The sequence below is a fragment of the Hemicordylus capensis genome, chromosome 1, assembly GCF_027244095.1.
Source record: "Hemicordylus capensis ecotype Gifberg chromosome 1, rHemCap1.1.pri, whole genome shotgun sequence".
Classification (NCBI taxonomy): domain Eukaryota; kingdom Metazoa; phylum Chordata; class Lepidosauria; order Squamata; family Cordylidae; genus Hemicordylus; species Hemicordylus capensis.
In genome coordinates, this window is record NC_069657.1 from 21,962,565 (window position 1) to 22,034,653 (window position 72,089).

General features: G+C 47.2%; 1 protein-coding gene across 4 annotated transcripts; it reads right to left on the reverse strand.

Moving 5' to 3' along the window:
• Positions 1–2,782: 2,782 nt before the first annotated feature.
• On the reverse strand, positions 2,783–38,495 carry AMN (amnion associated transmembrane protein). 4 transcript variants are annotated; one of them, XM_053283610.1, is made up of 11 exons: positions 38,093–38,495; positions 36,085–36,172; positions 30,582–30,817; positions 26,829–26,966; positions 22,973–23,081; positions 21,744–21,803; positions 18,253–18,335; positions 15,500–15,689; positions 14,433–14,607; positions 6,867–6,984; positions 2,783–3,227 (listed from the first exon to the last, which is right to left on the reverse strand). In XM_053283610.1, exons 1-11 carry the CDS (start codon positions 38,156–38,158, stop codon positions 3,120–3,122), a joined length of 1,371 nt encoding a protein of 456 aa, XP_053139585.1. In that variant the 5' UTR covers positions 38,159–38,495; the 3' UTR covers positions 2,783–3,119. The 4 variants fall into 4 exon arrangements, with proteins under 4 accessions (XP_053139585.1, XP_053139587.1, XP_053139588.1 ...); XM_053283612.1 differs by having other exon boundaries at positions 37,930–38,495; XM_053283613.1 differs by lacking the exon at positions 38,093–38,495 and adding an exon at positions 37,761–37,875.
• Positions 38,496–72,089: the final 33,594 nt, after the last annotated feature.

Consider the following 72,089-nt stretch of genomic DNA (forward strand, 5'->3'; position numbering starts at 1 on the left):
TCTTACCCTTGGCACACATCAAAGGGAGGACAAACGTGGAAAGGATGCGTCATCCAAAGGAAGTCACATACGCATGTTCAAGCTGCAGAGTTGAATTTAGAGCTGGCCTATCCACTAGGTAGGCCTAGGCAGTCGCCTAGGGCAGCAATTCTTGGGGGGCACTGGATTGATACCCCAAATGGCTGGTCAGTGGAATGGGTCGGCGGCAGCAGTCTTACAGATTTAAAAAGGTATAGGGCTCCTTCCTCACCACTCACCCCGCCTCAGTCAGTGCCAGCTGCCAAGTCTGACTTTGCCTCCCTCCAATATTCGATACTGACTTGATGTCACTCACTCACTCAATCAATCAATATTCAGTAAAAATTATATTCTGTGTGCTACAGAATATTTTAAGTTAATGTATGTGTGGAGGGATGCCAAAGTCATTCTTTGCCTAGGGCATCAAAAGTCCCTAGGGCTGGCCCTGGTGGAATTCCCCTAAGCACAAATGGCTTCAGCCTTGCCCTCAGTGACTTCCTCCACCCGTATCTCCTCGTGTGATTGCCATGTATGCATCACTGCATGACAAGAGGGCAAGTTAGTTCTTCTCACCTTCCCTCTCCCACCTATTGCTATTGCACCATCTTCTCCAAGCAACCTATCTACTGCAGCTCACCACATGCCTCCCATAAAGCAAGTCTAGGTCTCCACAATCCACCATGTGATTGGTTCTTATCATCCACACGAATGGTTTTGTTTCAGTTTAACATCCACAAGGGCTCAAAGGCTCAAAGTATTCATGAATTTGGTGTGTCATATTCCAAGGGGGAGGAGGTGTGTTCCTGGCCCCTTTGACTCCAGAATCCAAGGGTGAGAACAGCCAAGGTCAGCATCCGAGTAAGCTGGGGAGGAGGTTACTTCATTTACCTTAGTCGTCATCCTCTGAGCTCGCTACATCCAGCCAGTTCTCTCTCCAGTGGAACTCTGGCTCCCACGCTCAAGAGCAGCCCTCATCATCAGCTGCCTTGGCTTTGAATGCCCCAGTAGAGAGCTGACAGGGCTTAAAGCCTACTCCAAGCCCTGCCTCTCCCTGGTCGCACTTCCTGCTTCCTGTCACTCCCAACTTGGTGGCCCCACTAGAGCTGTTCCATGCAGCCAGAGGTGTACCTAGGCAATTTTGGAGCCTGGACCTAAAGGCCTTTGGAGGCCCCCCCACTGAAAGTTAAGCACCACTTTTTATCATGTAGGTTCTTGAGTGCACAAACCACACCACCCAGGACAGACTAAAGAGGATTTCGGGGGGCCCAAGGGGTGTGGAGGCCCTGGACCTTGGCCCCGAAGTCCAGGGGTAAGAGCACCTCTGCCTGCAGCTCTCCTAGCCTTGCCTGCTCAACCCCACTGGGACCTGACCGGTCTGGAACCATCTTAAAGACAGAAGCCCCAAAGGAAAGATGCTGAACTCCCCACTGGACTCTACAGGGCCATGCAGACAACCAGGTAATGCGGCATCCCAAAATGGTGTATAGCCCATTGGTGAAATTGCCATGGAATCCCTGTTGAAATGTCACCATTTTGATGCAGGATAACATGAACATGAGAAAATAAGGGACTGCTTTCCACTGAGGCTGACCATTGGTCCATCAGCCCAGTACTATCTACTTTGATTGGCAGGAGTGCTCAGAGATCTCAGCATGTGTACTATCATTGAGCTCCGGCCGCTCCATGGGACAATGTGATATTGTGGTGTAATCACATCACCTCAGCCATTGTGTGGATGGGTACTGATCATTCCTACAGCACCTGCATCCTGCACTGGTGATGAATTCACACCATTGCTTTGCCTTGGGCTAATGCAGCTAAGAGTTAAGACAGACAAGCCTTCCAAGACAGCAGCTGTGTTAGTCTGTGCCAGCAAACTTGACAGAGCGGATATGCTGCACAACATGCCATCTGCCTTGTAACGGAGTGGTAGGCAGTTGTGTAAGAGCACTTCTGCACAAATGCAGAATAGTGTGCAAACAGTTGCGTGGTTGAACCACCATTGTTTCCAAAGGCTGTCAAATTTACAATTGCATCTGCACAATTTCCTGCATTGCACAAAACTGCCCTTGCACAACTGCACACACATTGTTATTGGGCAATGTTCTGCCTACTTGTACGTCAGCTAAAGAGTCCTATTTAAAGTTTAACAAATGCCATAATTAACCAAATACTAAAACTGGCAAGGATTTTTTTTCCTGCACAGAAATTGCCACCACTCTACACATAAATTGTTGTGGGAATAGCCTTAAACAACCTTAAACTGGTGACTGGTAGATTTGTAAGAAAAGAGAGCAAGAGATAAGGGAAGAGCAGTTGGCAACAGTGGTATTTACATTTCAGAAAGGTCAGGCATTTGGTCCTTCCAAGAGGAATTATTTTCTTCTTTTCTCTACATTTCAAGCTGAAACTGGAAAACAACATATTTTCTGAACAGGCTTAGTCCATTGCTTTCTGAATTGCTCTCAACACTTAGAAACCCTGAACACGACCCAGGTAAAGTTGTACACTTTTAAGCCCTATTTGTTTCAGTGGGAGAGATTTAAGCATGCTAACCCTCTCATTTAAATTTTACTTATTTATTTATAATTACGTTTCTAAACTGCCCTTCATCCTGGGATCCTAGGGCAGTGTACAGAAGTCTAAAAGCATCAACATTTGTCTTTAATAAAACATATAGGAATAGAAGTTCTTATCTTTGACTGGATCGTGTCCATTGTTATAAGCTGAGGGCAGAGATGAATTGAGACATAACAAATGATAGAAGTGTGTACACCTATTTTATTGCAACAAGAATTCCTACTGGAAATTGTATTCCATATGTACTTCAGAAATGATGCCAAATGGAACTGCAAACTCTATCATTCCTGGACCACCATTCAAAAGCGGATTATATTCTCTCATGATTAAATCAGTCAGAAGTTTAAGAGAGGAAATGAGACAGTGACATTGGACACAATGAAGCAGAAAGTGAACGGGGTCCATGCCTACGCAAGGTAAGTTATTTTGGACTGAACCTATGGAGATGAAACTGTAAGCAAAGAAAGGTTGAGGGGATGTTCGCAAGAGAGCAGAACTGTCTCTGTGTGATGGCTTTGCTTTTAAGCACTCACTTCTGTTTCATCATATAAAGGATTAATGTAATAAAGCCCACTAATTTTGCTTGCCCTGTCCTTCACTCGCTCCTCCACACTTACGCCAGCGAAAGCCTAGAAGAGAGAAAGAGACCAAAGTTTTTAATATGGGTGGAGAAAACGTTAACTTGAGAGCATAAATGCTTTGAAGATAAAGTAAATCTTATGGGCTGAGATGAATCCATACTGTCGATGCAGCACTTATGCAGTATTTTACAAAGCTCTGCTCAAGGCTATGCATATTTGGTGCACATGATAACCCACTTCTGCTTCAAGAAAAGCTTAATCTTATACTCACAATACATTTTCGCAAATCCATAGTAAGGATGCAAAGTTGCTTATGGTGCACAAACCTTCTCTCTGCTTTATTCAAAACCTTATATGTGCATTTTGGTGGAGCTTAGGATTTTCCAGCAAGGGCCAATGCAACAAAAGAAAGGGAAATATGGATGCATGATTACATACCTAGAAGCCATGAGGGAGGGACAGGGGGCCCATGGAGGGTGCAGAAGCCCCATTGTCGGAACCTTAGAGCCTTTTCCCCAGGGTGGCTCATCCAAGAGGTGAGGTGAGGGGATGGCCTCAGGTGGCACGGACATCCTGGGATAGCAAGTGTAGGCATCTCGCCCCACCCACCAGCACCCACATGCATTGCTTCACTTCCCTGTGGCTGCGGCTTCCCCAAGCCTTACTTCCCCCACATAATCTGCCAGCTTGAAGGTGCTTTCTAGCTGTCTGGCAGGCTTCCTTTCTCATGCTCTTCCCCCGTTGGGGCTGCAAGGAAGCGGCAAGATAAGCCCCGATGCTTTTAAAACTCAGAGGCTGTGAAAGCAGGCGTGGTGTAGTGGTTAGAGTGCTGGACTAGAACCGGGGAGACCCAAGTTCCAATCCCCATTCAGCCATGAGACTTGCTGGGTGACTCTGGGCCAGTCACTTCTCTCTCAGCCTAGCCTGCTTCACAGGGTTGTTGTGAGGAGAAACTTAAGTATGTAGTACACTGTTCTGGGCTCCTTGGAGGAAGAGCGGGATATATGTAAAAAATATTTAAAAAGTAAAAAAAAAGTAAGTCACGAATAGGGATAAATGTTGTGATGCTACTTCCACAGCTGCTGGGTTTTAAAAGGGGCTCCTCTTGCAGCTTCCCTGCAGCTTCACACGAAGCCTTGAGGCTCTGTTAGACTACACATCAAAGCAGCCGGCTGCCCTAAGCATGGCATGACAGGCATCAAGGAGAGGAAAAAAGAACCTCTCTAGCAGTGGGCCACCATTTAAAGCCCCATAGGCTACCACGCGACAACTGTAGCCAGCCAGCAAGTGATGACAACCAAAAGCAAAGTTGAGCAGTATTGCCTCAAAGAACCTCAAAGATATGGCAATGGTCCCCACTCTCTTCTCCTTCACACTGCCACAATTGAAAACCCCATCGTACCTTTTAAACGGTGGCCTGCCTGAAAAACATGCTTACATTTGTTCTCATAAATACGAAGTTGGAGTTACCTGGAATTCAGCAGGGGAAGTCGAGCATCTGCTTTGCACTCAGAAGGTCTCAGGTGCAATCCCTGGCATTTCCAGGTAGAGCTGGGAGAGACTCCTGCCTGAAACCTTAGAGAGCCACTGCCAGTCTGTGCAGACAACACTGAGCTAGATGGACCCATGGTCTGGTTGGTATAAGGACCAGAACACCTTCTTATGTTCCTTATGGAAACTGTGATGGCTCCCCTGCTTAAAATGGTCTTTCAAGCAAGCAAATATCTCTGCATCTCCACAGTAAACCACCTGCAGAGTCCCAGCAACAGAGGGAAGCTCAGTGGTGGAGCATCTGCTTTGCTAACTGGGCAAAGAGGCACCTTTTACCGTGGTGATTCTCTTTATTTAGCAGGGGGAGAGTAACTGGCCCTATCCACCCCCAGCACAGTACTTACAGTGACTGTTGCTGGTGTGTGTCTTATGTTTCTTTTTAGATTGTGAGCCCTTTGGAGACAGGGTTCCATCTTATTTATTTATTATTTCTCTATGTAAGCCGCTCTGAGCCATTTTTGGAAGGGCGGTATAGAAATCGAATTATTTTTATTTTACACAGTCAGACAGATGTTATTGACTGGTTTGTTTTATCCAGACATCGAGCCCTTCCCAAGGACCTGGGATGCCAGAATTTTATTGTCAGTTGTTATAGATATCATCGCAGAATATAGGCTGTTCCCAGTAAAGCTGCTTTTTGTAATTGGCTGATAGTGATTTCTGTGGCCCCTATGGTGTTGAGGTGCTCTTCAAGGTCTTTTGGAACTGCACCCAGGTCGCCAATGACCACTGGGATTATTTTGGTCTTTTTCTGCCACAGCCTTTCAATTTCAATTTGTAGATCTTTGTATTTGGTGATTTTTTCTATTTCTTTTTCTTCTATTCTGCTATCCCCTGGTATTGCTATGTCGATTATTTTAACTTGTTTTTCTTTCTTCTCGACTGTAGTTATATCTGGTGTATTGTGTGGCAGATGTTTGTCTGTTTGTAGCCGGAAGACCTATAATATTATTACATCTTCATTTTCTTCAACTTTTTCAATTTTATGGTCCCACCAATGTTTGGCTACAGGTAGCTTGTATTTTTTGCAGATGTTCCAGTGTATCATCCCTGCTACTTTGTCATGCCTTTGCTTGTAGTCAGTCTGTGCAATCTTTTTACAACAGCTGATTAGGTGGTCAATGGTTTCATCTGCTTCTTTACAAAGGCAGCACTTGCTGTTTGTGGTTGATTTTTTGACTTTTGCTCTTATTGCATTTGTTCTTAGTGCCTGTTCTTGTGCAGCCAGTGTTAAACCCTCTGTTTCTTTCTTCAAGTTGCCATTCTTAAGCCATTGCCAGGTCTTGGTGATGTCTGATTTTCCACTCATATTGTGCAAATATTGACCATGCAGGGGCTTATTTTTCCATTTTTCTTCTCGGTTCTTGACTTGTTCTTTCTTGTAGGCCTGCTTTGTTTCATTGGTGTTGAATAGTTTCGCATTATTGACCATTTGAAGTGCATCTTCTTCACTGTCCTTGATATATTCTTCAAGGCCTCTTTTCTCCTCTGCTGTTTAATGGACTTGCAGCATTCCTCTTCCACCTGAGCTGCGAGGGAGGTATAGCCTATCGACATCACTGCGGGGGTGCAGAGCATGATTGATGGTCATTATTTTCCTAGTCTTATGATCCAGCGTCTCTAGCTCTGCCTGGGTCCAGTCTATTATTCCTGCAGTGTATCTGATAACAGGTATAACCCAGGTGTTTATGGCTTGTATGGTGTTCCCGCCATTGAGTTTGGACTTGAGGATTTATCATTATTATTAATATTTGCATGCAGAAGGTCCCAGGTTCAATCCCAGGCATCTCCAGGTAGGGCTGGAACCCTGGGGAGCCATTACCAGTCAGTGTAGACCAGGGATTCTCAACATTGGGTCCCCAGGTCTTGTTGGACTTCAACTCCCATAATCCCCCAACCAAAGGCCATTGGGGCTGGGGATTATGGGAGCTGAAGTCCAATAGCATCTGGCAACCCAACATTGAGAATCCCTGGTATAGACAATACGGAGCTAAGTGGACCAATGGTTTCACTTAGTACTGAATAATCCAGTCCAATAGGCTCACAGATTTATATGGAAGCTCTCTCTTCCAGGACCATGTGGAAGCAACTGCTGAGTCATGATTTTAAAAAGGAAACAGAAGATACGGCTCTTACCATTGGGTTGGATGGTGTGTCAAACATGGGATTATCAAAGCCTTCGTCATTTGTTTCTCCCATAGAATGAAGGTTCTTATGGCTCCAAAGGATGGAAAAACTCACAGAGGAGAGAGATCTATGAAGAGAGAAATGCTTTACAGTCTTCACTAATGATGGGAAATTGAGAAGCATGAATACTAGGGATGTGAACGAACCTGTTCGGGAGCCCTTTTATGGGCCTTCGAACAGGTTCAAACTCGGGCTGGTTCAACGTTTGATGCGGGGGGGGGTCAGCTTTAAGGGCAGGGGAGGGTGCACTTACCCCTCCTGCCTCTTTTCCCCGGCTGGCACTTGTTGCTGTTAAAAGCCTTCGGGGCAGCAGCATACCTCCCTGCCGCCCCATTGCCCTCCTCGGCCGGAAGTACCGGGCGCTTGTGCGCCCATCGCCTGTGCGCACCCGTCTGCCATGTACGAGCACGTACGTGACGGGCGTACGCATGCCTGGTACTTCCAGCCAAGGTGGGCAACGGGGTGGCAGGGAGATATACTGCCGCCCTGAAGGCTTTTAACAGCAACAAGCGCTGGCGGGGGGGGAAGCGGCGGGAGGGGTAAGTGCACCCTCCCCCACCCTTAAAGCGGCACCCCCGCCACCTTTGAACTGCCCAGCCGCGGTTCCATGCACTTCCCTAATCAACACAATACAGTTCCCACAAGAAGATTCACTTAAGCCTGCAATGGGTCATGAACCCAGAGGGCTGTCAAACAATGATTTAGTCTCTGCATCATCACCTAACACTGTACTAAGGCAGGTGACCACCCAGAGCTACAAGGAGCCTCTTGAATGCCAATAGGCCAAAGAAGATCACATGACAAGGCTAGGCCTCCGTAAACACTTCCAGGTCAAGCTTGCCCTATCTCACCTTTACTTCACCTGATTATGCTTAGCCTTACCTCCATTTGTTTTTTGGATGTTGGTCCTACAGGCTTGGTAGAACTTCCTGTAAGACTGATACACTGTGTATCAGACTGGCAGGACAAAAGGAATGCCACCCAAGAGAGACCTGCCCTGCCCCTGTCTCAGAGTGGTGCACTGACATTTGCAAAGTGCAGTTGTGCTTCAAAACAACTGTTGTGGCTTTGGTTTGGCCTAAGGGCCTCTTCACACATAGCGTTTTTAGATGGGTTAGGGTTAGGGCCACCTAATGGCACAGCAGGGAAATGACTTGACTAGGAAGCCAGAGATTGCCAGTTTGAATCCCCGCTGCTGTGTTTCCCAAACTTTGGGAAACAACCATATCGGGCAGCAGTAAGGGTGATATAGGAAGGTGCTGAAAGGCATCATCTCATACTGCACGGGAGACAGCAATGGTAAACCCCTCCTGTATTCTACCAAAGAAAACCACAGGGCTCTGTGGTCGCCAGGAGTTGACACCGACTCAACGGCACACCTTTACCTTTAAGGAACAATAGAAATCCTTTCTAAGCAATAAGAGAGGGTCACCACGGTTTCTTACCATCTCCATTTCCCAGTGCAAATGACAGAAGACCTGCTTCTCTCCTGAGACCACAATTAATGACTGGCTAGTGAGCTGGATCCCTGCAGCATATTGTCTGAGTTTGTGGATCCCTGCAGCATAGATTTGCATACACACTGAGCCTTTCTCACAATCACGGAGAAAGGGCTCCGATCTGCAGGGGAGGGAGCCTTGAAATGCTTCTCTCCCTGGCAGACAATCAAGGGCCCCTTTGTGGTGGATTGCCAGCTACTGCTGGTAGCGTGGAGGTCTGGGGGCTGGGATGCATTTCCCCAGCCCCTGGAACTCCTCAAATGCACTACGCAAGAGCACGGTGCATTATAGGGATTCTCCCGGCACTGGCTGGGAGGCTACGCACATGTCGGTGCCTCGTGGAGCCATGCGGCACAGACACACAATCAGTTAGCCTGGTTTCTGGGTGCCCTCGTGCCCCAAACCTGGGCTAAGTGTCGGGCTCCCTAAGGGGGTTTGCTGCCGGGCCACCGCCGGGAGGGCTGTGTGGCTCCCAGCAGTTCACACATGCCAGCAAAACCAGGCTGAGCTTCCTTAAGACGGTTTTGCCTGCACGTGTGAATAGCCCCATAGATCAGCAATGGATTTCCTAAGCTTCTTGATACCACATCATGTTAGAGATCTTTGCATCTGCCAGCTTGACCAGGGTGTGTACGTTTACATAATAGGAAAGAGTACAAAGTGGTCCTTGATGGAATCGCGAGGTGAGAGCTCATTCCTCCGAGCTTCCGTTTCCTTATGCTTCTTGTTGCACAGCGAAGGTGGATTATAACAGTCTAGATTTCCCTTTTTGATGCAGACAGGAAATGTCACGTCAGGTAGGCGGCACACTTGACCTTGTATTTAAAAACTGTTACCAAGGGACAGCATACACAATCTTCGCCACATGAAACGGATGTGATAAAAAGCATCTAAAGGTGATGTTACTATCTCTCAGATAGGAATCTGCAATTCTGTCTCCAGCTGGTTACCCTAAGTTTGTCAGCCTGAAATAACAATGGCCTATACAACATGGATTGCCCAGGAGTTATAAAGCTATTTTTAATGATACAGATGGGAAAGATCAGGCCACTGCCTGTGAGTATTTTGATGGGGAAAGCCACTTCTGATACCCATGAGTACCCTTTTCCCCCTCAGATGGCAACACATCACCTTGCTGACTATCGTGGGTGACTTTATTTAGGGCATATCTGGATGTGAAATTGCATTTTACAGTGGGCATATCCACATGGGCTTATGGATATACTACCTGAGCAAAAAGGCACCTTTTAACTGTGGTGACTCTCTTTATTTAGCAGGGGGAGAGCAACTGGCCCTATCCATCCCCAGCACAGCATCCCTCCAGTGGTGGTCGTTGGTATCTATCTTATGTTTCTTTTTTTTAGATGGTGAGCCTGTTGGGGACAGGAAGCCTGCTTGCTTGCTTGCTTGCTTGCTTGCTTGCTTGCTTGCTTGCTTCCTTTCTCTCTCTCTCTCTCCTGTGGAAACTGCTTTAGGAACTTTTGTTTATATATATATATATATATATATATATATATATATATATATATATATAGTATAAATATATTTGTCTTCATCATTGTATATCTACGTGATGTGATACAGCATTTTATAAGCAGTATATAAACAAACATAACCACATTAATTCATTATATAATTCTGCACCAAACTTTTGTAACCTTTAAATCTCACTGTAAAAAATGCCATGGGGGCCCCCCCACAAATGTCCATTAATAATCCCTAAAGTAACCAGTGCTTGAATTATGGGGGGGGGGGCAGGAATGGGACAGAGGGGTGCTTAAATAAATCCAAAAGTCCCCCCCGCACCCCAGCTTAAGACAAATCATGCTCCTCATAGCCTTCTAAAAACAGTAGCTAATGAAACTATTAAAGAACAAAGGAGGTTTGGCTGCTCCTGTAAACCCAAGTACTGCTGCTGCTTACATTTTCACGCATTATTAAAAATCTGTTCACTGCCATTAGCTCAATACCATGCAGAGTAATGTTGCGACACCACCCAATTGCGACACCACCCACACTCCTGCATCTGTGCAAACGCCACCAATGGTATTACAGAATAGGGCAGTTCTGTACCAGTGTAAAGTTGGCCTTGTGGTAGCAAGCATGAATTATCCCCGTTGCTAAGCAGGGTCCACCTTGGTTTGCATTTCAATGGGAGACTACCTGTGAGCACTGTAAGATATTCCCTTTAGGGGATGGGACCAAAGCTCAGTGGAAGTGTATCTGGTTGCATGCAGAAGGTCCAGGTTCAACCCCTGGCATCTCCAGGTAAGGCTGGGAAAGACTCCTGCCTGCAGCCTTGGAGAGCTGCTGCCAGTCAGTGTAGACAATACTGAGCTGGATGGACCACTGGTCTGATTCAGTATAAAGCAGCTTTCTGTGTTTGTATGCTCCTAAATGTAGTTGTGCGACGCGATGCCCATAGGAAATCAGAGGTGTTACATCACACAACTGGGTTTGCACAACTTTAAGACATTGCAGAACTGTCCTGTTCTGCAACAGCATTAGCTCTGCTCACACACACACACACACACACACACAGAGCTGCAATCAATAGTTTGTGTTTCCTGTGCAGTTATGTCTGCTATCATTTTTTTTTCTGATCTGCTAGTTCTTTGGGAGAGGAGGAGAACTGGGACAATGTTCTCTGGTGTTTGGATGCGCATTTATTTGAGTGTGCATCTCAGGGAAAGTCATGCAGTGCTGAGGAAAGGCATCTGCATTCAGATGGACATTCAAATGCAGACCTTGTTCCTCTCCACTGCACTATCTCAGTGGGATGTGGTTTTGGATACATACCCCGATGTGAAGGTGCATTAGCCAAGACGCCAGCTGGGACTGGCTCCCGCTTTCACCCCAACACTTGCCTTCCCATGAACAAGCTTTCGCAAAAGACCTTTAAACTGCCAAAAAGCTGAACTAGCACTGCAGGGGTCAAAATGTCTGCAAAACTAAATGTTTATGCTTTTCTGACTGGCACGGATTCTCCAAAAGAATCCTGGGAATTGGAATGTGGTGTGAGGTCACTGAACACTCCTTTCACACAACTGCAGTTCCCAAGGTAGCCAAACTACTTTAAGGATCTTCTCAGAGCACTGAAAAAAGAGTTCTCGGAATGACAGTTCCCAAAGTTGTTTACATTTGGGTATCAATTGACCCTGTTTTTGGCAAAGGAACTCTGATTACAACTCTGTTGATTATTCTGGGATGAAAGCTGAGAGACCCTTGCTTTTCCTGGGGCAGCTGATTTCCACTCACTTCACTCTCTGACTCATCACCTGGATGGTGTAAACAAATCAAAAGGTTGAAATGCGAAGTCACTGTTTTCCTAGGATAAGTGATCATGTAAATAGGCTAGGGGTAAAAAGTTTGTTTTTTGGTTTCTGTGATCCTTTGTAGAAAGATGATGTTCTCCAAAGTGTGGGGGGGAGGGGGTGGGGAGAGGAGAGAGAGAGAGGAAGAAGGGGAAAGGAAGAGGGAGGGGGAGGGAGAGGAAGAAGGGGAAGGAGAGAGGGAGGGGGAGGGGAGGGAGGGGAGAGAGGGAGAAGGGGAAAGGAAGAGGGAGGGGGAGGGAGGGAAGAGAGAGAGGGGAAAGGGGAAAGGAAGAGGGAGGGGGGAGAGAGGAAGAAGGGGAAGGAGAGAGGGAGGGGGAGGGGGAGGGGAGGGGAGGGAGGGGAGAGAGGGAGAAGGGGAAAGGAAGAGGGAGGGGGAGGGAGGGAAGAGAGAGGGGGGAAGGGGAAAGGAAGAGGGGGGGGAGAGGAAGAAGGGGAAGGAGAGAGGAAGGGGGAGGGGGAGGGGAGGGGGAGGGGAGGGAGGGGAGGGGAGGGAGGGAGGGAGGGGGAGAGAGAGGGAGAAGGGGAAGGGAAGAGAGAGAGGGAAGGGGAAGGGGGGGGAGAAAGAGGTTTATTCAAAGATATGCCCAGTTTTCACATTCACACCATTGGAAAACACACACTGAGGCTGTTCTCATGCACAGCCTAACCCAGGCTAGGCTGGGTTAGGCTGCGCATGAGAACACCAGGACTGGATCCAATCCCGGTGGGGCAGCACCACCTAGCCCCCTCCCTTTTTTTTTACCCTGGCTTTTAGTCTGGGTTAACAACGCCAGTGCTTCGTCAACCCAGGCTCCGGGATCGTGCATCTCCTTGGGCTACGTTCCTCCCGAGGAGACACAGAGACAAGTGCCTAGAGTGCCCGTCTCATGTGGGAATCCCCCAATGCACCGTGCTTGGTGTGTGGTACATTGTGGGATGTACGTGTCGTCCTGGCCTCCAGAGCTCCGTGCTGCTGCAAAGCACGGCACGCCGAAGCCTCCCCAGAAATGATCATCCATAGGGATGGTAAGTGGAGCGCAGCCGCCCGCCCGCCCAGGAGCCCACCCAGCCGTGTGAATGGGCTCACGACAATACCAGAGAGAGCGGATTCGAGCTTTTCTTAGAAATCCCACTAAGCTACTGTTGTACTGCTAGGAAACCCTAATTATCCGGACTCTGGCAAGGAAAACAAGCAGAGCCCAGGAGCTTTGCTGCCTGGTGGAAAAAAGACGAGCGCTAATGAACAGGAACACCCTCAGTGCACAGAGCACAGCGCATTGGCTTGCCAGCTGGTGGAACACACTGAGAACTGAGATTACCCTGGAGAGTGCACAGCAGCAGCCTTTGGGACTGGGGCTGGAGGCTGGCCAGGGGCATGCATCCACCATGACCAGCTGCTACGCCTACTAGATACCTGCAGCATGTGTCTAGGTGGCTGGCTGAGACTGCACAGCAGCAAGCAGCAGCTGGCCAGTCTAGGGCTGAGCACAGGGCGGTCCGGCATGCTCCCTCACTCCATCCCTCCCTGCTCTCATGCTGCCCGGTGCCAAAAAGCTCAAGGTCAGCAGAGCCTTTGTCCCAGGGCATTCTGGGCCGACTCCAGCAGCTCCCCAGGAAATCTTGGACTGGTGTCTCCTCTCCAAGAAAAACAAAAGCCACAGAGCCTTGAAGGGCGAGGCCTCCGAGGACAACTGAGGTAGCCAGGAAGGAAGGGAGGAAAAAGAAGAAGAGAACGTGAGATTTATTTATTTATTTATTCGATTTCTATACCGCCCTCCCAAAAATGGCTCAGGGCGGTTTTCACAGGGAAATAACAAAAAAATTAGATGGCTCCCTGTCCCCAAAGGGCTCATAATCTAAAAAGAAACATCAGATAGACACCAGCAACAGTCACTGGAGGGATTCCATGCTGGGAGTGAATAGGGCCAGTTACTCTCCTCCTGCTCAACAAAGAGAATCACCACATTAAAAGGTGCCTCTTTGCCAGGTTAGCAGGGGTGTTCCTTGGCGGAGTTCCAGTTTCCTCCCCCCTCCCCCCCGCCCGCCCCTGGTGGTATTCAGCAAGGAATCCCTTGCAATGCATTCTCTTCGGTCCCAAAAGAAGGCAAGAACTCACCATCACTACCAGTTCATACGCAGGGCCGTTTCGCCCTAATGTGGCACGTTAAATTGCCACAAGCTGCCACAGCCCCGGAGAACCAAGGGGAAGCCCTGCTTGCGGTCACGGTTCTGGTATGCCGAGATTTGGAGTGTTGTATGAACCCACCAGTCTTGGTATATCTGTCCCTATTTGCAGCACAGAACCAGACATCTACAACTTAGATTTGAAGAGTGCTACCGATTTCCAGTTCCATGCATGGTTCTGGTATGCCGAGATTTGTTGTGTCACAACAACCCTCTGGAGTACATGGGCTAGGCTAAGAGGTCGTATGACTGGCCAAAGGTCAGCCTGGTCTGCTTCATAACTGAGTGGAGATTTGAACTTGGGTCTCCCCTGCAGTACTGACACTCTAGCCACGACACCCCGGCTATTGGGAGGGCCCCCTGGACCTTGGAGGACCAGACTGGGTCTCCAAGGTCCAGGGGTTAGTGCACCTCTGCAAAGGGGGCAATTCCTACTCACTACCACAAGACCAGCTCTCCTCCCCATTCCTGAGAGCCCTTGCACTACGCCACACGGGCTCTCGGGTCAGCTCTCTTACCTTAATGCCCCTTTCCTGTAGAGAAGCAGGACAACTCCCGACAGCAGCAGGACAAGGAGAAGCCCAACGACTGCCCCAGCAGTCGTAGCAGCAACATGGCCCCCTGCACCCTGGGCCTCCCAGTTCGTGCCAGTGGCTGCCTGGAAGTGGCCCAGCACAACACCAAAGGATTCTCCTGCCAAGAAACAGAAACATTACAGATCAGGATCCCCCCCGCCACCGCACCGCCACCACCAATGCGTTTGCTAGGAGTTTCTCCGAGGAATTTCTTCACAGACTGCACATGGCCCACCCCTCCATCACTCCTCTCCTTCTGATTTGTTTACCCTGGAAGTAATTGCTGCTGCTAGTGAATATCAGTTCTCCTGGGGGTGAGCAAATGAAGGGCAGCACCTGACTCTCTTCTTCCACCATCCCCTTCCAGTGCTGAAATGCTCCTTTCCATAATCAGGAAGCACACGGTGTGGCAATCCATCCATCCATCCAATTTATATCCTGCCACATACTTTAAAAACCCTTAGGATACACAGCAACAATTAAAAAGTGCAGAGTCTAATCAATACACGACACTAAAATCACTTCTAAAAATACAGCATAAATGATTACAAATCCATAATAGCAGCAAGTTTCCATGCAACATTTGAAGTCAGGAATAAAAACTATTGTTCCCCATACATTAGCCAGAACAATACTGTCTCAGCTAAATCCCTATAATCCCAAACTAAGATCCTCGTCTGGGCAAACTGCAATGAAGGTGCCACCACTAAGAAGGCCTCGCCACTTGTGCCAGCCAACCTGCTCCCAGATAACTGCACCAGAGCCCTGCCTAAGCACATGCTGAGGTTAATGTCCTGCTTTCTCCTACCACGCCAAACTCAGAGTCTGGAAATGCTCTATGCACACATGGCCATGATGCCTGTATCTCACTGGCTGCCCACGAATAGGCCATGTGTGCCAGGTACACAGAGCTGTACGAGGCAAGATGCATTGCTACAGCTCCGAAGGCTGTATACACAAGGCCATTGCATGTGCTGCAGCTGCAGCAGGGGAGGAGAAAAAACCATTACCATTCTCTGCTATATCACCCATGATGTCCTTGGCCAGCTGCTCAGCATGAGTCCCAGTCTGTGCCCCAGTCCTGTTGTCAATTAGCACGATCTGGATGAGAGACAAAGGGCTGCGCGGTACGATTCCCAGGAAGGTCCGAGGAGGGGCCTGCACCTTTGATAGAGCCATCTGCACGCCTGCATTCTTTGGCTTTGGAAAACACAACATAACTTGTGAGACACACTTGCTGGGCCCAGCAGAGATCTCAGGCTGTATATGCAGAATGTTAAGGAGCTGATTCGATAAAGCCACGTAGTAGCACAACCTTGTGTTGGAAGTGAAGGACTCTGCGCTGTCTCATGTCTCAGTGACAGAGGGGGACAGGCTAGTGAGTCAGAGGACTAGAGGGGTCAAGACATTGGTCATTCCTCCTCTCTACTGCTCTGACACTATCCCTTTGGTATGTAGATTGCGACTCTGAGGGCCTTCCTTCCTTCCTTCCTCTCTTCTCCCTCACACACATGCTTGCCTCTCTCTGCAGCATGTATGCACAGAGATGTAGACAGCATCTGTCTGCATCCCACTAGCTAGCTAGATTAGAGATTCTATCTCTCTATTTTCCTATCTAGAATGGAGTTCTCCAATAAAGACCCCTCATATTGATTTTAAATTATGAACTGGCTCCAAGTTTCTTTTGGCTCTTAGCAGACACGCATGCCTGGGCGGACTATGCTGTGTTTTGCCTCTGTGCACTCTGCTGTAATAGAAGGGTATCTCTTACCAGAGAGAATTCCCAACACCTTGGAGGTGCTGTTGATCATCCGTTGACTGCAGATGTTGTAGCAGCACCATGAGGGGACTACAATGGCTTCCTAGCCCCTTTCAGTATCTTTGGGAAAAGATAAGTGTGACATTTGTAGAGCAGTGGGGGCCGTGTGACTCCCAGGGACATAATTTTGAGCACTTCCAGGGAATGGGATCCAACCTCTGCTAATTGAGTGAAGAGGCATCTTTTAAAGTGGTGACTCTTTAATTTAGTGTGGGAGAGCATCTGTCTCTATCCAGCTCCAGCACAGCATCCCATAGGAACATAGGAAGCTGCCTTACTGAGTCAGACCATTGGTCCATTTAGCTCAGTATGGTGAACGCTGACTGGCAGCAGCTCTCCAAGGTTTCAGGCAGGAGTCTCTCCCAGCCATGCCTGGAGATGCCGCAGAGTGAACCTGGATGTTCTTCCACTGAGTTATGGTCCCATCCCCTAAGGGGAATATCTTATAGCGCTCACATGTAGTCTCCCATCCAAATGCAAACCAAGGCAGGCCCTGCTTAGCAAAGGGGACGATTCATGCTTGCTACTAGGGATGTGCACGAACTGAGGTTCCTGCACTGCTTCGGCACCAAACCAGTTCAGACGAGGTCTGAAACAGTTCGGCATCGTGGGGAGGAGAACGTTGTGTGGGATCTCTAAAAAAGAGGAGAGCAAGTCCTTAGCTGCTCTCCGCCACCCCTTCTAGCTTCCTGCTTTGGCAGCGCTTGTCCCAAGAACCCACGTGTGGCACCAGCATGCACATGGCACCTTGCATGGGCGGATGCCATTTCCATGGTCAGTGTGGTGTTGCTGACCATGCAAATTGTGCACATGCATGCGTGGATGCCATGTACATGCTGGTGCCGCACACAGGTTCTTGGGATAAGTACCGCCACAGCAAGAAGCTGGTAGTTAAGAGAGCAAGTAAGCTCGCGCTCCCCTCTCCATGGTGCCGAACCAGTGTACAAACCTCGGTTCGTACACAGCCCTGCTCGCTAAGATCAGTTCTCTTCATCCTTCCAGTGGTTGTTGCCCATCTTGTGTTTCTTTTTAGACTAAGGGCCCTTTGGGGACAGGGAACTATCTGTTAGAGGTTGTTGATTTTTACCCACAAGAGGTAAAACAGCAGAGCACTAAGGAATGAGCACACACTCCAGTTACAGAGTAGGTAGCAGAGGATGGTTCGGATATTGCAGCTTGTATGACTAAACACTAAATATTTATTGGTTAAATACACTTCAATAGGAAAGACCTGTCTCTAATATAAAGGACTACATTGTGGATAGGTAAGGAGAGAGAGAGATGTTTCCATCTGCTCTCTAGGAGGAAAGGAAGGATTGTGACTCAGCACAGGAAGTGCTGCAGAGTCAGTTCAGGGGTCATAGAGTAGGGACAGATAGGGAGACCCCGACTCACTGTCTCTACTCCCAATGCCCCTAGTGGTCATTAGGACAGTTGGTGCAAAAGGTTGATGCACTGGAACTTCATCTCCAACACTATCATCTTCATATTCTTTTTCTATGTAAAATGCTTTGAGAACTGCTTTTTGTTGAAAAGTGGTATGCAAATAATCACTTATTATGCCATATCATTATATGGCATAATAAGGGAAATTACTCAAAGTAGTCCCTTTGAAATTAAAACCGCAGTAGGCAGTGCCCAACTTGTCCTTTTAATTTCAGGGGGACTACTCTTAATAATTTTCTTCTTCATGTCAGCCATTAATTTCATTGGCTAGCTTGGGTTTTCAGTTGCTTAATAAGGAAGATATCCCCCCACACACACACACACACGCAGCTGCACTGCTGAAGCGTGACCGCAGCCTCTGCACATGTATCTTGTTTGTGCACTCACAGCATTAATCAGGATGTCAGTGTCCTAGACTAGTATATGGCATTTTGCTTTAAAATCTGAAAGTAATGTGTGTACATTTTGAACTCTGCCTAAGGTGCAAGACCACCATACCATATTGAGGAAAGTGTGGAGTATTCTGTTCCGATACATCTCAATGTCAAAACCAGCAGAATATTCCAAGGAAATAGTGGCTCCTACAGTTGAAACCGAACACAAAAAGAAATAAACAGAGTAATTAGTTTTGCTGTTGCAAGGAAGTCTGTGCCCTCTCCCCATCAAAGGGCTGCTATAACATTAACAGCTTGGTGGTGTTTGGTGGGAGGGGGGGAGGAAGGGTGACCCTGATGCATCCCAGAGCAAGAATCAAAATCATTCTCTAATAATATACCCACAGAATCTTATAAACTCACTCCACCATACATAGGTCATCTAGAGTTCCTGTGGATGGGTGCAGAAGAGCCCAGGTTCAATTCCAGGGGTTCAAATCATTCTCTAATAACCCCTGCTAACTTGGCAAAGAGGCAGCTTTTAACGTGGTGATTCTCTTTATTTAGCAGGGGGAGAGTAACTGGCCCTATCCACCCCCAGCACAGCAGTGGGACAGTAACTGGCCCTATCCACCCCCCCAGCACCTTTTAACATGGTGATTCTCTTTATTGAGCAGGGGGAGAGTAACTGGCCCTATCCACCCCCAGCACAGAACTTCCAGTGACTGTTGCTGGTGTCTATCTTGTGTTTCTCTTTAGATTGTGAGCCCTTTGGGGACAGGGAGCCATCTTATTTATTTATTATTTCGCTGTGTAAACCACCCTGGGCCATTTTTGGAAGGGCAGTATAGAAATCGAATAAATAATTATAATAAAATAAGGAGTCTCTTCAACCATGAAGCTCAGTGCATAGTTTGGGGCAATTCATCATCTCTCAGAGCCTCACCCATCTCAGTCTCACAGTGATATTATTTAGATAAATTTGGACAACTCCATGCACACTGTCCTGAGCTCTTTATAAGAAGTGAGCCATACAAATGTGATAAATCCATCCTGGTCCTCCTCCTTCCAGCCACTTCTGCCAGGCCATCCAAACACTTCTATTGTCTGAAGGCCTATAGAAACGACAGAGTTGAGAGAAGGGAGGATGATAGCTCAGTGGTAGAGAACAGGCCTGGACCGTACAAGGTCCAACATCTCTAGTTACATCCCCTGCTAACTGAGCAAAGAGGCACATTTTTAAATTCTCTTTATTGAGCAAGAGGAGAGCAACTGGCCCTATCCAGCCCCAACACAGCATCCCTCCAGTGGCTGTTGCTGGTGTCTATCATGTTTATTTTTTAGATTGTGAGCCATTTGGGGACAGGGAGAACTTTTATTTATGTATTTATATCTATGTAAACCACTTTGAGAACTTTTGTTGAAAGCGGTATATGAATATTTGTCATATTCGTAGTTAAAAGATCTTAGGTAGCAGGTGCTGGGAAAGATCCCCATTTGTGAACCTGCAGAGTCAACGTCAGCCAGAAGCGAGAACACCTGGGCTAGATCAATGGTGTGACCCAGTTCAAGGTCGTTTCGTGAGACATCCTCATGGACACGCACTTCGTTGTTAATGGGATTTGTAGAAGACCTGTAGTTCAATGTAAGACTCCATTTTGCATGCAGAAATAGGGTTACCATATTTTCAACTTGAAAAATGAGAACACCCTTCCCACTAGCTTAAAAAAATAAATTGACTTTTATTAGAGAATGTTTAACGTATGGTTTAAAAAACAACAGTGAACAGAATTTCCCGATAAAACACGGCCACGTACTAATAAATGTGTGGTTGCAATGGTAGAGAGAATATTAATTAAAAAGTACAAAGGCCAAGTCTACCAACTGACTTGAATGGGGCAGCTGTAGTGGTGGTGGCGGCAGCAGCAGCAGACCTGGCTACTGGTGCAACGGGGCCAGGCACATCAACTGACTTGAGGGGGCCGGCTGAAACAGTAGACCTCACTCTGCAGTTAGGGGCACCCAGGCTGACCCATTACTTTGGGTGGATCTAATCAGTGAACCTGGCCACTAGAGCCATAGAGGCCAGGTCTACCCAGAGTCTCTCATATGTAGTGGTGGATAGACCTGGCATCCCATGCCAGGATAGCCCTGGCCACTGGTACAGAGGCTGCCAGGTCCACCTGCTGTGCTACCTGTTTTCTTCCTTGGACTGAGAGCCTTGGCCTCTGGGAACTGGTAGACCTGGGCGCTTTCCAGATTAGTTCCTGCAACGGGGTCACGTCGTATCTCGGAAGTGTGCTTCCGCACTTCCTGTGTTGTGACACCGCAGTCCCTACGCAGACAGCAGGGTGCCGTTTACATTTCCAATGCCTTATTTTGAATTTAATTGTTGTGATATAGAGCTAGGACGTCGTATATCCAGCGTAAGAAAGTTGCTGGGGTTTTTTCGGGTTGTTAGTTTCTACGAGACTGCTCCCCCTGCTGTTTATGTTTTGAATGCGACCTGCCTGAAGGGAGGCATTTTGCTGCTGTTGAGCAGCTAGTCTGGAAAGTGCCCTGGCTGGGACAGCAGAGGTGCAGCTAGGAGAGAGGGGGGCCATGTTCGACCCTCTCCCCAGTGGCCCCTTGGAGTGAGGAAGATAATGAATAAAATAGGGAGGGGTTGGGCTGGGGGCCCCTCAGGAGCTGGGGGCCCGGGTTCTTTGAACCCATCCACTCAATTATAGCTACACCCCTGTGGGACAGGCCTCCAAGGTGGCTCTACACAGGGAAAGGTAAACACCAGACAGACTGCATTTCCTGAAGGACATTCCTCTTTTTCATGGAAATGAGGACATATGGTAAAGTCAGAGGTTCAATCCCTGACATTGCCACACATGGATATGAAACAACCCTCCGAAACCTTGAAGAGCGGCTGTCAGGCAGCATAGATACTGACAGCAGTGGCTGATGTACTGCACGGTGTTCCACACGCATCACAACAGAAGGTACGTGCCGTTGCTCAAGAGCGCTCTTGCACAAGCACAAAACCTGCACAAACGCAGTTGTGTGGCTGTAGGGCCATTAGAAATAATGGCCGTACTGTCAAACATCTCCATTTGCACAATTTCCATGCTTGCGCAAGAGCATTCTTGTATAACTGTGCATCTGTTCCGTTAAAAAAAACACGTGAGCAGAACACTGTAGTATCTTGCACTAAGCTAGATAAAGCATTGGTCTGACTCAATATAAGGCGGTCTCCTAGAATTTAGACCCATTTAACATCCTCTGTGCCACTTTACAGGTAGCTGGAACACCTGTCCCTTGCTTGCATAGCTTCTTCTCCCCCCTCCCCCAATCCTCTAGTCCTGTTCACGTCCTCTCACTGGAATGTCTATATTCCCACCATCTCTCACCACTCCTCCCTCCAAATTCTAACTTCTACAAAAGCTGAAACTTTGGCTTTAGAATCTTACAATCAAGGACGTGCACACTAAGCATTTTTGCCAGCCACGAATAGATTTGCTTAAGCCAGAGTTTTCTTGGAGGAGAACAGGTGGGTGTGAGGTCGTATGCAATATGACCAGACGTGACTTTACCCATGAGCACTAAAATGGAGGATTTCTTACTTACTTAAGCTCTTTATTAGTTGATTCGTTTTTCCCTGGGAATAAAGAATACAACACAGGGATTCTGGAAATGTAATGTTAATTGCTTTAAAAGACTCACCTAAGTAACTTACACTGCTACCCTAAAGCATTTGGTTTTCATATGGTAATTAAGAACACTGTACAGAAAGCCTCATGTTTGCCTCCCAGGTAAACTAACAGACAAGCAACCAAATGGAGGAGAAAGAAAAGCCACTAACCTGTTGGACATATTTTCAATTACATTTAAATTTAGGTTTTGCACATAACTGTTAGAATTGCCTTTGGTTAGCTTCATTCCCAACTGTGGATTCGAATGAGTCCCTCACAGCTGTACTCTGGAAACACATGAGCTGAACTAATTTAGTAATGGATGATCTTCCACTTTTGTCCACCTGCTGTCAGAGTGGAGTTTTGCTGCCCTTTCCTCTGGTTCTGTGGCACCAGCGTTACATCTGGACGCTGGCAATGCAGTTTCAGCTTTACAGAACAGGAACTGAGGGAGGACGTTCCTCCATCACTCTGGCCCGATTGGCTATGTGGGCTGTCCTTCTGTCAAACCGCCCAGGGACGTAGGTTTTGGGCGGTATAAAAATGTTTTAATAAATAAATAAAGAAGCCTGCACAGCCAGCTCCCCCACCTCTCTGTAGTCTTGCTGACTGCAGAAGGCAGCTCTCCTGCACGTCTGAAAGCAGATGGGAGAGTGGGAAGAGAGGGGGCGCGGAACCTCGGGTCCATTGGACCCGCAGCTCCACGTTACGTCTGAAGCCGGCCATATAATATATTATTGGTCAGAGCTCAGGTCTGGTAAGGGAACCAGGAAAGATGTTGAGGACAGGAGAGGAGGGCTCCATCAGGTCCCATAGCAATCCTCCACTCCTGCTTCTGCACAACCAGGAAGGATCATGCCCTGGGGTTTTTTAAAGTCTCCCTCAAGGTCACATTTCAAAAGCAAAAATGGATATTGTTCAAAATCCAAAAGACTGAAAACAATGGATTTCAAATTCAAGAAAAACGTTGCTCTTACTCTACTTTGGACGCAGTGCAGACTCCAACCCTGTGATTGTATTTGTGTTTGCACCTGCTGGCGAAGCAGATTGCAGGGGGAGTGGCTGCACATCAGCATACGTCCCACCCATGCACAAGGGACCTGTGAAATTTACTTCCCTGTGAAGTGACCCATACAAGGCTAATACTAGACAACCTTCACTCACCACATATTCCACAACAATGACCAACAGGCATCAATGGGTCCTTGCACAGAGGCACTGGACATCGGTTCCCAGAGTTCTGGAGCAAGGCAGCACAGATCCTGTGATGGTTCTTTAAAAAAGGACAGTTAGATTGAAGAAGACAAAAAGCTTTAGCCTTGCAGATGGGGCCTCACTTTCTGAGTTAGGAACATAGGAACAGAGGAAGTTGCCATATACTGAGTCAGATCATTGGTCTATATCTAGCTCAGTATTGTCTACACAGACTGGCAGTGGCTTCTCCAAGGTTGCAGGCAAGAATCTCTCTCAGCCCTATCTTGGAGATGCCAGGGAGGAAACTTGGAACCTTCTGCTCTTACCAGAGCAGCTCCATGCCCTGAGGGGAAGATCTTCTTACAGTGCTCACATGTGGTCTCGCATGCAAATGCAACCAGGGTGGACCCTGCTTAGCTAGGGGGACAAGTCATGCTTGCTACCACAAGACCGGCTCTCCTCTCCTACCCCAGAGACACTGTAAGTAAGGAACTCTTACTGCACTGTCAGTCTCACTGTACTAATGGGGACCAAGGCAATCCTGTTATGGTGCACAGGAGCCATCTTATGAAACGGGACCATACAACACCGATTTTAAAAGAACTGCACTGGCTGCCAATATGTTTCCAAGCAAAATACAGTGCTAGTGGTTATTACCTATATAGTCCTTAACAGCTTGAGTCCAGGGTATTTGAGAGAATGCCTCAGTCACCTTAAGTGGCACAACGGGGAAATGCTTGACTAGCAAGCAGAAGGTTGCCGGTTCGAATCCCTGCTGGTACTATATTGGGCAGCAGTGATATAGGAAGATGCTGAAAGGCATCATCTCATACTGCACGGGAGGAGGCAATGGTAAACCCCTCCTGTATTCTACCAAAGAAAACCACAGGGCTTTGTGGGCGCCAGGAGTCGGAATCAACTTGATGGAACACTTTACCTTTTACCTTTACCTTCTTCATTATGAACCCCGCCACTTACTAAGATCACATGGGGAGGATTTGGTTATGGCTGCCACCAACTCATATGGTGGTGACGTGTGATCAGGACTACTCTGTGGCTACCCCAGGACTTTGGAATGTGCTCCCTGTCAATATAAGAGCTTCTCTATCTCTGGCTGCCTTTTAAAAAGTCAAGACACACCTGGTTTCTCAGGCCTTTTGCTAAAACTATTTTAAACTGTGCTTTGTTTAAAATGTTATGATTTTTAAAAGAAATTATTTGAGTTTTATTTATTGTTTTAAGTTGCAATACTTCTCTCCAGACCTTTTTTTAATTGTGTAAATTAAAAAACAAAAAGAGGGAATTACAACAAAGAACAGATGTTTTGACATCTCTACATCAGCTTCAGTGTTCTAAGTTGTGTATTAATTAAGTGTTCTAAGTTGTGCATTAATATTAGGTTTCCATTGTTCTGTGAACATTGCTTCCTTGATCTTATGTCTTATTGAATTCCCTTCAACAGCCAATATTGATACTTTTGTTTTGCTCACTTTTCCACTGTGTTCTTCTTTCACATAAAAAAAGATATAAAGAATATCTGGCTGATATGCCGCATAATAAAAGTCAGACAAAGCTGTGGGAGATACATATGAAAGAAGGTCCTCCGGGCCCATTCACTGGATCAGCGAGTAAAGACCCCTGGAAGAAGGAGAGCTAGTCTTGTAGTAGCAAGCATGAATTGTTCCTCTAGGAACATAGGAAGTTGCCATATACTGAAGCTATTCTGACGATCACTGGAAACTGGGCTAGGGGAGCCCAGCCCAGTTTTCAGTGATCGTCGGATCCACCGGATTAGCAGGCGAAATCAGTGGTTCCACAGTGGCTAGCCCACCCAGACAATCCCTCATCTTAAATTAGGTTAATGGAGTGAGCACCGTTAACCTCGTTTTTCTACTCGTGTGTCAGCTGCAGCTGCTCATTTTTCTACCTGTGCAGTGCCTTCCTGGGGTTTGCGGGACTGGGACGCTGCGTGGTGGTGCTCCCCTTCCCCTGATCCCTGGAGCTCCCGACAGAACCGCAGCCGGGCGCAGAGCAGCTGCTCATCTGGGCAGCTAAGCCCGCTCTCCCTGCACGAACCCTCCTGGCACTTCACACTAATGGTGTGAAGCGCCTCACTGAGTCAGACCATGGGTCCATCTAGCTCAGTGTTGTCTACACAGCGGCTGGCAGCGGCTTCTCCAAGGTTGCAGGCAGGAGTCTCTCTCAGCCCTATTTTGGAGAAGCCAGGGAGGGAACTTGGAACATGTGAACACTGTAAGATATTCCCCTTATGGGGTGGAGCACTCTGGGAAGAGCATTTGCATGCTTGCATGCAGAAGATCCCAAGTTGTCTCTCTGGCCACTCCAGATCGGGCTGAGAGAGACTCCTGCCTGCAACCTTGGAGAAGCCGCTGCCAATCTGGGTAGACACTACTGAGCTAGATGGCCCAGTGGTCTGACTCTGTAGAAGGCAGCTTCTATATATTACTAGTCACACCATTATTACTATCTATCTATCTATCTATCTATCTATCTATCTATCTATCTATCCATCCAGCCACACCATTTTGGGGGTACAGTGTATTTCTCAAACTTAGCCACTTAGCCATTTCCTTTCCTTAGCCTGCTTGAAAGAGAAATGCTGGTCATTCTGGCAAGGCATTTCCCTGCAGTGCCTGCCAGGTCAATTTGCAAAGGACTGCAATGGGCTGAAGGAAATGTCCCTCTCCGATTGCATCTGAGAATAGGCAGAAAGATGCAGGGCAGACTCAAATTAGAGCTGAAAAGAGACATTAGGGAAAGGAATTCAAGCTATCTTCCTCCCGTGTGATCGTAAGTTTCAAGGCTAAATAAAACTTCTCACCTCGTTTCCTCCCAGCCCTTCTCAAAAGAGTAAAGTCATGCCAGGCAGAGGGATGTGCCTCCCTCCTTCTCTGTTCAGGTGATTGCCCAAGGAGATTTCTTTTGTGAATCTTTCTTTGTCTGTGGGAGCACACAGGGGAGCCACCCTGACATAACCTAATCAATAACCAATGTTCATGCCTTATTTGGAGCGAGTCTCCTAACATCAGGGATCCTTCAAGGAGGGCCTGCAACTCTTTAGTCATGCCTCAGGGTATGTTTTTGCCTATGAACTCCTCATCCCAACATGGCATCATGCTTCACGTCACCATCCCCATACTTGCCACACTTGCTGCCCATGCCCTTGCATGCATCCTACCACCGGGCTCAGCACCCCATGCTGCCTGGGCACACCTCATTTGCTCGCCTCATGCTTGAGCCACCAGAGAGACTCGATTCCCCTAGCCTAGCTAGACATAGGTAGCTATGACAAACACCTGTTTCTCTTTCCTTCACCCCCCCAGCCTCTTCCCTTTCCCAGTACTGCAGCCTGTTAACATGCCTCAAGAATAGCCCACTTCTTTTCACTTTCTGTACCCCATTATCCCTCAATAAATAACTTGTTTTCAAGATCAAGTGTCTGTCCTCCTCCATTCTTTCCAGTGCATCCCCCACGCCATGGTCACAGTCCCTCCCTAAGGACTTGAAGTATTGTATTGCTGTTGGTTGGTCTGTACCCATTTGATGCCAATTTCCCCAACCTGAGCAAAGCATAGCCACAGACTGTGACAGCTGACACGTATCCACACACAGACCTCTTAACATCTATGTTCCTAAAACCCCACCAGCTGTTTTGATGCTGATAGCTTTGTGAACTATTTTCAATCAATTTGCTTTCTTGCAGTATGTAATATGGTAGTGTGCATTTTTATAAGTCACTTTCCTGGATCCACTTATCGATAACAGTTTCCTAGTAACAAAACCAGGGGAGAGGGTGAGAACTTACTGCAGCATTTGCACATTCACAGCCAGATTTGTCTGGACACCTGGTGTGTGACAACTGGAATGCTCCTTCCCCATGGAATTGCAGCTTTGCAGAGGGGCTCTGCATATATTCGGCGAGGGCATCATTGCTGGTGAACTTCTAATTTCCAGTTATGGTGGGGTGGGGGTGGGGGAAGAAAAAAACACACAGTGGTTGACATTTGTAGCAGGTCAGTTCTGTCAGTGTGAAATCATAATCAACATGGGTTTGTTTAAAATCTGTGCTGCTCCCTAGTAGGGATGTGGACAGAACGGCGGGCAGGGCCCAGTTCAAAATTGAGGGAGGGGTAACTTTTAGGGTGGTGGAGGGCACATTGCCCCCCCCCGCCAGTCACGTTTCCCCCACCGGCGCTTGCTTAAAAACCGGTCTGGCGGGGCAGCAGCATAACTCCCTGCCACCCCGTCCTCTCCTTGGACCAGAAGTAAGTGGAAGTAGTCCCTGCATGAACTTCTGCCTGGGTGGTGTAAACCAGGGATTCTCAATGTTGGGTCCCCAGCTGTTACTGGACTTCAACTCCCATAACCCCCTGCCCCAGTGGCCTTTGGTTGGGGATTATGGGAGCTGAAGTCCAATAACATCTGGGGACCCAACACTGAGAATCCCTGGTGTAAACACCTGCCATTGTGGAATATAAACTACCAGTTTAGGAAACAAGAAATCACAAGTTTCGCAGCAAGAAAGGATGACGAAGGCACACTAGGGAAGGAATGAGAGAAAACTGAAAGGGAGGAGGCTCAGAAGGGAGGAGCCAGGGTGAACAGTTCGATGGAAGTGCCTGAGTGGGGAAAGAGGAAGTGAACCAGAGGTCGCACGGATGGGAACTCCAATGTTGGGGCGTAGCTGCACAGGAAAAGGATCAGGCAGGGGACACAGAGGGTCCCAATCTTAGGCTTAACTAGAGGACTGGTGCCTACCTTAGAACAGGCCTGCACAACATAAAGCCCAGAGGCTGGATCTGACCCACAGGGCCTCTTTTTGCTGGCCCCCAGGTAGGAATATCCTGCAGCAACAGCAGAAGCCATGAAAAGCTCTTGGCTTCTCCTGCTGACCAGCAGCGGCTCAATGCATTGAGCGGCTTGAGACCTGATGTGATGCATGTGGCAGCGATGGACTGGCAAGCAAGTGAGGCAGTTGTTGCTGTGTGAGCAGCAGCAGCAGCAGCGACGGGTTTTCATTTATTTCTTTACTTATTTATTTTTCCAATTTGTAAAAGAAAAGTGTGCTGTCGAGTCGGTGTCAACTCCTGGTGACCAGAGAGCCCTGTGGTTTTTCTTTGGTAGAATACAGGAGCGGTTTACCATTGCCTCCTCCTGCGCAGTATATGATGATGCCTTTCAGCATCTTCTTATATCGCTGCTGCCCGATATAGGTGTTTCCCATAGTCTAGGAAACAGTCCGGCGGGGATTCAAATTTGTACTACAGTACAAATACTAATACTACTACAATACTACTACTACCATCCCAAACTTCCATCTCTGGAATGGGTTGGAACTGCAGTGGCAGCATCAGCATGGGGACATAGGAACATAGGAAGCTGCCATATACTGAGTCAGACCATTAGTCTATCTAGTTCAGTATTGTCTTCACAGACTGGCAGCGGCTTCTCCAAGGTTGCAGGCAGGAATCTCTCTCAGCCTTATCTTGGAGATGCCAGGGAGGGAACTTGGAACCTAGATGCTCTTCCCAGAGCGGCTCCATCCCCTGAGGGGAATATCTTACAGTGCTCACATGTGGTCTCCTATTCAAATGCAACCAGGGTTGACCTTGCTTAGCTAGGGGGGCAAGTCATGCTTGCTACCACAGGTGGGCACAGGCAGGGTGCACCCCAGCAAGGTAGAGGGTTACTTTAAAACAGGGTGACACCTGGAGGGTTGCTCTAAGTCAGTTCCTTCTTTTCTGAGGGAGGCCATCCTCTGTCCTCTCTGGAAACTGCCTGACAACACCATCCTATGCATGTTTACTTGGAAATAAACGTGGTGTACCCAGTAAAGCAAGCCACCTACTGGTGCAGCGGGGAAATGACTTGACTAGCAAGCCAGAGGTTGCCAATTCAAATCCCCGCTGGTATGTTCCCCAGAATTTGGGAAACACCTATACTGGGCAGCAGCGATATAGGAAGATGCTGAAAGGCACCATCTCATACTGCACGGGAGGAGGCAATGGTAAACCCCTCCTGTATTCTACCTAAAAACCCACATGGCTCTGTGGTTGCCAGGAGTCGACACTGACTCAATGGCACACTTTGCCTTTACCCAGTAAAGCGTACTCTTAAGTAAGCATGCCTAAGATTGCCGCCTGAAAGCAATGGTGATTTAGGGAGAGGGAGAGGACTTGGCATTTGTTTGGGGTTGTCACTCCAGGTGCCCCACTGACTGAGTAGGGACAAGGCCTATTTTTATTCATTCATTCATTCGATTTCTATACCACCCTTCCAAAAAGGGCTCAGGGTGGTTTACACAGAGAAATAACAAACAAATAAGATGGAACCCTGTCCCCAAAGGGCTTACAATCTAAAAAACCCCATAAGATAGACACCAGCAACAGTCACTGGAAGTCCTGTGCTGGGGGTGGATAGGGCCAGTTACTCTCCCCCTGCTAAATAAATAGAACCACCACATTAAAAGGTGCCTCTTTGCCAAGTTAGCAGGGGCTATTTTCTGGCTACTACCCTTGGTTAAAATGGTGGGTCCCTTGATGGGAGGAAAAGACCCATAAGTAGCTAATAATTGCTTGCATTGATTTTGTTCATTAATTTTAATATAATAATTAATGCACTGACAATTAACCTTGCCCCCCCCCCACACACACACACCAAGTCATGGTTGGTTCCGGCCCACGGGGGCTTTTGAGTCGTGGACCCCTGATGAAGAACAAGGGTCTGAGGAGGAGCGTCTAGGGAATGAAGAGAGATAGAGGAGCAAGATGATGGACTAAGAAGCCTAAAACGAAGAGTAGAAAGGAGAGAAAGTCAGTGAGGAGAACAAGACACAGAGGTTGTTGCACTTCCACTAACCATGGAGGCAGAACAACATGGGAGTTGGCTTCCTTTGGCTAAGAGATCACTGGTGGAAGTAGCTGGCATTTTATTTGGTTTATTTGTACATATGTAATAGAGCAGGGCTGCACAACTTTAGCCCTCCTGCAGATATTGGACTACAACTCCCATCATTCCTATTGGCCAGTGTGGCTGTGGATGATGGGAGTTGTAGTCCCAAAATAGCTGGAGGACTGAAGTTAGGCAGCTTGTAACAGAGTATGATGGAGGGAAGTAGCATGTGAACTCTTACGAAGCACTAGATTCATCATTATCTCACATCAGATCCTCAGAAAGAGGCTCTGTTCCCCAAGGTGTGTTCTACTCCCATCTCTTTCTCTCTCTTTCCTTTTGTCCCCGAAATTGCACACTAGTTTTCTCCTCTCTCACGCACACCTTACACCCTCTCCTCCCCTTAGTCTGGGTCACCTCCAAATTCTGAAGGCTTTCTACATTCCAGAGAGATCTCTGTCCCCAGTCTCCATCTCCTAACAATTAATACCCATCAAGAAATGTCTTCTAACAATTGGGAACTGCAACATTCTTCTGTCAAATCTCAGACGCTGATCAGGCACAGCTTTAAGACGCATCGCTGTAACACTGTGATTGAAGTGACGTGTGGAAAATATCAAACCAGCAGCAGCAGTCTCTGTTTCAGTCCACCAATGCCCCGCTTTACCTGACCCATTAATGAAATGCTTCTGAGTCGTATCATCTGCTCGGATGATTCGATGTTGATGCGGAAGGACGTTTCAGGCCGAAAGAGAACATCGTCGTGCTGGCAGGGGACACATTCCTCATCCACAGAGAAGATGTACTTGCCCCGCTCTAGGTCATCCAAGGAGGTTGCTGCATGCCACAGTGTGGGGTCGTACCAGTGGTAATTCTCTGCACTACTAAATGTGACTTCTGAACCTAACACAAGAAAGACAGCAAAGACAGAGTCAGAGCAGAATGTGAAGTCTGCCTTGTGCCACGGATTTTTTCTTTCTTTTCTTTTTACTTGTCCATCATTCTGGGCAGAATGAATGTTGAGACAATTTTACTTTTCGGCCTGGAGTGGCAAGGGGGAAATCACACAATCCATGGAGAAAGCCAGTGCACATGCATGGCTCCTCACCACAGAAAGAAATTACTCTCCTCTTCCTCCTCCTCCTCCTCCTCCTCCTCCTCCTAAGGAAGGACAACTGAGAGCAGACAGTCTAGGAAACTTCCTGGCCAGATCCACATTGCTAATCACAGAATACGGCATATAACGCCAAAGCGTATAGCTCCCCTGAAATCCAAACTATCTATATAGCAAGTTTCTAGTTTATGGTTTTCCAAAATTCTCACATACTGCACAAGGCAACGCGGGCGGTGGGAGCACTGCTCTTGCTGCTGTGTCCATACAACCACCACCAATGATATTGGACACAGTAGTGTGGTTCTACTCCAGCGTAAAGTTGTACAAACGAAGTTGTTCAATGCAATGCCCATTGGAAATAATGTGCAACTGTGCACTGTGCAACTGCGGTTGTGCAACTTTATGCCAGTTGCCGGACCCTGTTGCGCAACACTGTCAGCAGCAGCAACTGCCCACATGGCCTTGCGCAGTATGTGAATCAGTGGCGAACATGCTGTGGAGCATCCCACCGGTGTTGTGAGTGCCACAGGAACTGCTGTGTGCTCAAAAAAACCCTGCATTGAAGCCGTTGCACAAGAATACGCTTATGCAAACGCACAGAATTATGCAAATGCAGTTGCATGATGGACATTCATTGGCTGTCCACTGCACAACTGCATTTGTGCAATCTTGTGTGATTGTGCACAAGAGCACTCTTGCGCAGCTGCATCAGTGCAGTTTTATAAGCATCCAGCAGTTCCTGTAGTAGTCACAATGCCCACTGGATGCTGCTTAGTGTGTGAGCCGGTATCCACCCACCCCCACCTACCCCAGAAGGCAGTGTCAACTTATATTAGGAACATAGGAAGCTGCCATATACTGAGTCAGAACATTGGTCTATCTAGTTCAGCATTGTCTTCACAGACTGGCAGCGGCTTCTCCAAGGTTGCAGGCAGGAATCTCTCTCAGCCCTATCTTGGAGATGCCAGGGAAGGAACTTAGAGCCTAGATGCTCTTCCCAGAGCGGCTCCATCCCCTGAGGGGAATATCTTACAGTGCTCACACTTCTAGTCTCCCATTCATATGCAACCAGGGTGGACCCTGCTTAGCTAAGGGGACAAGGCATGCTTGCTACCACAAGACCAGTCTTACAAAATATGAAGGAAAAATATTGGAATTTAAAGTGTCTGCCTGGATTTATAGGCAGTAGATGGCATGCGGACTAACTTAGCACTGGTACTCTAATGCTGTGCTGATGCTACAGGAGAGGTCAGGAACCTTCCTTTCCTTCTGAAGCCGATTGTGCCTCCCAAAAATATGTCCCTGAGGGTCGCACAGCCCTCATGTGACTGAGCTTTCAAAAACTGCATTCACCAGCTGCAGTTTGAATTGCTACAAACCACCACACTGCCTGAGGACCCCACCAGCTTATTCTGCTGCATGGGTAGGCCAGGCTATAGATCCAGATCCAGCTGGCATTGACCTTTTGCACTGATGACCCTAATGACCGCTAGGGGCATTGGGAGTAGAGATAGTCAGTTAGGGTCTCCGTCTCATTCCTGTTTATCTCTGCCTCTATGATACCCACCCCCCACTTCCTAATGAATAGAATATACTCAGGAACTTCCTTGGAGTGACCACCTCCTCCTCCTCCTCCTCCCCAGAATATTTCTATAGATCTCTCTCTCTGACCACCATGTAGCTAGCAACTAGGGTATAGGTCTTTCCTATCATCATGTACTTCTAAATAAAGTAGATTAGTTTAATCTTACACGATTCTCCATGTTTATCATTTATAAGCTGATGCCCCTGAGACCCTGTTAGCTTCTGCTGTAACGGGAGTCAGTTAGCTCCTGAAATACTCTGCAGTATATATTGAAATAAAATAAAGTTGTGTGTAAAGTTGTGCTGTCGAGTCAGTGTCAACTCCTGGCGATCACAGAGCCCTATGGTTTTCTTTGGTAGAATACAGGAAGGGTTTACCATTGCCATCTCCCGCGCAGTGTGAGATGATGCCTTTCAGCATCTTCCTGTATCGCTGCTGCCCGAGATAGGTGTTTCCCATAGACTGGGAATCATACCAGCGGGGATTCGAACCAGCAACTTCATTGCTCCCTAGGCAGGTTACATCCCCGCTGCCTGTCCATAAACCCTTACAGGTTTGGGTGTCTCAGGCTCAAACTTTAAATATTACTTATCTCCAACATATAGTACTTCTGAAAGCAAGCCACGCCTCACAACGATAAGGGATTGCAGCCACAAATATTACAAGAGTATCTGGTCTATTATCCCAGATATTACGGAAATGCTATGTGGAACATAGAGACGTCAATGGAGAGAATCATGGCAAACTCTTCCACAAACAAAACATGTGAATCCGCCTGTGGGAAGCTCTAGATGACAATAAGCACGACAACTTTATTTGCAATGTATTAGCCATGGGGCAGGGGGTAGGGAGTGTTTCAGCCACAGCTCTCTGCAACTGCAACTGTAAACATGCCATCCACGAAGTACCTCCCATTGTTCCTCTGCTGGGGAATTTAATATGAAAATAAACAATACACAGGGGCTCCCGTACACAGTGTATTACTGAAATTCATATTTAATTCATTAACAACCTTCTCTCTGTTTAATATTAACAAAGCCGTCACAGATTTGCATGTAACCCAGAATGCACAGAAGAACCCAGGGCCTTGCTATGGGAGGCAGGGCTACCAGTTTAGAAGGCATGGAGGTTTTCCGCACCACCAAAAACTGTGCTCTACCCAGGTTTGGGAGCTGTGTTCTAATTTTCGGTGGTGTGCAAGCAAAGTCAGAGGAAAACCTGGGTAGAAGTGGTAGAGGCTCTTCCCACGAGCACTGGGAACCAGTTTTCCAGTGCTTGTGGGAACCAGCTCTCCAGTGCTCACGGGTGAGCCTGGTGCTCCCAAGGCGGCTAGCCCGCCTAAACCATCCTCCCCCTCAATGAGGTTAACGGAGTGAGCGCTCCATTAACCCCATTTATTTGCTCATGTTTCGCCATGGTGCATGGTGACCCATGAGTAGACCCCCAGGCTCGAGTGTCTCTCCAGGATGCCCCGCGCACTTGCGCAGGGCATCCTGGGACTTCTGGGGGCAGTGTGGCCCCGATCCCCACAGCCCCCACCGGCTCCGTGAGGGAGCCAGCAGTCATGTGGGTGGCCGATCAGGCCGCCCAGGGCTCCGCCGTTGATCGTCTGTGGGAAGAGTGGTCTAAGCCCACTCTCCCCACAGACCTCATCGCGGCACTTCACAGCAATCTTGTGAAGTGCCTCATAGTGTGGAAGCAAGGTAGGAGGAAAGCCTGGGTAATTGTTCCTCCTACCTTGCATCCACACAATCCCTTCAACTCAGGTTTTCCTCCTACCTTGCTTGCACTTAACCACAAACTGGGAGTGCACACAGATCCCAAACCTTGGTAGAGCACAGTTTTGGATTGTATGAATGACCTCATGGTATTATAGGAATTTTTTCCCACCTACAGATAAAGCAACAACATCTCCTTGATCAAGAGTTCCACATGAACTCCACAGGGAGGTATAGGCTGGGGATGATGGGAGTTGTAGTTCAGCAACATCTGGAGACCCAAGGTTGCCTGCTCCTGGTTGGATCAAATAAAGTATGCCTCTTGCCTCAGAACTATTGCTTTTAACCACATGCAAACTTACTACAACTCCAATCGAATTGATACATCAGTCAGTTAATTGGCTAAAATAATTAATCAACTAGGGCTACAATCCTACATACTTGTACTATGAGTAAGTCCCATTGAATGCATTGGGACTTACTTCTGAGTAAACATGCATGGGATTGTTCTGTAAGATCTGTTTAACTGGGTAGCAACCATAACATTAACATAAAATTTACTACATTAAAATAGCCCTCTCACTTCCTCCCTCAAAACCAAGCCAATGAGAATCTGTGTGGTCCACATTAGTCCTGGGGGCTTCTCAAACCTGGGTCACAAGGTGTTGTTAGACTACAGCTCCCATCATCCCCAGCCATTGTGCCTAGGGATGATGGGAGTTGTAGTCCAACAGCATCTGGAGACCCAAGTTTGAGAACCCTGCACATTGCTTCCAAGCTTCAGTCCCAGATCAAACTGGGTGGTGCTTATCTATCTTCTCCTTTAGTGGCAGGCCCTGGATCTAGAAAGAGTGTTCTTCAGTGGACACTGTAGTGTGTCCCGGCCCTGGGGGTCCTGGAACTTCTGGGGGCCACACGGCCCCCGATCCCCACAGCCCCCTCTGGCTCGGTGGTGGAGCTGGCCGTCGTGTGGGCGGCCAATCCGGCTGCCCAGGGCTGCAATTGTGATCGTCTGCGGGGCTAAGCCCACTCTCCCCACAAACCCTCTTAAGGCAGGTCTCACTGATCATGAGACCCGCCTCTCTGGATGACTCTGACCAGTCAGTTATCTTTCAGCCTAAACCTATATCACAGGATTGTTGTGAAGATAAACATGGACACTGCTCTGGGCTCCTTGGAGGAAGACTACAAGGTGCTATTAGATGACAACTCCCCCATTGGATATAAATGTAGTAAACAAATAAACAAACTTCCAAACTAAGTTAGCCCTGACTAAGTCCAATTGAAATTAATGGGACTTAAATCAGTTGGGACGAACTCGCCTCATTGATTTCAAGGGTGCTCAGTCATAAGTAACTAGTCTGGATGTGGCTCCCTTTTGCTACTAGAAACAATGAAAGTGCCAGCAATGAAGATGATTCCACTGTGATCATTCCCCAGGTATGCTGCATGGATATGAATGAATGTTTGGCAAGAGCAACACTTCTTCATTTCAATAGAGCCTCCACAGAAGATGTTCCTGGTGGGATGCATACAACAACCAGTGTTTATGTGTTTCTCTTTTCCTTCTTCCTCTCTCTCTCTCTCAATCTCGTTTTCAATTTTGAAAGAAAAGCTCCAACTGTAATTTTAAAACTTGGTAGGGCTCTAGGGGACAGTTAATTATGACTAAGAGAATAATTCAAGTGAGCTGAGGCATATTCTCAATGTGCTTAATTTGCATGACTAATTAACGGGAGGCTGAGCACAATACCTGTCTCGCATCCTGGATCGTAAGCGCCGTCAAATGCTGCAAACCCAGCACCAGGGGCCATCATGAATTCTCCATTCAGTGGAAGGTACTAAGCAGGAGAAGAAAACAAACAAATGTTGCAGGCGTCTCTGGGCTGCCATGTTCCCAACCAACCAGGCTCGTAATGGAGTAACAGAAACAACATCCCTACAAGACAACACTTTTTATGCACAATGAGTGCTAGTAGCATTCATTCATCAGTTCACTGATTCATCTAGAATGAAGCACAGAGTAGCTTCACGTTACAGCCAACCAAAAACATTCTGATAACAAGGGTGCAAATTTACCACGCAATGTCAACAGAGGCTGGAGAACATGGAGGACATGGGCACCTGGGATGCAATACGGCTTCTAAGCCGCAGGGGGCCCGTTGCAGTTTTGGTTAGGAGCATGATCCACTCATTCCAGACTCTCACGTCAGTCCTTGATAGCAGCACTTCAAATACCAAGTGCAGGATTGCATGTATGAATGTTCTGTGCATTTAAGAAAGAAAGAAAAATAGGAACATAGGAAGCTGCCATATACTGAGTCAGACCATTGGTCCATCTAGCTCAGAATTGTCTTCACAGACTGGCAGCGGCTTCTCCAAGGTTGCAGACAGGAATATCTCTCAGCCAGAGAGGGAACTTGGAACCTAGATGCTCTTCCCAGAGCGGCTCCATCCATTAAGAGGAATACCTTACAGTGCTCACACATCGTCTCCCATCCAAATGCAACCAGGGTGGACCCTGCTTAGCTAAGGGGACAAGTCATGCTTGCTACCACAAGACCAGCTCTCCTCTGCTCATGGAAAGTTAACTAATCAGGGAGAAGGATTCTGGACAACCTTTTCCCGACCATGCGAATTTTCTACATGCAGAGAGATCACAATTTTTAATGCTCCATTGCCAAGGAAGCTTCTTACATTTAGAAAGCTAACATAGAAAGCTAACATAGTGAGAAGCAGGCTGGGCTAGGAACTTCCTGCGTGATGTGCTAGGGTATTGTTTGTTTGTTTCCTTACTTACAGGGATATTTTTGTTTCTTTTTTAGTAAAGGAGAGCTTTGAAAATGGCACACACACCCACCTGCAGTCTGAAGTGGTATGGTCCATTCTGCCACCTCATTCTGCTGTGCAGAATAGGCCTACGGAGCCCTAGACTACATGATTCTTTTCCCAAACATATAGATCAGCCCTAAGACAGCTCTAAATTGAGGATTTGCCATTCAGGGCCGGGATTTGCTGTTCAGAATGTATGGGGTGACTGTAAGAGTTATAAAAAGCAAAATTCTAAGTTTCCCAGTTTCCCAGTTTCCCAGCCACATTCCAGTCTAGGATCCAGCAGATTAAGAACCGACATGGGTGAATACACCCAAAGGAGGACTTACAGAGTCTTCTGCCTAGCAAAAGCCATCACATCCTTTTCTGGGCTCTTCCAGAGAGCCCACTTTCAAAATTGACCTTTGGAAGTGGGCAGGGGGTGGCGTAGAGAAGAGAAGATTGCTAGCAACCTCCTCTTCTCTCCTTGTGTTTCTTGCAAGGAATGTGAGGAAAGGTTTGCAAGGGTCAGGTCAGTCCCAAAGAGCTACTCTGGCTGCGACATCCTGTCACCCTGCTGGTGCCCCAATAAATCCGCCGCCTGAGGTAATGCCTCACCTTGCCTCATATAAAGACCACCCCTGAGATGGACCCTTGGTCTGATCCAGTAGGAGTCTCCTCCTTAAGAATTCCAGGGCATTTGGGGGAGGGAGTATCCCATTTTGCTTCCCAGCAGCCCTATGAGGCAGGCTGACTTGAGAGAGAGAGAGAGAGAGAGAGAGCGCACCTGAGCCAAGGCAAGGCCACCTGGGGGAGTCAGACCCAGGTCTTTCTATCCACTACACGGCTCAGGAAAGGAGGCCTTCCATTTTCTCACGGCAGCAGTGACTGTCTTAGTAAGCAGACTCCGCTATGCAGTCATTTTAATTTCCTCCCTCCAAGCCAGAGACCTTCTCTGCTGTGTGCTGTGCCTGCAGCGTGCCAGAGCTGTCCTCCTCGCATGTCACGGACTGCATCAGAGCATGCTGTTCTGCAGTGCTGGAAGCACTTGGGAGTGCTGCAAAGAGCTCGTTCACAATCAAGCCTGCGTGACGACACTGATTGGAGATCGCACCGTTCCTTGCGTTCCTTCTCCCGCCATAAAGCAGCACTGAGTGCCTTTTAGCTAGCCTGGCATTGATTGAGGTGCCTCTGAGGGGAACACAGGGCTTTTAATATAGAAGCTTCCTGTAAGGCTCTTTACGCTAAGCCGCATTGGGGATTAAAATTGGAAAGGGGGCGGAGGGGAGGCAGATTCTACCGTTATCCAGTTAATTACTTCCCATCTATTTTGATATGCCCTTCTCCGTATGTGTTTTTGCTAGCTCTCACCTGCAGGTGGCAGCAGTTTCCCAGAGCACATAGCATAAAGAGCAATTTCCTTTTCCAGCTGGGGATGAATGGAGAATAGAAAAGGGGATTTAAGGATAAGAGCTTGCCAGTATCTGCTGGCTACAAAATCAGAAAACCCACATACTTTTTCTTACAGTTGGACTTGATCAAATGACTTTCAGAAGGAAGAAACAGGCACGGGGCCCATGGACCCTTGGGTGACGATGCCTGACATCCAAGGAATTACAATTATCCAAACGTGGATTTACTCTATTTGCAAAATTATTCTGAACACAGTAATTCTGTATGCTCCAGCTACCTCTATGGATCAGGGACAGTCCCTATTTCCCTGTACCTACCGATCCTTAATAAATTCTGTTCCTATTTTTGCCTTTTGTCTTGTTAAAAATATCAGTGTGAATTACTAGACTTGTCATTCTTTATGAGTCAATTTTCTTCCCAAGTTCTCTAGCTCTAAACAACATAAGAAGCTGCCTGCTACTCAGTCTCCCACCCAAGTGCAAACCAAGGCAGACCCTGCTTAGCAAAGGGGACAATTCCTGCTCACTACCACAAGACCAGCTCTCCTCCCCATTTTAGAGAACCCCTGCACTACACCACACTAGATCTCAGCTCAACTCTTCTACTTCAACATCCTTTTCCTGCAGAGAAGCAGGACAATCCCCTAGACAGGCAGGGACACCCTGCATCTGCCAGGAACCTCTGCCAGCCACCTCAGTGTTGGGGTTTTGTGATTATTTAGCAAAGCACCAAGGAAGCGACCACTCCAGTTACAGAGTGCAGAGTTTAGTTGTTGCAGCTTTTTAAGTAACACACATGGAGATCACTGCAGAGTCTAAACTAAATTGGCTTATTGGTGAAGTACATTTGAGATAGGAAAGACCTATCCTATCTCTCAGCTACACAAGAGAGAGAGAGAGAGAGAGAGATATGTTTCCATCTTCTCTCTAGGAGGAAAGGAAGAGGACTGACTCACCACTACAGGAAGTACCTGAGGAGTCAAGGCAGGGTTCATAGAGCACCGGCAAGCAGGGACAGGTAAGGAGGTCCTCACTCACTACCTCTACTCTCAATGCCACTAGTGGCCATTAGGATAGTTGGTGCAAATGGTCGATGCACTGGAACTCCATCTCCAACACACAGTCCACCTCCAGCCAGCCTGTATCCAACGCTCACCCTTTCCCAAGGCACGCTAGCCAACACTTCTTCTATTCCTCCTTCCACTCCCTGGAGGGAAGAAGGGAACAGAGAAGAGGAAGTGTGGAGGAGAGGAGTTGTGGCCTAGAACATCTCCCAGTGCAGTGGTTTGAACAAACTACAGTGCTGACATCACAGTTCAGCAATTTTATTTGTTTGTTTGTTTGTTTGTTTGTTTGTTTAGAAACATTTAATATACCACTCACTCTGAAGACTCTAGGTGGTATACAAAAACATGCAAAGCAAGACAGCATTAAAATTACTTTCTAAATTAAAAACTAAAGTAACTAACCAAAAAAAAATCAGCACAAAAAACCAAACAGGTAAACTACAGGGCAAAAGCCTGGCGAAAAAGAAAAGTCTTCAATAGAGATTTAAAAATCAATAAGGAAGGAGCTAAACTAATCTGAAGGGGAAGGGAGTTCTAGAGAAGTGGGGCAGCAACCGAAAAGGCCCTTTCACAGGTCTTTGCAGCCAAGCAATGCAGCCAAGGAGAAGGGGGGGGGGAGGAAGAGGTAGGAAGCTCGGGCCATGTTCATTACCAAATAAGCCATGGTTCATTTGGTTATCTGAAGTCATCCTACAAGTGAGCTAGGCCACACAGACACACAGGAAGGATAAGTGGCCAACATGATGTAGCAGTACGCTGATATTCTGTGCACTGCATCAGGGCTGCTGCGGACTCCTAAGGCAGCCCCAACGCTGCATAGAATAAGCCGCTGCACAATCAGCATCCCACAGTGACTCCTATTTGTAGTGTGTCTTACTGGACAGAGAAGTTTATGAGGCCTAGAAAAATTTTATTTCGGAAGATGGCAGCAATACAGGGAGAAAGCAAGAAGAATCGTGGTGGCTCCCCCCACTCCCTTCTGCCATACTGACATACTGCACAATTACACACACATCAGAATGTAATGTTTCTGCAGTTGCGCAAGAGTACTTTTGTGCAATCACAAAAATTCCGCAAATGCAGTTGTGCGATAGTCTTGCTAATACAGAGAACGGTGGCACAGCTCTGTACAATTTCGAACTTGTATATTAATACAAAAATTATGTTCCACTATGTGTGTAATGTTGCACCATATTCAGGGGCATAGCTAGGGGAGAGGGGGCCCGTGTTCACCCCTCTCTCCAGCAGCCCCTTGGAATGAGGGAAATAACAAAGAAGATAGGGAGGAGTGGAGCTGGGAGGCCCTCAGGAGCTGGGGGGCCCAGGTTCTTTGAACCCATCCGCTCAATTATAGCTACACCCCATACCATATGTCAGCCACAATAAATAACACTGTGACTTCACTAGGTCCCCCCTTATGACATCACCAAGCCCCAGCTCTTGAATTTCAGGCTAGAAGATTTTTGAGACCAGCCGACCTACACTTCTGGGCCGGCCATGACTCACCAGTCTGGATGCATTGCTCTAGGAGCAATGGGAACCGACCCTTGTCATGCCATGGCCTGATCCCGAGTTCAGCTAGAAAGTTATTAGAAGTGAACCTCCACAGAGATGGCTATCGAGCACCACACTTGGCTCCTGCACGCTGATTCACAATACTGTATCCTATTTATCCCGACCATTTTCACACCGTCTTATCGACTGGCTAGCACGGCCACGGCAATCTGTTTTCCTCCTGAGAGGTCTTACGATACACTGAGCTGTCAGCATCCTTCTGTTTGCTGTCCATAGCTGCTGCCACGGCAGGCCCATAAATCTCTGTGCAGGACACTGTGACACTGACCCAGCAGCATTTCAGGAAGAACCTGCCTCCCCATGATTTATGGCAGCAGCCTAGGGGAGGGCAAACCATCTAAGATTCTCTGTAGCTGGGCCCCCTCTCCTCCATCCCAACAGACAGCAGGAAGCTTACTTTTGCACAGAATAACACTGTTCAGAGAGCAGTAGGCTCCATGGGAGCAGGAATGCCATTTCCCCTGATAACCAGGCAAAGAGGCACCTTTCAAAGTGGTGAATGCCTCATATTTAGTGGGGGGAAGCAATGTCCCTGTCTAACCTCCACAGAGCATCTTTCAGTGACTGTTGCTGGTGTCTTCCTTGTGTTTCTTTTTAGACTGTGAGCCCCAGGGGTGTAGCTATAATTGAGCAGATGGGTTCAAAGGACCCAACCTCCCAGGGCCACCCCTCCCTATTTTCTTCATCATCTCCCTCACTCCAGGGGGCTGCCAGGGAGAGGGGCGAACATGGGTATCCTCTCCGCTAGCTATGCCCCTGGTGAGCCCTTTGGGGACAAGGAACCATCTTCTCCTTATTACTCTTTTCTATGAAAACTGCTTTGAGAACATTCTTGTTGAACAGAGGAATATATTAAATATTCTTAATAACCGTGGCTGACATTTCGTGCAAGGGTAGGTCAGCCCAGTAACATTGTGTGCATGCGACATCACATGAAAGTAAATCCATTGGAAATAATGGGCTTACTCTTGTGTAACATTATGTGCAACTTTATGCACACAGTGTTACTGGGCTGTTGTACTCCTGTGTGATATGTCAGCTACTAAGGTGGAGGTATCCCAAGAAACCTGGAGCCAACCCTACTCCCCATATTGGTAACAACCAAATTAGCAACTACAGATGGACCTCTGTATTTGCGAGGGTTCTGTTCTCCATGATTACCACGGATAGCAAAACGACGAACACAGAGTCATTGACTCTATGGGACCTCCGGGTTAAGTTCCTGGAGGTCCAAAAATTGGTTTTAAATGATGAAAAATGGGCAAAAAAAAGGTGAAATAAAGTGCCCTCCAGCAATCCAACAATGCCCCTCAGATGTTGAAATTCTGCCCCTTTTTTTGGTGGAAAAAAACCACATTTTACAAAACGAAATGAGCTACAAAATGGCTCCGTTTGACAAAATGGCCGGAAATGAGTTCTGAGGTCATTTCCGGCCACGTCTGACTCATGAATCCACAGAATTAACCCCTTTTATGCCATGTTTTTCCATGTATGCCGAGATTGGGAATTACCCGATCGTGGATATGCAAGACCGTGGATACTGGATAGCAAGGTCCACCTGTATTCTAATATACTAGCTGGGCCGGTGCAGAGCATCTGCACGCTGGTTCTCCCTGCCTATAACCCGCACAGGCTGATCTGGCCCCCTGCCCCACCTTCAACCCCCTCCCCACCTGCACCTTAAGCTGCCCCCTGCCATCCAGGATGGTGGCAGAGGAAGCAAAAGCTCCTTCTGTGGGTCCTCCTGCCACACAAATGACAGGTCAGGCCATTTTTGGCCTATTTCAGGGCTCTCTTTGCATGCAGGCAGAGAACCCCCAAATGGGCTGAAAACTGTCTGACCTGTCATATGGGTGGCAGGAGGGTCCAAAGAAGGAGCTTCCGCCGCTTCTGCCACCATGCCCACCTCGGTATCCCCTCTCCGCTTCCGGCAACATGCCCTGCAGGCCGTATCCCTGCCGCCGCCGCCATGCCCTTCTCAGTCTCCTCTCTCCACCACCCACGCCACTGGAATGCCACGCCCTGACAGCCGCGTCCCCGCTTCCACCATCCCGCCCACCAGAGCCTCTTCCTATCTGTGTCTCCTCCTCCTCCTCCTCCTCCAGGCATGGGCCCTCATTTTCATTCGTCGTAGTTGAAGCAGGAGCGGGGCTTGCCACACACCACCTAAGCATTTCATATATCGAGATTCGAGAGTACAAGAGTGGTTCTGAAAGGGCCAGTATTGAACACTTTTAAGCTCCTGGCTAAATTTATTCCATATGTCCTTTGAACCTTGCTGTGAACCATTCCCCTTGCCATCTCTGTCCACAACCATGTGTCCCCTCTTACCTGGGTACTCCCCAAGAGAGTTGCTGCACTACCACCACATTAGGTGAATTTCTAAATTGCAGTAAAACATGCTATAAACAGGTTGCGAATAAATAAAAGCCAAGAGCTTACAGAGAATCCAGAGCCTCCCACAGATTATTTTTGTCTTTTCTTCCAGAATCTGATAGGGAGGTCACAGAAGGTCCCTGGGGCGATTTATGCTGTGCCCCCCTGCTGGTCAGCTCTTGCTTTTCATGATTGACTCAATTCACCAGAAAAGACATTTGAAAACGAGTGGGTTAATCATGACAGCAAAAGCTGGGCAGCAGGGGGCACAGCATAAATCGTGCCAGGCGTGTTCCAGGAAGTTGCTGATGCGCCTGTGTGCACCAGCACGGGCGCATGAACATCATGCAAGCGAGCGTGCCCATGCCGGTTCATGCAGGCGCATCAGCAACTTCCAGTCATATCCGGAAAAGGAGCGCAATGGGCTGCTGGAAAAACCTATGCTGGTGGGGGGAAAGCAGCGGGAGGGGTATATGCACCCTCCCCCTGCTCTTAAAGGGAGACCCCCACCTCCTTCGAACTACCCCACCGCGGTTCTGTGCACATCCCTAACATCAACCCTTGACACCAGCCCTGCTGGAGAAGAAGCTCTTTCCCCCATCTTGATTTAGTAAGAATCCAGTTTTGAAGAGTGGAAGCTGGTAATAAAAGAGAAAAACAACCCCAGCATTGTGCTCCACTGGAAGATTCTGCAGATGCATCTCTATTTTTAATCATGAATTAGTCTTTGAAGCACACTAATCAGTATTATTAATTGGCGTTAATTGCAATTCCATAGATATGAATAGACGTAATTGCTATGCATAAATATTTCATGTATTTGCTTTAAACATATAGATAATTTTATTGTATGCTCTAAATTCTCTAGCAATGGATACATGTCTTATTTATAAAGATGCTCACGTGTTTAAGAACTTCAGAATGTTTTTGTTTCCTTTCCATAGTAAGTGCCTGATTTCTCTACTAAAGGTAAAGTGTGTCATCAAGTCGATTTTGACTCGTGGCGCCCACAGAGCCCTGTGGTTCTCCTTGGTAGAATACATAAGGGGTTTACCATTGCCTCCTCCCGTGCAGTACGAGACGATGCCTTTCAGCATCTTCCTATATCGCTGCTGCCCGATATAGTACCAGCGGGGATTCGAACCGGCAACCTTCTGCTTGTTAGTCAAGCATTTCCCCGCTGCGCCACTCAAGGTGACGATTCCTCTATTAGTGGTTTGTAAAAACCTGGAAGTGGCTTTATAACAAGTTAGATGACTGTCTCACAGACACAGTGATCTACTCTCTGGCTCTAACAGAAGCTCTTCAGGGTCTCAGGCAAGTCTTTCGCACCTCTGGTAATTGAGATTTTACAACTCAGTTGTAAAATCAGGGAGTGGACGGGAGGAGAAGATACAGGAATGTGGATTTTGTCAGCTTGTCTTCCTGGCCTTGGCCTGGAGATATATCACTGCCTCCCCACTCTCTCCCTCTAGCCCAGCTTTGATAGCTAGGAAACCTGCTCTGACTAGCTGTTGGTTTGCTGCTCTGCTTCTTCATTACTTTTCTGAGTGCCTGACAACTCCACCTGTGGGCACTAATTTCACCTGCCCCAGCTTGGAGCCACCTGTGAGAGGGGTGACTCTGAGTTTGGGGTGCTTATAAGGATGGAAGGATCGCTGGCGGTGTGGCTGGCAGTAGGTTGCCAACCTGTAGGTGGCTGCCAAAGCCGGCCGCCAAAGGGGGCCGGACTTTGGTGGCGGGCCTCCGGTGTGGGACTGGGGTCGGGGGGGGGGGAGAGTTATATTAAGGTGGGGTTGGAGGTCTGGATTGAAGCTTCTTAGTCCTCCCTTTATTGGGTTGTGCCAGGCCTTTTGTTGTCATGTGTGTGGGTTCTCTTAGACAGGGTGATGTGGGGGCGGGCGGTTTGTCCAGCAGCTCTGCGGCAGCGATTACTGTTATGGTGGGGAATAGAAGAATTGGCGTTGGCAGAGCAGCAAGGAAAGGAAACCAGTAATTTAGTAACTGTTTCCACTTCCAGCTGCCCTGTCAGCTCTCTGGCCTCGGGGAGCAGTTCCAACTTCCCACAGAACCTAGTCTTGCTCCTTTGCAATGTCAGGTTGGTTCAGAATAAGACCGAAATCATCCATGACTTGATCATGGATGAGGGAGCCGACCTGGCTTGTATAACTGAGACCTGGATGGGGGAGGCTAGTGGTCCAGTTTGGGCCCAGCTTCTTCCACCAGGCTACTCTGTTGTGGAGCAGGCTAGGGGATGTGGGCGGGAGGGAGTGGAGTGGGTGTGGTCCATAAGGATACCATTTCCCTTACCAGGGCCCCTGTGCGACAGCTGACTTATATTGAATGTGTCTTTCTAAGGCTGACAACTAGGGATAGATTGTGGATTCTGTTGGTGTACCGTCCACCCCACGGCTCAACTGACTCCCTAAGTGAGCTGATGGAGCTGGTCTTGGAGTTGGTGTTTTTGTTGCCTAGAGACTTTTAGTGCTGGGGGATTTCAATATCCATTGTGAGGCTGACTTGTCTGGTGCAGCTCAGGAGTTCATAGCAGCCATGACAACTAAGGGCCTATCCCAACTAGTTTCAGGACCAATTCATGTTGCTGGCCACACACTTGATTTGGTCTTTTGTTTGGATCAAGGGGGTGTTCCGTGGGTGGGGGATCCTGTGGTTTCCCCATTGTCATGGATGGACCACTACCTGGTTAAGGTTGGTTTTGCAGCCACAACCCAGCTCTGCATGGGTGGCGGTCCTATTAAGATGGTCCGCTCGAGATGGCTGCTGGACCCAATAGGATTTCAAAAAGCCTTGGAGGGTTTTAATGTTGGTCCTGCCAGTGATTCTCTTGATGCCCTGGTGGGAACCTGGAATAGGGAATTCACCAGGGCAGTAGACATGATCGCTCCTTCCGACCTGCTTTAAAAGTGGCCGCTTGGTATACAAAGGAGTTGTGGGGTCTGAAGCAACAAGGCAGGTAACTGGAGTGCAAGTGGAGGAGAACTCGGCTTGAAATTGACAGGACATGGCATGGGGGCCATTTGAAGGTTTATGCAGAAGCGGTGTGTGCGGCAAAAAAACAATTCAGGTCTGAACGCATTGTTTCTGCAGGTTCGTGTTCAGCAGAGCTATCCTGGGTTGTGAGGAGTTTGATTCAGGCTCCTTCCAATTCAAACCAATCCCCAGGGACTTTGTTCTGCTGTGATGCTTTTAATGGGTTCTTTACAGATAAAATCTCTTGTATTTGGGCCAACCTGGACTCCACTGTTTTTGAAGTCTATTAGGGTGGTGTCCAGCAATTCCTCTTGCAGTATTAGATTGGATCAGTTTCAATCTGTGATGCCTGATGATGTGGACAAGCTGCTTGGGGCGGTGTGGCCTACCACTTGTTCTCTGGATTCTTGCCTGAATTGGCTGCTTCTATCTAGCAGGGAAATTGTTGGAGATGGCCTAGTTAATATCATTAACTCATCATTGAGGGAGGGTAGGATGCCTCCTTGTTTGACGGAGGTAATGATTAGACCACTTCTTAAAAGTGGTCTAATCTTAAAAGTTTTAAGAAGTCACTTCTTAAAAGTTACCCCTGCTAACTGGGTACCCCTGCTAACTGGGCAAAGAGGCACCTTTTTAACATGGTGATTATCTTTATTGAGCAGGGGGAGAGTAACTGGCCCTATCTACCCTCCAGTGACTGTTGCTGGTGTCTATCATGTTTCTTTTTAGATTGTGAGCCCTTTGGGGACAGGAATCCATTTTATTTTATATTTTATTTTATTTTATTTATTATTTCTCTATGTAAACCACTTTGGAACCTTTTTGTTGAAAAGTGGTATATAAATATTTGCCATTGTTGTTGCTATTGTTGTTAAAAAGCCTGCCCTAGATCCCTCAGTGGTGGTTAGTTAAAGGGCAATCTCCCATGGTTGGGCAAGGTGATTGAGAGAGTGGTGGCTAAACAGCTACAGGCAGTTTTGGAGGAAACCTATTATCTAGACCCATTTCAAACTGGCTTTAGAGCAGGCTATGGGGTTGAGTCTGCCTTGGTCAGCCTGATGGATCATCATCAGGAAATGGCATTCACTCCCTTATCCCTAAATGCCTGCCTTCGGGCAGTAATGGGCTGGATGAGAGATAACAAACTGAAGCTGAATCCAAGCAAGATGTAGATGCTCATTGTGGGAGATTGGAATTCAAGGGATGAGTAAGATCTTCCTGTGCTGGGTGGGGTTACCTAAGGGGTATACTCGTGGGTCAAATGGGCCATAACCCAAAATTTGGCTTTTAAAAAGCCAGTCTGGCAAACTTGGTTACACTCCCCCAAAAGGAACAGGTACACAGCTTGGGAGTGCTCTTGGATCCAGGCCTCACCCTGGTATCTCAGATGGAGGCTATGGCCAGGAGCGCTTTCCATCAACTTCGGCTGATTCGGCAGCTGCATCCATCCCTTGAAGAAAACAATCTCAAAACAGTGGTGCACCAGCTGTTAACCTCCAGGCTCGACTACTGCAGTGCGCTCTATGTGGGGCTGCCTTTGTACATAGTTCGGAAACCTCAGTTAGTTGAACTAACCTCAGTTAGTTCAAAATGCAGCTGCCAGACTGGTCTCTGGGGTAACCTGGAGAGACCATATTATGCCTGTTTTAAAACAGTTGCACTGGCTGCCTATATGTTTCCAGGCAAAATACAAAGTGCTGGTTATGACTTTTAAAGCCCTGAATGGCTTGGATCCGGGCTACCTTAGAGAGCGCCTTCTTCTGTATGATTCCCATTGCACGTTGAGGTCATCTGGAGAGGTCCGTCTCCAGTTAGCACCGGTATGTCTGGTGGTGACTCGGAGCCGGGCCTTCTCTGTAGCTTCTCCTTGACTACAGAATGCACTCCCGGCAGATATCCACAGTTTAGGCTCGCTGTTGGCCTTTAAAAGAACCTTGAAAACCTATTTGTTCGGCATGGCCTTCCAAGGTTTAAAAATTGTTTTGGGGTATCTTAGTTAGTTTTACATGGTTTTGAATTGTTTTAAAAATGTGTTTATATTGTTTTAAGTAGTATGTTTTAGATGGTGTTTGTTTTATGTCTTTTTAAACGTTGCGCACCGCCCAAAACCTTATGATGGGGTGGTCTATAAATGTAATAAATGATGATGATGATGATGATTTGGTGGTATGAACCTTGGTAACTCATCCACATGCCACACCGCAATCAGGCAATTATTTCATATGGAGTGGTTTGTATGACCTTTAGAAAATATGTAAGCAAAAGTTGTGAAATGTCCCTGGCTGTTACAAATGCATTTGGATAGATTTTAATCTACGGCTGGCTTCATCAAGGAGGAATGTCATTGATACTCACCCCCTAGAGATTAGAGACACCCCCTCAGAATGCCATTAGCAGAGATACGTGCAGGCAGGCTGCCGGTCCCCAAACTATGGATTAAGCTGGGCACACTAAAAGGCAATAACCACAGATAGAAATCCTTTTAATGATGAGGCTTAATAACCTTTACTGAATGAGAGGAACAGACTCAGCCTGTCAGATCCTGTAAAAATGACCGAGCATGTGTTCAAGCCGTGTGGCTCAATAAAGGATCGAAAAACGAGCCAGTAGCTGGTGTTGCCACTGGAGATCTGAAAGAAAATGGAAGTCCACACACACACACACACACATATAGATATAGATATAGATATTGATATTGATATACCTATGTCACAATAGAACATCAGCCTACATTATTTTTAAAAAGGTTTTGTAAATTGTGGACGATGCTGCAAGTCATTTAATGGTACTAGAGAAAGACATGCTGTTCTGGTAGCTCCAGGTCTTAACACCCACATCAATTTTGGGGTGGGTTGCCCCCAGACAACTGTCTCCCCTTGCCCTGTTATAGTTACGCCCCTGCCCAGAAGAGTGACAACTTTCAAAATGTTTTGATGGGGTGTGTCAGCCACAAGATTCTACAGAAGCCATTCCCTTTGCCAAGGCCTTGAAGCTTGGACATTAAACAGCAGGTGTCGGCAGGGCCGGCATCAGATCCACGAAGGCCCTTGGTACATGAACACCATGGGTGCCCTCTTCTGTGTGAGGAAGAGTTACCTTGCCATGGGAGAGGCCTTAGTGGTGATGGCAGCTCCTCACCCTAGCCATCCACAAATGAGCCTCCTCCCAGAGACCCTGGGGTGGAGCTATCGCTCAGTGGTAGAGCATCTGCTTTGCATGCAGATGGTCCTGGGTTCCATTCCCGGCAATTCCTGGCAAGGCTGGGAAAGACTCCTGCCTGAAACCCTGGAGAGAGTTTCAGGCTGGTCACAGTAGACAATACTGAGTTGGATGGACCAATGATCTGACTCGGTATAAGGCAAATTCCTATGTACCTCAAATGAAAGCCCATTTGTGGATGGGGAGAAGCAGCAACAGAGTAACCAAGGAAGTCCTTCCATTAAAATCTCTCAGCATCCCCTCTGCAAATAGAAACATCCCCCAGAGGCCCCCGTGGCGATGCAGGGGCCTCTGGGAGTTGCTCCCATTTGCAGACAGGGGATGTGAGGTGAAGGCAAAGACACTCCAAAGGAACAAAGCCTAACAGGTACAGTGCCTGTCATATGTCTTAAGGGAGAACATTCCAAAGATGAGGCACCACCACTGGAAAGGCTGTATCTTCATTTGCCACCCGTCTAACTTCAGAAGCAAGATTTTGATGAAATAGTGGCAGCTCAAGATGAATTTCATCAATGTTTGAAAATAGGTATTTCTTCTTTTTAGATATTCCACTGTAACATACGTACTTCCTGGATTTGTTCTGCTCTCCATTCTGAGCAACAAAAGGAACTCACTTTAATGCCGTTCCATGCCTCACTCAGACCTAGATTCTTTAGTTTTTCCTGAACTTGTACTGCACTCCTGCCTTACTTTGCCCCACCTTACTTTTACTTGTAACTTTTCCTCAACTGTTGCCAGTGCATTGGCTCTGCTACATAGTCTTGTGGTAGCAAGCATTACTTGTCCCCTTAGCTAAGCAGGGTCCACCCTGGTTGCATATGAATGGGAGACTAGATGTGTGAGCACTGTAAGATATTCCCCTCAGGGGATGAAGCCGCTCTGGGAAGAGCAGAAGGTTCCAAGTTCCCTCCCTGGCATCTCCAAGATAGGGCTGAGAGAAAGTCTTGCCTGCAACCTTGGAGAAGCTGCTGCCAGTCTGTGTAGACAATACTGAGCTAGATGGACCTATGGTCTGACTCAGTATATGGCAGCTTCCTATGTTCCTATGTTCCTAATCTCTGAACCTCTCTGCTGTTTGCCCACCACACCACTAGGGGGAGCAATTGTTGCACTTCATGTAAAACAAGTGTATTTGTTTTTATCCAGGCTGTGTGTTTTCAAAACGTTTCATTGATCTTTAATTAATACAAGAAAATGTTTCTATCAATATACAGTTAATATTCCAATAAATTTTGAAAGGAGCCCATTTATCTGCCATTTAGACTGCCAGCCTAAGTCCATTCCTATGGTGGACATTTTCCATAAGGCTATGCATTTCAGTAACTTCCAGTGCTTTGATCAACCATAGTTTAGTAGTAGGCTGAACCATTTCCGATGGTGCACATCATTAACCAATGCATATCATTAATCATGCACATCATTTAATGTGCATGCACACCATGCACATCACCAATGCTCATCATTCACCATTTCCAATGGTGCACATCATTTCCAATGGTGCACATCTACAGTCCTTTCCACAAAAATAGCAATGAGCAACCTACTCTGGGGAAGGTTAATTATCCTCTATTTGATTTTACAAACTAATAAATGGGTCTATTCTAATATTATTCCCTGAAATTTGAATCTGGCGCATAAGAAATTGGGAATATCCTCCTGACTTTAAAATTATTTTAAAATTAAAAACCATGCTGGAGTTAGGTATTGCAATGCATCATCTTATATTGGTCTTCCTGTGCACCAAAGCAAATATATGTTTTTACTGATCTACAATTACTTTTACCAGAGATCCTATGTAACATGTAACATTAATTCTTAAATTTCTTAAATTCTTATAGGAATCAGACTTTTAAAAGTCAACACTTAACATCAGTTTACTCCAATCAGCAGGGGCATCACTATAATTAAACAATAATTAAACAGTGGGGGAGATGTCCCCAAGGCCCCGGGGGGCGAGGGAGGGGGAACTGGCTGTGTGACAGCTTGTTCTTCAATGTTCCTCTCCCACTTCCCTGATTCATTGTTGGCTCCAAATCAGAAGACTCATCTTGATTTCTCCAAGAGGTATACAGGTGAAACTCGGAAAATTAGAATATCGTGCAAAAGTCCATTAATTTCAGTAATGCAAATTAAAAGGTGAAACTGATATATGAGACAGACGCATTACATGCAAAGCGAGATAAGTCAAGCTTTAATTTGTTATAATTGTGATGATCATGGCGTACAGCTCATGAAAACCCCAAATCCACAATCTCAGAAAATTAGAATATTACATGGAACCAAGAAGACAAGGATTGTAGAATAGAACAATATCGGACCTCTGAAAAGTATAAGCATGCATATGTATTCAGTACTTGGTTTGGGCCCCTTTTGCAGCAATTACTGCCTCAATGTGGCGTAGCATGGATGCTATCAGCCTGTGGCACTGATGAGGTATTATGGAAGACCAGGATGCTTCATTAGCAGCCTTCAGCAATTCTGCATTGTTTGGTCTCATGTCTCTCATCCTTCTCTTGGCAATGCCCCATAGATTCTCTATGGGGTCAGGTCAGGCGAGTTTGCTGGCCAATCAAGCACAGTACACTGTATACTTTTCAGAGGTCCGATATTGTTCTTTTCTTCAATCCTTGTCTTCTTGGTTCCATGTAATATTCTAATTTTCTGAGATTGTGGATTTGGGGTTTTCATGAGCTGTACGCCATGATCACCACAATTATAACAAATTAAGGCTTGACTTATCTCGCTTTGCATGTAATGTGTCAGTCTCATATATCAGTTTCACCTTTTAATTTGCATTACTGAAATTAATGGACTTTTGCACGATATTCTAATTTTCCGAGTTTCACCTGTATATGTCGGTAATAGGTATATACATGTAGGTAGTAGGTATACATGTTAAAAATATATATTTCCAAGCCGTGTGTTTGTATGTGTGTGAAAGTCTCTCTCTGTGTGTGATATTGTTTACATAGGAGTGAGAGAAAGGGTGTGCTGAGAAGGTTTTGTTTTTCAACTTGTCAAACTTCTGCAGAAAAGACATGGATGTGGCGAGGGGGAAGAGAAGGTGGGGGTGGGGGAGGTCCCATCTTCACTTCTGACCCAGGGCCTACTCCAACCTTACTATGCCCCTGCTGATCAGTGCTGAGGGCTGTACAAGTATACCAATCACACTTCACTATGGTGACTTGCAGAGTGTCCCACAACAGGAGCCTTCTTAAACACTTCTCCCAGTTATGGAAGTCCCTCTGTTTTGGCTTTGCTCTGAATACTACGCACCTCTGGAAAATTTTGCAGTGAGTGCCACAAAAGCACAACTGCAAATATAGACCATTAGGCTGCCTCAGCCAGTTTTTGGCTGTCATTTATTCTTACACAACCTGATGGAGCAATCTTCTCCAAGTTGGGCTATTGCCAATAGTGGAATTGATGTTCATTTTGCTGGGAGCACTGCTGCTAAATGATGTATTGATCAAGCTTATGGAAGGAAGGGTTTGGAGCAGCAATACCCTATATTTATATGCCAAACATTTTTGCTGCTCCTCAGGAAACACACACACACACACACACACAACACACACACACACCCCTTTGACCTTCATACATGCCCTGTTCTGTTGCTGTACAATGTATGGATGCTACACCCAGGCACAGCATTCTGATCTGCCCCACTGATGCACTCTGCAGTCCTGCTCGCATGTGGAAGTACCCATAACTCCCCATGACTGAGAGCAGTGGAAGAATGGAAAGTGGATTCTGATGTTTGCTAAACAATAACCCAGGGTCAGCCAGCCTGAGATGCCCCAGCTGCTACTGGACTGCAACTCCCATAATCACAAATTAACTGCAATTAATGCAAATGAATTGCATGGGGATGATGAGAGTTGTTATCCAACAAGAGCTGGGAGTGTCAAGTCGTCACTCCTGCTATGAGCAATATAAATTTTACATTTAGGAAATAACGATAAATGTAACTTTTTTTTACATTTGGAAAGCAACACAAATTATCTTTTCCTTCCTTCCTTCCTTCCTTCCTTCCTTCCTTCCTTCCTTCCTCTTAAATGTACCCATCGCTAATCCCATGCATTGCAGCTCTTGCGAGAGTTCACAAGCAGCTGTCGGATAATGACAGGGACAAGTTTGGGGAGGGAGTAACTGCTGGTCAGGAGAATGGCTAAGTGGCATCCATCGGGAAGGGAGGGTGAGAGGAAAGTGGTGGCCAGTGGGCACTGGGCAGTAGGGATGTGCAAACCGGCTCAACGGCTCATAATCGATTCAGTTCGATGGTTTCCCGTCAAGCCAAACACACACACACACACACACACGGTTTGGCTTGATATGGAGCCAAACCCCCTGGCAATCCCGGAGGGGCGGTTCGCGAGCCTTTTGTAAAAAAAATTTTTTTTAATTTTAATTTTTTTACCTTAACCCCCCACTGGGGGGGTTGCCAAAGGCGGCGGGGGAGGGGGTCCGCTGAGGTTCCCCCTCCCCCCGCAGGCCTTTATAATCTCCACCGCGGAGAGGTCTGCCTAGGTTCCCCTCCTCTCGCAGGCCTTAATAATCACCACCGCAGCCAGTTATATAGCCCTTTTCGGCCCCTTCAGGCCTCTGTAGCACGACGTAGGGGCCATTTTGGCCACCGCTGCACACGTGCAAATGGCCTCTGCGAGGCCCTGGCTCATACCAGGACTCACAGAGGGCATTTGCTCATACACTGCGGTGGCCAAAATGGCCCCTACGCCGTGCTACAGAGGCCCGAAGGGGCCGAAAAGGGCTATATAACTGGCTGCGGTGGTGATTATTAAGGCCTGCGAGAGGAGGGGAACCTAGGCAGACCTCTCCGCCGCCTTCGGCAATCCCCCAGAGCTGGTTTAAGGTTAAAAAAAAAAAGTATGTTTTTAACAAAAGGATTGCGAACCCCACCCTGGACCAAGCTGAACCGGGGCGGGACGGGGGCATTGAGGGAGTGCTGGACCAAACTGGCTGGGTTGGGTTTGAGGCCAGTCTGGCCTCAAACCGAACCGGACCAGCCGGTTCCAGGCTCATCCCTAATGGGCAGGGAGGGTGAGAGGAAAGTGGCAGCCAACAGGCAGGGGGGGTGAAATAAAAGCCAAGAAGAGAACTAGAGGCTCAGATGCTCTGCACCCGGTTCAGCTAGTATAAATATATATTTCTCTAAGGTATACTCATCGCTAATCCTATGTGTGGCAGCTCTCACAAGAGCTTGCGAGTGAGCTGCCAGCAAGGGGAGAGGAAAGCATCGGCACTGGCGGACAGGCTTGTGAGCGAGGGGTGGGGGAAAGAAAACGGCGGCTGGCTGGCGGGGGGAAAGAAAATGGTGGGAGTGGGTGGGGGGGAAGAAAACGGCAGTGGCAGACGGATGGAGGGAAGAAAATGGCAGCGGTGGGCAAGCAAGGGAAAAAGAAAATGGCAGCGGTGGACAGGTGTGCAGGGAATTTAAATGGCGGCAGCTGGGGCGGGGCTGAGCACAGAGAGAAAACTGAGAGGAGGGAAGGAGTGGGGAGAACTTGAGGCACAGATGCTCTGTGCCAGGCCCAGCTAACATTATTTAATAGGGCTGTCCTATGATTGGAACTAGGTGGAGAAGCTTCCTACTTGAGTTCAGGAGCTGTGTGTGCTCCCAATATTTGATTGTCTGTTAAATAAAAGCAAGGTTGGAGGCAGGGAGTGTACTCGTCTGGCAAAACCCAGCTGGGTAGGATGAGCATGCCCTTCCCAGATTCTGTCCTCAGCTTTGGAACAAGGCAGGAGGAACAGTTCTGTGGAGGGGGAGATAGGCCTGCTACTTGGAACATCCTTCCCTCTCACCTATCCTATTCTGGGCTGAGCTGGGGAGTTCAACCCGACTCCCGGTGACTGACCAGGAGAGGGATCTTGGGGTTGTGGTAGATAACTCGCTGAAAGTGTCGTGTCAATGTGTGGCACCTGTGAAAAGGGCCAGTTCTATGCTATGGATCATTAGAAAGGGGATTGAAAATAAAACTGCTAATATTATTTATTTATTTAATCATATTTTTATATCGCCTGATATGTAAAAGTCTGGACGGTGTACAAATCCCAGCATTTAAAATCACAGTTTAAAACACATAAAACACAATTAAAACAATATAAAACAAATTATTAAAATTCTAATTAAAAGCTTGCGAAAAGAAGAATGTCTTGAGGGTTTTCCTGAAAACAAACAGGGAAGGAGAATTAATCTTTTTGTATAAGGAATAATGTCCTTATACAAAACTATGGTGTGGCCACACCTGGAGTACTGTGTACAATTCTGGTCACCATTCCTTAAGAAGGACATTGTAGAACTGGTAAAGGTGCAGAAGAGGGAAACCAAGATGATCAAGAGCCTGGAGCACCTTCCTTATGAGGCAAGACTACAACACCTGGGACTTCTTAGTTTAGAAAAAAGACAACTGCAGGGAGACATGATAGAGGCCTCTGAATACCAGCTGCAAGGGAGTAACAACAGGAGAGTGGGCATGCCCTCCTGCCTGTGGGCTTCCCAGCGGCATCTAGTAGGTGACTGTGTGAAACAGGATGCTGGACTAGATGGGTCTTGTGCCTGATCCAGCAGGGCTGTTCTTATGTTCAACGAGGTAGGGGTCCAGGGCGCTTTCTAGATTAGCCAATCAACAGCAGCAAAATGCTTCCATTTAAGCAAATAGCTTTCAAAACGTAAACAGCAGGGGGAGCAGTCTTGCAAAAACTAACAACCCGAAAAAACAGCAACTTCTTTATGCCGGATATACGACGTCCTAGCTCTATATCGCAGCAATTAAATTAGAAATAAGGCTTTGGAAATATGAATGGCACCCCGCTGTCAGCAGAGGGACTGTGATGTCACAACACAGGAAGTGTGGAAGCACACTTCAGAGATATGTCGTGACCCCATTGCAGGGTACATAGAAACATCATAGGAAGCTGCCATATACTGAGTCAGACCATTGGTCTATCTAGCTCAGTATTGTCTTCACAGACTGGCAGCGGCTTCCCCAAGGTTGCAGTCAGGAATCTCTCTCAGCCCTATATTGGAGATGCCAGGGAGGGGACTTGGAACCTTCTGCTTTTCCCAGAGCAGCTCCATCCCCTAAGGATGGAGCATCTTACAGTGCTCACACTTCTAGTCTCCCTTTCATATGTAACCAGGGTGGACCCTACTTAGCTAAGGGGACATGCTGTGCTTGCTACCACAAGACCAGCTCTAATCTGGAAAGCGCCCTGGAGTGCCACTGACCTTGGGCAGCTCCAACAGCCAGGGCAGAAGTTAGAACCAGGGCTGTCCTGAGAGCTCTGGCTGGGTGCAGGGCCTGGGACAAATCAGCCAGTGTGGGGCCCCCTTCCAGTTAATTTTAATGGGGATTAAAAGAGCGGGGCCTGGGGCAGTTGCCCTGCTTGGCCAGCTCTAAGGACAGCCCTGGTCAGAACCTCGTCCAGTACTGAGTGGGATCATAGCAGCTGGGGACAGCAACACAGATGGAATTTGGCTCCAGCAGCTTCTCAGAGCAGACTGCTGCCCATTAAGGTCGCTGCCCAGGCAGAGGGACTCAGCCCTGCCCCTTCCCCAGGGAAAGATCTATTCTTAAAAGGGCCCAACTCTTTTGTTCTGGCTCTGCCAATGCTGTGGGGGCTCTGCTAATATTGGCAGGTCTTCAAAGGACTCTTCCAAGAGGACAGAAGAAGGAGTGTGTCCTCAAGTCTTGGTGAAGTCTTCCCCTGGTTTGGGATGTCCCAGCAACATTGGGCATTCCCACTCTGTCTCATTCTCTGAACTCGTCCCCCAGGGGAAGGGGGCCCTGGAGCCAGGATCATGATGACATCATCAAGCCTAAATGGGACCAAAGGCTCTCATCTGCCACAGGTTCCAGAAACCTTATTGTTGGGAGAGCAGGAGGGTTGTTGACATCTATACTAGTACCTACAGTTTGAGCACATCCACACTGCAGACTTAAATGGGTTTAAAAGTCATTCCCTCTTCTTGGAGGACCCTGGAGATATAGTTTTGTGAGGGAGGCCTTTATTTTTATTTCTGTACTTGTAAATCACTGCAAGAATCTTGTAGGTTAACTGAGTGAGGTATCCAAAATTAGAAATGAATGAATGAATACAATCTCCAATATAGAATTCTCAACATTCTTGCCAAACTGCAACCCCCAGTTTTATTTGGGGGGAAGCCATGTCAAATCGGTATAAAACCAACATACATTTGTAGCGTAGATATGCAGCACAGTGTGGAGGTAACAGTGGAAGGTAACAGGTAACAGTGTGGAGGTAACAGGTGGAAGCTAGAAGAGGATACATTGGACTTAGCATGTGTTCACACTAACTTATTTGCTGGGATGTCATGGGGAAAACTGGGGCAGATTGCATCACATCCCAGGTGGACTCAGGGGTTGACATGCCATGCAGCAAAATGTTGTCACTAGGGACTTGCTGGACCCACTCCGCATGCGGCAGGTAGCCTCAACAGTATTGCACAACAGTAGCACAGTGAAGTAAAACAGCATCCACACAGTTGCACAATGCTGCTTCCTTTGGAACGAATTGAGGTAGTGTTGTGCAACAGCGTGGCCTTTGTTTTTATTCATTGCAACACCACATGCACAGCAGCAGTCCAACAGGTCTCTCATGTCAGTGTTCGGCTGTGTGGCATTTCAGCCACTGATTATTGTGCGACTTCCAGATGTGGCAATAAGAAAACAAGTTCTTGGTTAGGAAGAACCCACTTTCCCATGAAGTGTTCTCGCACTGCTTGAAAAGGCATCACAGGAGGCACAGTTGGATGTGACCACACTGGTATCTTCCTCCTAACCTAAATGGAGGCTCATGCCCAGCAGACAGGATGGGCTCTCTTCCCTCCCTAGCCTCTGACAGGTTTGCTTATTATTAATATTTAAATGTGCGCACTCACTTTCTGCCATGAGGCCTCAGTTTTCATCCACAGGCAAGTCCATGGTTTTAGACCGTTATTCAACCCTGCACCATGGCCACACTCAATACCTATCCACATTTTGCTCCTGTAGGACAGCCTACCATTGGCGGAGTCATAGGATACTCCTGCTGGATCACAGGTGGCCAATTCATTACAAGCAGAACTCAGCCTAAATTCACCCAAATTCTCATAACCTCAAAAGAGACATTTGAACAACCCTCATGAACAATCTCAAATAATGGCATTGGGCTATCATTCTCTGGAACTATTACTATTACTATTGTTGCTATTACTTGCTGACATGATGTGGAACATTACTCAAAGCAGCGTGGGCATACTGAAGGGCGGAGATGTCCTCCCCTAACTTAACTGTGGACATTGATGTCCCCTTTTTATACCCTAGTTTGTCCAAATAACATAGGAACATAGGAAGCTGCCATATACTGAGTCAGACCATTGGTCTATCTAGCTCAGTATTGTCGTCACAGACTGGCAGCAGCTTCTCCAAGGTTGCAGGCAAGAATCTCTCTCAGCCCTATCTTGGAGAAGCCAGGGTGGGAACTTGAAACCTTCTGCTCTTCCCAGAGCGGCTTCATCCCCTGAGAGGAATATCTAACAGTGCTCACACTTCTAGTCTCCCTTTCATATGCAACCAGGGTGGACCCTGCTTAGCTTAAGGGGACAAGTCATGCTTGCTACCACATGACCAGCTCTCCTCTCTCGACATAACATATAGACGTACTCTTCTGATTGGTCCAAAATTGGTCCATGTGAGCCACTGGGGGCTACTTTGAGCAATTTTCCTTATCATGTCAGCCACTATAAATTATGTTCCACTTTTCATTTTTTTAAAAAAAGTTCTCCAAGTGGTTTACACAGAAAGAAATAATTAAAAATAATAGAACTGAGATGCATATGCCCCCCGCCGAGCTTTTTCAACTTTAATGTAAGATTGAACATTTATCCCTCACTTCTCTGTTGTTGCTTTAACCAACATTCCTGATATTTCAGAAGAAAAGCAGGGAGTGGAGAAGCATACAGCCCTTAGGACTAAATAGGAACATTTCAATTGGTTAAGAACAGCCTCTCTGGAGACTGGTTGGCATTTCAAGATCAACCCTCTCTGCCAGACACAAGAATCCTGAAGCAAGGTTTCGTACAATCTTCTCATACCAATTAGGAGACTAAGAATAAACTGCAGGGACCCCAAACTCTTATTAGAAATTGTCACCCTCGGCCTCCTCCCTAGCAGCAATCTTTTTCGTTTGTTTTCCTTCTTCTTGCCAGTCTAAATAGCAACGATGCAGCACATGATAGACCAGCTCCTGAAGACACTAGCTATATAGCCTTACATCTCTGATGAGGGTGGTTGAATATATGCCGGAGGGAAACCCATTCCCAGTTGCACTTCAACAGCTCTGCCATGTTGCTAAAGAAGAATTATTTTCTCCCTCTCTGGCTGGCATTTGATCCTGAGGGTTCCAGGAAGGACCCTACGAGCATTCAACACCACCTCATTCTTTAGAGGCACGAACTCTGAAGTCATGTGCATTTTTGCCCTTTATACATAATTGAAAGAGAGGGACATAATCTGCTATCGGCATGGCATGCAACTTCTAAACAGCAAACCCCTGGGAATTCAGAACAGGAGCTAAGAATTGTGTCCTGGTGCCAACATCAGGGGTTGCTATGGCCACTTTTCACTTCTCCATCTGCTGTGCAGACCTGCCCCCCCACCCCCAGCGGGCCAAATGTTTGAAACTGCAGCCTGAATAAAGAAACTGCCCCCTCCTCATGTTTACATCTATAGGGTTTCTCCTCCATAAGGCCCATAAATGAGGCTTGTTCTATGGAATTGGCTGTGCCCTGTTTAAGTGACTTCTGAGGGGACATTGAGATGGAGGTCACCCCAGCACAAAAGGCTCTTTGAGATCAAAGTCCCAAGGGAGAACATAGATTTATGAGCACTGCCAAGCCCTGAGGCATCAAGCAATGGCCACTTATTTGCCACATTTCAAACATGGCAGCAAATATCAGAGGTGCACTCAGGTATTCTACCCAACTGGGACTTGACAGCCAATCATGCTCCTCTCTGCCTCCTACCTTGTTTTCATCTAAGACATGATCGCAAGATGGGAGCACACCCAGCTCCTGAAACTGGGTAGGACTCGTCTCGTACCCAGCTTATGGTTGTGTGAACTGGCCTCTAGATTTCCACTTGTTTCAGCAAGCATTTGGGTCTGCCAATATTGTGTTTAATATGTTAACACAATACCCAATTGTGTTGGATATTGTGTTAATTTGTGATTGTTGCCACATTGTCAATTTTGTCTGTTAGTTGCCTTCAAGATCCGAAGACTGAATGGCCTCATATACATATTTGTACGTGTACGCACGTCTTCCCCTATGCGTTATCTCACTACCAGTCTGTCTCTGCCAGATCTGTTAATCTTTCTTGTACAGATGAGGAACATTGTCATTATTGCAACCACACAGTAAGGCTCTCCACATGAACAGCGTGGAGAGCCATGAGGGGGTTTGCTGTGAGCCGTCCACTCACCCTGGGCAGCCGCACCGGCTGCCCACACGATTATCGGCTCCATCACGGAGCTGGTTGTGGTGGCAGGGATTGGGGGCTTCCCGGCCCCCAGAAGGCCCAGAAGGCCCCACAGAAGTGCGTGGGGCATTCTAGAGAGACCCCCAATGCAGGGAAGCTTGTTGTAGCCTCCCGGTCAGGGGTCTCATCGTGAGTTGCCACAGCGCAGACCAGGGCTGCTCAACTTCGGCCCTCCTGCAGATGTTGGCCTACAGTTCCCATAATCCCTGGATATTGGGCACTGTGGCTGGGGATTCTGGGAACTGTAGTTCAAGAACAGCTGGGGGGCCTAAGTTGAGCAGGCCTGGCGCAGACCCACGCCACAGTGACACATGATCCAATAAATGGGGTTCGTGGAGCGCTCACTGCTAAGCTGTTAAGGGAGGCTTGCTGCTGGGAGCCGCGACCAGGCAAAACCGGGCTAGGGTCCCTTAGCCTGGTTTCGCCTGGTCGTGAGGATAGCCTCAGTGGCTGACATGCTGCACAGTGGTACTGGCGTTAGGGACTCACCGGGACTGCTGTACGATCTGAAAGCCAGCCCTGACGGTGTTGTGCAACAGGGGCAGTAGCACAGTGACTTAAAACAGCTTCTGGGCAGTTGTGCAGCACAGACACTGTTTTGAGTCATTGCACAACTGCCCCGTTGTGCAACACTGTCTGGGCTGCCTTTCAGAGGGCACAGCAGCCCCAGCAGGCTGCATGCGTACCACTGCATGGAATATTGGCCAATACTCCTGGAAACAAACACTCATTCAGAGCACTCTTTTCAACCCAGAACTGCTCCTCTGACTCTCTGGACTCAGCATGTATTTGCCTATAAGAAGCAGTGACCACCAAGCTGCCAAGGCCTTGCTCAAATTCTCAGCCCCCTGAAAATGATGGCTACTGTTGCCACAGCTGGTGCTCCTCCTGGTGCATAGCTGCCCATTGCAAACCCTGCAGTAGTTCTAATCCAGGCACATCTGTTTCACTGAGTCCTGTGGAGAAGTGAGAGGCATGGCAGTGTGGTTACTTAGCAATGCACTGCTTCCCTTTCTGTCAGATTCAACTAGATGTCCAGGCTGGGGCCAAAGCACTGCAGCAGCAACAGGTGAATGAGAGTGTTCCAGGCTGATACCTGAACTGCGGGGAATGTCACTACTTTCCACATAACTCAGGCACTTCTCAGCCCATAACTGATTAAATAGAGCAGGGGAAGATGGGAGTCTGGGGTCCAAGAACAACAGGAGCATCCATTGTCTTCTCTCGGGACAACTGAATACTTGGAATATGCACAAAATGGATTTAGCTTTCTGTTCCAAGCTCAGGTTGGGGTTTTTCGTCCCAATGTGCAGCACTTTACACTTGCCAACACTGAACCGCATTTGCCATTTTGTCGCCCACTCATCCAGTTTGAGGAGATTCTTTTGGAGCTCTTCACAATCCGTTTTGGATTTCACTACCAGAAAGAGTTTGGTATCATCTGCAAATCTGGACACCTCACTGCTTACCCCTGCTTCTAGATCATTTATGAATAAATTAAAAAACACCGATCCCAGTACAGATCCCTGGGGGACCCCACTTCTTACTTCCCTCTATTGTGAAAACTCTCCATTTATACCTACCCTCTGTTTCCTCTTCTTCAACCAGTTAGCAATCCACACATGTACTTGTCCCCTTATCCCATGACTGCTAAGTTTTCTCAGGAATCTTTGATGAGGAACTTTGTCAAAAGCTTTTTGGAAGTCCAGGTATACTATGTCAACTGGATCACCTTGATCCACACTCTTGTTGACACTCTCAAAGAACTCCAAAAGGTTTGTGAGGTAAGATTTACCTTTGCGGAAGCCATGCTGGCTCACTCCCAGCAGGGCCTGTTCTTCTATGTGCTTTCCAATTTTATCCTTGAGGATTCTTTCCAACAATTTGCCTGGAACAGGTCGTGTGAAGCACCTTTGATCGTGTGAAGCACCTCAAGAAGCTTCGTGGATTTCTCTTCTAAGACCAATGGAGATCTGGGCTGTGCTCTCACCAGAGGTAAGAACATAAAAACAGCCCTGCTGGATCAGGCCCAAGTCCAGCATCCTGTTTCCCACAGTGGTCTACCAGATGCCTCTGGGAAGCCCACAGGCAAGAGGTGAGGTCATGCCCTCTCTCCTGCGGTTGCTCCCCTGCAACTGGTATTTAGAGGCATCTTTCTTCCGTGGCTGGAGGTGGCATATAGCCACTAGACTAGTAGCCATTGATAGACCTGTCCTCCATGAATTTGTCTAAGCCATCCAAGCTATTGGCCAACACCACATCCCACGGGACAAGTAATTCCTGACCAATCATGCTAACTCTTCTATATTTATAATGAACTGATTTCATAATAAAACAGAATTATCTGATATACACATGGAAAGCTCAAAATATATACTGTATTTGATGAGATAATTGGTAAGCAGAGTTCAGCCCATGAATGGGGTGCTTAAGTGTTTAAAAAAAAAAAAAAGCAGTTGGCACAAGCATCTGTGGCAGGAGGCTCTTCCTTGACAGGGCTTGATAAAAGGTCAAGTGTTTGACTTTCATATTGTAGCCTGCAGCAATACAAGGCCTGCACTGCCATGAAGTAGGCAGCTTAAGGCAGGGAGTGCAAACCGAGGCCGCGCTGGAGGTGCAACTCCTCACTTAAATTTTTGGGCTGTGGCAGGGAAGGAAAGACACAGCGAGGGAGATAAGGGTTACTAGGCTTGGCAGGTGGCAGGGGGTATTCAGTAAAATGAGCTAGGGGCTTCTTCACATGGAAGCAGTTTGTGGGCCAGACCCCAGGGGAGGCACAGCATCCTACCCCCATCAATAGCCTGTGACGCAAGTAAGGGAAAAATGGTGACATACTGCTTTTCATCATCCCCCCAGAAAGGAAAGGAGGGAGATCTGGAAAAAAGAATGGAATTGGAGATGTGATTTTCAAATAAAAAATAAAATAACATATATTGATGCTCTGCTTAAGGCAGCAAAACGTCTTGGGCCAGCACTGGCCTGAAGTTCCAGAAATCAACTTCGTAAGAGCCTTCATAAGACTCTAGGCTCATTCACATAGGCGCTTTCTAGATTAGACCCTGCAAAAGGGTCACGGCGTATCTCTGAAGTGTGCTTCCACACCTCCTGTGTCGTGACACCACAGTCCCGACGCTGACAGCAGGGTGCAGTTCATATTTCCAATACCTTGTTTCAGATTTAATCACTGTGATATAGTGCTATAACACTGTATATCCAGGGTAAAGAATTTGCTTTTTTCTGGGTTGTTAGTTTTCGCGAGACTGCTCCCCCTGCAGGGCACTTTGCTATTTACATTTTGAATGCATTTTGCCCCTGTTGAGCAGCTAATCTGGAAAGCGCCACAATTAAAACCTGGGTAGGAGAAGCATCCTACCCAGCATGTTCCCATTCTCTGCTTGTGTTAAAGGGGAAGACGAGGTAGGAGGCAGGGCAGTGGCTGTGCGTGAGGCTCCTGCTGGGTAGAAGGGCTTTTCCTCCTACCTCATCCAGCAGCTGCGTACAGCTGCTGGGTAGGACACCTGATGATCACTGCTGGTACCTCCAACCTTGTTTTGCCCTCACACACAAGCAGGAAATGGGAACACACACAGCTCTCGGAACTAGGTAGGACGCTTCCCCTACCCATTTTTTAATCACTTGCACAAGCCAATTACATTGTAGCTGCATTTGTGTGAATTACTGTTCTAGTGACCCTGGCCTCACACACCCCACAAATACATGGTAAAGACAGGAAGTGTACTGCTGTATCTGCATTCAGTATAACATGTGAATAACTGTTCCTGTCTGGACTATACACAACAACAACAACAATATATTTATATACTGCTTTTAACAAAAGTGCCCAAAGCGGTTTACATAGAGAAATAAGAAATAAATGAGTTGGCTCCTTGTTCCCAAAAGGCTCACAATCTAAAAAGAAACATAAGATAGACACCAACAACAGCCACTGGAGGGATGCTGGGCTGAAGATGGGTAGAGCCAGTTTCTCTCCCCCTGCTAAATAAAGAGAATCACCATGTTTAAAAGGTGCCTCTTTGCCTAGTTAGCAGGGGTTCCTATACACAGATTATACAAGTGTTGAACATAAGATGTGAACAGGGCTAAGGAGACAAGCAACAGTATTTAAGGCAGTTCAAAATGGAATAAGAAAGGTTTTATTTCCCATTGTGTATGGATGCATATTATTTCTGTCCCACGGTTCTACCTGGTCAAAAAAGTTTTGGGGTTTTTTTAGCCTACTTTCCATAAAGCAAGTACACTTATGAGATCACCCAGCATTCTCTCTGTGTGTGGCTGTATGTGTGTGTCCCCATTCATTTGTCCCCCCCATCCCCATTGACTTCACAAAGCCTGGACCAATATGAACCAAATTGGGTACAGTTGTAGGGACACATAGGGACACCTCAATGGTGTAGTTTGTAATGATGTAATCTACTCCGATTCAAGAGGGCAGATATGTGAAGGTTTGAGGCACAAGTGGGCTAACTTGTGGAACGTCTAACCAATTTGAGCCAAATTTGGTGCAGTTGTGGTGAGTGACACGCAGAGACACCTCAATGGTATAGTTTGTGATGATGTCATCCACCCCAATTCAAGATGGTGGCCACATAAACATTTGGGGTACAAGTGGGCTAACTTGTGGACCATCTAACCAATATGAACCAAATTTGGTACAGTTGTAGTGAGTGACACACAGGGACACCTCAATGGCATAATTTGTTATGATGTCATCCACTGCAATTCAAGATGGTGGATGCATGAATGTTTGAGGGGCCAATTGGCTAACTTGCAAACTGCCTAACCAATTTGGACCAAATTTAGTCCAGTTGTAGAGATAGTGAAAGGAAAGGAGGCAGATTAGTTTTTGTCAGAACAACTTGTTTCAATACAAACCTGCCAAACCTGTTTGCCAGAGGGGGGAGGGTATGACGGTCCACACCATAAGCAGCAATCTGTCTTTCAAAATGCCTTCAACTTTCTTTAGACTACTACAGTCACTCCTATCTGCCTCCAGCATTCCTTTGCAATGTTAGACTCAGACTTATGTAGAAATCATCCTCCTATACTGCATTAATGCTAAACAAAAATGATGAAGGGGGGTGGTATTTTTTTGCAGGATGCTTTCATCTGTTCTTGCATCCCCTGTACCTGTTTCAGACCTTATGTTCACTTGGGGAGCTGAAGGTGACTAGGAGCCATGCAGGATTTAAAGGGAACACACTGCAGGAGAGGAAAGAATTGTCAGGGCTGTTTAAATATTTAATGCCATGCCTCCTTGCAGAAAATGTGAGGGGTGAACCTGTCATCTGGGAAGCAAGCTACAGCAGCCTGTTCCTTTCCCTCAATTCTTATTAGATTGCCACTTGCAGCTGGTTTATGAGCACGGTTAAAACCGGAGCAAGATTAATACTGGATAATGTGGCACGGGTATAGAAGCGTGTGCATTGTGTGGACATGCTGAGATTTTTAAAAGGGACTTGAAGGAGATTCAGCATTGAGGAGACTTTAAAATAGCACAAGCCCACAACCATAATTTCTTTCCTCTAGCCTTGCAAGATAGAACAGTTTCCTGTTTTCAGGATATGAGGCAAATAATAGGAACATCTTTTCTCTTCACTTATGATATGTAAATACCCTAACAAAAGTTAATGTGATCTCCAGTTATAGCAGTTCTGTACAATGTCAAGTATAATATGAAAGAAAAGCCACCTAAACAATGCCTCGCACACATTGCAGGTGTCATCCAAATTACCTTTTAACAAAATTATAGAAATTGAAGACCCGGAATGGCTTTTTCTGACCAGAAAAAGGGGGGGAAAGGGATAGGATGTTGTTACCGCTGCCGCTACCACTGTTGTTTCTAGCTGGCAATTCTAACCCGGGAGGACACCATAAGGTCATTACGCCTAGAAATGCTCATTCAAGTTGGTTCAGTGGAAAGTCTAGAAGTCACTGACATCCTAACTTATGAAGCACCAGTGCTTTGGAAGAGTTCCAGCTTGACAGGGCACCAATGCTAGCATGTGTGTGATGGAATTTCAACCACCTCCCCTTCCCCCGTAAGTCCTTTGTGGCAATCAAAACTATGTCCCTGAGACGTAAGTCCTTTGTGGCAATCAAAACTATGTCCCTGAGAGCTGCACAACTCTCAGAAGCTTTTCACATGGGGCTTTTGAAGCCCTTTCACCCGCATCTCCTCTGGAATGGAGGAGATGCATTCACATTAGGGATGTGCACGGACCGGTCCGGAGCCCATTCTAAGGGCCTCTGGACTGGTCCGGACCTGGGGCCGGTTCGGCGGTTCAACACCGGGGGGGGGGCGGGATGGATCTTTAAGGGTGGGGGAGGATGTACTTACCCCTCCCTCTGCTTTTCCCCCTCCAGCACTCTCATTTTTGAAAACATTTGGTGCAGCAGGGTACCTTCCTGCCGCCCCTACCCCGTTCCTTATCAAAAGGCTTCAAAAGGGCGGTATAGAAATCAAGTAAGTAAGTAAGTAAATAAATAAATAAAAGCCTCACTGCACGTGCACACGTCACGTGCGCACGTCACGTCCTGTGTCGCAGGTGTGCGCACGTCGGGCATGCACATGTGCAACGCATGGAGGTGACAAGCGCAATGTGCGCACACGCAGTGAGACTTTTGAAACCTTTTGACGAGGAACAGGGGTAGGGGTGGCAGGAAGGTACCCTGCCGCCCCAAATGCTTACAAAGCGGGCAGCGCTGGAGGGGGGAAGCAGTGGGAGGGGTAAGTACACCCTCCCCCACCCTTAAAGAGCCCCCTTCCCCAGTGCCGGACCGGTTCCATGCACACCACTAGTTCACATATCGGATAGATTTACCCCCAAGTCCCTGCGGGTTACAGGGGAACAGTTCACACACAATTGGGGTTTTTCATTGCACGTTAGAGTGTAGCCTGATATATATCCGGGGTTTAAAAAAAATTCCACTATTTGTGGTGTTTTGCGGGGGACAACTTCGAGTTCACATAAAAAGTCTCCCCATAAACTCATTGTGCATAAAAGTCCTCAGTGACTTATTTTTGGGTGGCACAGAGTTCTTCCTGGCGAAAGGGGGGGGTTGCTGAAATTTGCTCCTACTGCTGAGCCAGCAGGGGAGCTGAGTTAATTGAGCTTTTCGGAGGCTTCTCCCTTTACACAGTGCTTCATTATTCCAGATGTCAGCCACTGCTCAACAATTCTAAAGCTACAGAGCCAGTGTGCTGCAGTGGTTAGAATGCTTGGCTAGGCCTGGGGAGACCCAGCTTTGAATTCCCATTCAGCCATGAAGTTCACTGGGTGATCGTGGGCCAGTCTCTGGCTGACATCCAGCGCTATGGAGCAAGGCACCCTCCCAGGTGGAGGCTTCCTCACTGCCATGGCACACGTAGGGCAGAGAGCAGTTGTAGGCAATTCTTCTGTCTCCAGAAAAGCCCTGTACCTTCCAAAGCTATGTCCCTGGGAGCTGTGCAATGCTCAGGGACATAGAAGGTACTACAGGGATTTTCCAGAGGCAGAGAAGAATGCTCATAGCATAGCTTCCTTTGCCTATATCTGCGGGTGCGAGGGCAGCGGGAAAGCCTCTGGCTGCAGTAAGAACAGTCTTCCACTGCAAGTACACAGCTCCCCTTGCGTCCTCACTCTGTTGCTCTGGACGCCAGCCACTCTCTCTTAGTTTAACCTACCTCACAGGCTTATTGTAAGAATAACTTAGGAACATAGGAAGCTGCCATATATTGAGTCAGACCATTGGTCCATCTAGCTCAGTATTGTCTACACAGACTGGCAGCGGCTTCTCCAAAGTTGCAGGCAGGAATCTCTCTCAGCCCTATCTTGGAGAAGCCAGGGAGGGAACTTGAAACCTTCTGCTCTTCCCAGAGCGGCTTCATCCCCTGAGGGGAATATCTTGCAGTGCTCACACATCTAGTCTCCCATTCATATGCAAACAGGGCAGAACCTGCTTAGCTAAGAGGACAAGTCGTGCTTCCTACCACAAGACCATTTCCCCTCCCTCGGGAGAGGATGGGAGAAGCACATATATTTCCCTATTATAGATCCACCACCTGTAATTTATCAGTACTCATAGGAGTGACTATAGCACAGTATGTCTATTTATGTTGACTCTGAAGTTTAGCCTGCAACAGATCTGACCTCCAAGCCTGTGGAAAATCCTGACTTCGAATGGTTCCTACAGTTCAATTGTAATGCTAAACTCTTTGGTTCTAACCAAAGTCCACCAGGTGGAACCATGGTAACCGAGACGGTAATTCTATTCTCTCCCAACGGTTCCTCATTCTGGGCTAGTATGATAGGTAAATGAGATAATAAATGAAATGTAAGAGTCAGAGATTGTTACGGCTCTTGCAAGTGAGAAGTTATTCCCTATTAGTGAATCCACTTTCATTTTGATTACACATGACATATTGTTAGCACAGAATCGGTAGCAATCTCAGAAAAAGAAACAGCATAATATGAAAGCAAAATGTAAGAGGTAAAGCTGTTACAAACATTTTTTTTTTTTGCCCGTCTAGGCAAATTAAAATCTTGACACTGTTCCTGCAGAATTGCTTGGACATCTTTCATGTGCTTCCTCCAAAACATGGATACTCTCTCTCTCTCTCTCTCCACCTAATTTTGGTGGGTGATACCCACTTATCATGAGGAGGGTTTTTAAAAATGTGCTTGTTTGGTTTTATTTATTATTTTTCTTTCTCTCACCCTTCCTTTATTTCACTGCTACCATTTAAAGTCTCTGTATTAATGTAAGGATCTCAGGATCTCTGTATATAATGGTCTTCTGCTGTAGGGGTGTGCACAAACCATTTGATGCCAAACCGGTTCACCTTGAACCGGGCCAGTTCAGCAGCTCGAACCGGGGACGGTTCAATCCGTGATCAAACCCAACCACGCCTGGTTCAGATGAACCAGTTCGGCACTGAGCAGGCAACTAAGGACAAGACAGCAAGAGAAGTAGTTTAAGGGTCTTACCTGGACGGCGCTGTTCTAAAGACACTTTACACTTCTGTGTTTTTTTCTGTTCACTTCCACAGCTCATTCCTAACTACTGCTTTCTAACTGAAGAAAGCTTTCTAACTCCCCCCTCGCTCTCTACTAGGGGTTCCTCAGTCATGGCTGCAGGGCTTTGCTCTGTCCCTTAGTATGGACTTTAACCCCTTCTTGTCCAGATAATATTCCAAATCCAAAGAACCATATAACCCGATACGTTTTTACATCCATCAGAACTCATCTCATCCCACCACTCATGCCCAGTGCAGATTCAGCAAAGTCTACTGCCACCGTGAAGACCAATAATTGATTGTGGCATCATTTACCAAGGCCCTCACTGTGAGAGGTGTAAGATTCAGCTGCCCATCCCAATGTGGTATCTTACTGTACACATGTGTACTAGCAATGAGCAAACAAGGATGGGTTACTTAAAAGACCAAACTGAATGACTGTAACACACTCTACATGGAAACATCTATTGATACCATCCTCGTTCAGCCATATCCCCATTCAGCCATGATACTAGCTGGGTGACTCTGGGCCAGTCACTTCTCTCTCAGCCTAACCTACTTCACAGGGTTGTTGTGAAAGAGAAACTCAAGTATGTAGTACACCACTCTGGGCTCCTTGGAAGAAGAGCGGGATATAAATGTAAAAATAAAAAATAATAATAATACGGAATGCTGCAGCAAAACCTATTTTAGGAACACATCTCTGCAACTTTATTTGGGTTGTTTTGGTTATCTACTTATTTCTGCACCCAATTCAAGGTGCTGGTCTCCCCTTTAAAGGTTTTCGTGCAGGGATCCTCAAACTTGGGTCCCAGATGTTGTTGGACTACAACTCCCATCATCCTTTGGCCATTGTGACTGCGGATGCTGGGAGTTGTAGTCTAATATCTATCTATCTATCTATCTATCTATCTATCTATCTATCTATCTATCTATCTATCTACCACCTGACTCCAAATGCTATAGGCAGTTCACAAAGATAAATACAATAAAAACAAAATAAAACGAACTGTTCAAACAACAATTCAAAACAATTTAAAACATTCGGAGATTACTAAACGCCAGGCTAAAACAAGCTACTTCAGGGCTCTTTTAAAGGCTGATAAATATGTTAAGCCGTGAATGTCTGTAGGGAGCGCATTCCACAGCCTGGGAGCGACTACAGAGAAGGCCTGCTTGGGAGTCGCCACCAAAGGAGCAGGCATCCAGAGACAGACCTCTCTTAATGACCTTAATGTGCAGTGGCGATCATGCAGAAGAAGGTGTTATCCCAGGTAACACAGTCCTAAGCCATTTAGGGCTTCAAAAGTTATTACCAGCACTTTGTATTTTGCTGGTAAATATCTGGGGACCCATCTTTAAGAACCCTGACTTAATGGCTTGGGGCCTGGGTACTTTAAGGACCACCTTTACCTATATGTAGCCCCTTTTATGCTGTACTCTACATCTGAGGCCCTGTGCATGTTTAATAGAAGTAGGGCCTTTTCTATAGTGGCCCTCTGGGGCTCCCTCCTGTGGGAGGCCTGCTTGGTCCCCACCCACAATCTTGCCGACATTCATAAACACAGCTCTTCCATAACTATCAAGACTACTACGATGAATATTTATTTACCACTTTTCAACAGAAGTGCTCAAAGTGGTTTACATAGAACAATACAAAGTTTGATTTTAAGGTCGCTGTTGGACTGTGGGCTTTTAAAAAATTATTTTGCTCTTCCTATAAAATG

Bases quoted from the DNA above. Each gene is read 5' to 3' on its own strand.
- AMN (XM_053283610.1), bottom strand. From the start codon at position 38,158: ATGCAGTCCGTGACATGCGAGGAGGACAGCTCTGGCACGCTGCAGGCA. The intron at 23,082-26,828 runs GTAAGTTCTCAC...CCTTTTTTAAAG, and splicing joins GTGAATGTGCAAATGCTGCA to AACCATCACAGGATCTGTGC. The intron at 6,985-14,432 runs GTAAGAGAGCTG...CTCTCTTCATAG, and splicing joins TACAGGAAAGGGGCATTAAG to ATCTCTCTCCTCTGTGAGTT.